The sequence below is a fragment of the Gossypium arboreum genome, chromosome 11 (genome assembly GCF_025698485.1).
Source record: "Gossypium arboreum isolate Shixiya-1 chromosome 11, ASM2569848v2, whole genome shotgun sequence".
NCBI lineage: Eukaryota > Viridiplantae > Streptophyta > Magnoliopsida > Malvales > Malvaceae > Gossypium > Gossypium arboreum.
In genome coordinates this window covers 24,449,281-24,510,228 of record NC_069080.1, presented here as the reverse complement: position 1 = coordinate 24,510,228, position 60,948 = coordinate 24,449,281, and the positions used below count along the sequence as shown (strand labels likewise).

At 32.7% G+C, this 60,948-nt stretch overlaps 2 protein-coding genes and 1 non-coding gene across 6 annotated transcripts in view; 2 read left to right on the top strand and 1 right to left on the bottom strand.

The window, feature by feature from the left end:
• The first annotated feature begins 22,156 nt into the window (after positions 1-22,156).
• Positions 22,157-22,263, top strand: LOC128285072 (small nucleolar RNA R71). The gene has a single exon (XR_008275487.1). It is a non-coding gene; the product is annotated as a small nucleolar RNA R71 (small nucleolar RNA).
• Positions 22,264-36,491: 14,228 nt separating this feature from the next.
• Positions 36,492-39,170, bottom strand: LOC108470712 (probable prolyl 4-hydroxylase 10). Of its 2 annotated transcripts, none has more exons than XM_017772146.2 (8): positions 38,733-39,170; positions 38,562-38,646; positions 37,946-38,043; positions 37,754-37,851; positions 37,507-37,636; positions 37,233-37,420; positions 37,043-37,131; positions 36,492-36,842 (listed from the first exon to the last, which is right to left on the bottom strand). In XM_017772146.2, exons 1-7 carry the CDS (start codon positions 38,927-38,929, stop codon positions 37,058-37,060), a joined length of 870 nt encoding a protein of 289 aa, XP_017627635.1. In that variant the 5' UTR covers positions 38,930-39,170; the 3' UTR covers positions 36,492-36,842; positions 37,043-37,057. The 2 variants fall into 2 exon arrangements, with proteins under 2 accessions (XP_017627635.1, XP_017627634.1); XM_017772145.2 differs by having other exon boundaries at positions 36,492-36,849; positions 38,733-39,169.
• A 21,473-nt stretch (positions 39,171-60,643) lies between these two features.
• Positions 60,644-60,948, top strand: part of LOC108473439 (DNA-directed RNA polymerase II subunit RPB1) — an 8,629-nt gene continuing 8,324 nt past the window's right edge. Inside the window, exon 1 of one of the 3 annotated variants that reach the window (XM_017774994.2) lies at positions 60,644-60,948. This exon is cut by the window's right edge and continues 92 nt beyond it. The gene's annotated coding sequence lies outside the window, so the exon portion shown is untranslated. The other 2 variants (XM_017774992.2, XM_017774993.2) reach the window with 2 other exon arrangements.

Here is a 60,948-nt window from a genome sequence, read left to right as displayed (position 1 = left end):
GTGGAGAATCCGCAACAAATGCAGGACCTCAGCAATCGGTAGGACATCCAAGACCAACACCCGAGACATATAATCCTTAATGACATGTCATTTGTATCCTAAGCATTCTCTAGGTTCAAATGGGACTTTTGCCATCAAGTATTCAAATATTGATTTATTACCGAATCAATTATAAATCACATAACATTAACAAATAATCAACCAAAATAACATTTAATAAGCATACAATTCATACGAACTTACCTCAACCACAACAGTTGTATCAACAAAAGTCGAGAACTAATCTGAGACTTTCGTTTTTCCTTGATTCAAGTCCTGTTGTTCTGTATCTTGATCTAAATAATAATTTTATTCAATTAAATCATTCAAAATCAACTTAAACTAACAATTCAAACTCATAATCCTTTTTGAGGTGATTTTACAAAATTACCCTTAATACTTTAACATTTGTACCATTAAGTCCTTAAACTAAAATTTAACCACAATTCAAGTAAGACCCAACTAGCCAACTTTTCTATGTGTTCATTTCAGCCCAATTTTCTACCATTTCATATTATTCACATTGCACTTTACTATACTCTTAAATAGGTCCTTAAACTCAAAATGAACAAAAATCATTTCATAAAATACTTGTACTTAACCTTCAAACTCAAGGATTTTAAAAACTAAGTACACAAATACATTTATCTTATTTATGGTAAGGTTCTAAGTGTAACAACCCGATTTTGGGCTTCGTCGAAATAGTGGTTTCAGAACCACTAACCCGAGGTTAGAGAAATTATTTTTAATATCATTTTATGTGTTGTAGCATGATTATAAGAGTGCATGAAAATTTTGGTGAAATAATTTTAGCGATTACGTGATTAATTACGAAAAAGGACTAAATCGTATAAAGGGAAAAAGTTTTGTTTTTCTAAAAAATGGTGTTAAATAGCTAAAAAATCATAATTAGGAGTCTTTAAAGGGCAAATATACCCATTTAAATAGGGTGGTCGACCATAGAGACAAGAGGAGTCAAAAAATCAAAAATTTAGTAGGGTTGGTATTTGATGACATTAGCTAATTGAATTAAAAAAAAAATCAAATAGGGTCATCTTTCTTCTCCATATTTTCCACCAAAAATTGAATTGGAAAACCCCCATGGGAGGTTGAAAATTTTCAGCACAATAGACCCTTACATGTAAGTCATTTTGATGGTTATTTTTGTATATTTTTGTACTTTTGGGACTCTTGTAGCTTAATTTAGCTAATGGAGGGACTATTTTATAAAATGGTTGAAATTTTAGGGTTTTTACATGAGAGTGTTCATGTTTTTTTCTGAATTTTTATTGAAGAAAATGAATCATGGTTGTTAAACAAACAACTTTGGTGAAGTAATTTTCATGAAAACCCTAACTAAGGACCATTTTGCATAAGTTATAAATTATGGGGTAAATATGTGAAATAATGAGAATTTTGGGCTGCTTCTAGTATAAAAATAATTTAGATAGGCTTGGTTAATGATAAAATTTGATAAAAATCAATTTACGAGCCTAGGAGTAAAATAGAAATTTTGTAAAAGTCTAGGGGAAAAGTGGTCATTTTGCCAAAATATGAATTATGAAATGCATTGATTAATATGATGATTAAATTAGTGAATTTTTACCATTTTAGATCAAGAAATACGAAACCCGAACCTAGACCGGGGAAAGGCCAAGCAAGTATACTAAATCCAACTAGTCGTCCACTTTTTGTATACCGAGGTAAGTTGTACGTAAGTAAGGTAAATTTATCATTATTATGTGTTGAATGATTTATTTTGCAAAATATGCTTGAATACGATTATGAATAAGGCATGATGAAATTAATGATGTAAATTTCCGGTTGAACCTAGGAATAGATTGGACATCCATGCCATGACATTTGGGTGAAATATGTGCCAGTGTAAGACTATGTCTGGGACATGGAATCGGCCACGATATGAGAGCCAATGTAAGACCATGTTTGGAACATGGCATCAACAATGTTGTGAGAGCTAGTGTAAGACCATGTCTGAGACATGGCATCGGCATTGATATGTACGCTAGTGTAAGACCATGTCTGGGACATGGCATCAACAATGAGATGAGAGCTAGTGTAATACCATGACTGGGACATGGCATCAGCCTCGACATGTGAGCCAGTGTAAGACCATGTTTGGAACATGGCATCGGTAATTCACCCTATTGTGTAAAGCTTGTCAGATATCCTTTAGTATTCCAAATGGTTTCATGGGTTATTTTAAAAGCTTATGATAATGATATGGAATGATATAATCATGTTGTGAGTGGTACAGATTCTTATTCGAAACTCATAAGATATGATTCTGGTTATGTTGCCTTGATGGTAAAAATGACATGAGTAAGTTCTAGCTATGAAAATGATCTTGGGATGATATTGAAATATCTGGTTTATACTTGCAATATATATAAGCATGTAGTGATATTTAGCCATGTTCATTCAAGAATGTTGTGTGGATTTATATTATGCATGGTTGTTGTAGTTACTTATTTATATGCAACTTACTAAGCTTTACGCTTACTCTCTCTTCTTTCCATTTTCTTATAGTGCCACCAAGCTAGTATTAGTGATCAATGAACGTCGGAGGTATCGATCACACTATCACTTGAAGCTTTGGTATAACTAGTTTAACATTTGATTTTGGCATGTATAGGGACTTTAATATTTTGTTTAGCGTCTTGTTAGTTTAGCCACAAGGGTTGGCTCATATGATGGATGTGATATTTATTTTGTATAGGCCATTAATGTTGGCTAATATTGATTACTATTAAATGTATTTGATCTAAATTTCTCATGGTTGTAGTTGATTTGGTTATATGTGTTATGCTTGGATTGGTTTTGGTTCATATTGTGTAGGTTGGTGCAAGTAAGGGTGGCAAAAAGGCTTGGTAAATAGCCTTATTTTTCTCCACACGGGTAGGCACACGGGCGTAAATATTTTTCTAGACTCATATATCTACTTACTAATTTTATTCTAGAATTTTTGGTCTGGCCAATTAGTACAGTTTATTAGTTAAAGTCTCCCCTACTTCAGGGTTCGGCTACTCTGACCCCTGTGCACTACAAACCAAATTTCTCCCTATACAGAATTCAAATAACCAAGTCGTTTGTTTCTATTAAAAATAGACTCAATAAGGAATTCATACATATATAGTATGACTCCTAATTATTTTTTTACAATTTTTAATGATTTTTACAAATCATAACAGGGGAGCTAAAATCACTCTGACCTTATCTCACAAAAATTCAAATATCTCCTGATATGAAAGTATTTTTCTTACACCATTTCTTCCATGTGAAACTAGATTCAATAAGCTTTAATTTCATATTTTATTCAACTTCTAATTATATTTTCATAATTTATGGTGAATTTTCAAAGTCAAACTACTGCTACTAACCGAAAATTGTTTTAGTACAAAATATTGTTAACTAGTTTATAACATCTTTACTTCAATTCATTTAAACTCTATACATGCCATATAAATATTTAAACATAAAACAAAAGCTACCGGAATTGATCTAGATAGTGTGCCTTGTTGTGTTGATCCGATCTACAAACTTCACTTCAATTCAATCTATATAAAAATATCAAACATACACAAGTAAGCTTATTGAAGCTTAGTAAGTTCATAGGTTTAAAAGTAATGCTTACCAAACATAATATTTCCAAACAATACCAAAACATTTACTAAAATTTCTTTCCATTCACAACCACTGTTATAATACTTCACATAATTGATTTCAACAATAACAACTACTCAATTTCTTTCATTTGGTTCACTTCTCTTGTATTTCTTATTATCAAATTAGGAAATGGCTTACGAAATTGAGTACGTCGTTGTTCAGTGCCACGATTCATAACTCAGTATGGTTTTTCTCATTGAAATACCATACCTACATTTTACAACTCGGTATGGGAAATGCTGTACCTACATTTCTTAACTCAGTATGGATTTGATAATACCATACCTACATTTCACAACTCAGTATGGATGATACCATACCTACATTTCACACTTTTCCATGGAACAACCATGGTCTTATTCGTCAATTCATCACATGTCATGATACGAACGTACTCAATCCTGCGTTTTTCCTAATTTGCATTTCCACATTTATTTATTTTTCATTAACAAAATTTTCACAATCCCACAACAAATTCATATATCATAACACATTATATCATTCAATCATTCACAAATAAACATCTGAGTTCAACCATATGAACTTACCCGGCTAATTTGTAGAAGATATTGAAATTTAGGGACTATTTCGCAACTTTTTCTTTTCCTCGTTCTCCTTTGGATTCTTGATCTATAATATAAAATATTTCCACTCATTAGCATTTATTTCATTTCTATTTCACTTCACAATTTATGCTCTTCAACTTTCAAAATTGCACTTTTACCCCAAAATTTTTAGTTTTTACAATTTAGTCCCTACTCAATTCACCCATCAATTGAACCAATTTTTCTCAATTAACAATTTATTTTATCATTATAAACTATTTCAAAACTTTTGACATTCTGAATTTCAACACCAACCTTCAATTCACAACTTTTTCACAATTAGGTCCTAAATACCATTTTCTATCAAAATCACTTAATAAAATCACCTTAATATGAAATTAGAACTTAAATTTCATAATAATTCATCATAAAATTCCCTTACCCATCCAGGTTAACTTCCAATTTCACCCATAAAATCAAAAACTAATGAATTCTATAAGTGGACCTAATTGTAACAGTCATAAAAACATAAAAAATTATCAAGAAAAAGCAAGAATTAAACTCACATGATGTAAAAATATGAAAAACAAGCTTTCTCCAGACCTTCTATGACGTTTTGACTGAGAAAATATGAAGAGATCTCCAGATTTTTCAATTTTGTCCTTATTTTATATGTCAAAATTGTAAAATTTCCAATTTTGATCTTATTTCCCTTATTTTTCCGCTGATTTTCTTGCCCTTGCCGTCCATAATATTCACTTTTAGGCTTAATTTCTCTTTAAATCCTCTTTATTTTATCACTTGAGCTATTTAATCCTTTTAGCAAATTTTATTTTTATTACAATTTAGTCCTTTTTATTTAATTGATTACCCAAACGTTAAAATTTCTCAACCAAACTTTAATACTAGCTAAATGACACTTCATAAATATTTATAAAAATATTTATAGCTCGATTTCCAAATTCGAGGTCTCGATACCTCATTTTTGACCCGTTTGACCTAATAAATTCTTTTAATTCACCAAATTCACCAATTCACAAATTCTTCTAAATTCTTACTTGACTCATTAATATTTAATTACTATCTTGTTCAATCTTACTTGTCAGATTTAGTGATCTCAAATCATCATTTCCGACACTACTGAAAATTAGACCGTTACACACGGTCTGCCCCATGGGCGTGTAGTCCAATCGTGTGTCCCTTGCACCTCAATTTTACAAGTTAGTATTCATGGTAGTAAACACACGGGCAGAGACACGGCCGTGTGCCCTTAATTGGTTGATGACGTTAGAAATAAAATGTTAAGGTTTTTATACACGAGCTTAGACACGGGCGTGTCATGGCAGTGTAAAGGACACGGGCGTGTGCCAGGCCGTGTGAAAACCCTTGTAGATTCGAATCAAAAAATAAATTTGCACAGGCTAGGGATACGTTCATGTTCCGATATGTTCAGGTCATGTGAGTCACATGGGCCTTTAACATGGCCATGTTAAGAAGACACACGGACGTGTCGCATTTCCACACGAGCGTGTGCCCTTGTGAGCTTAAAATTTTACAAAGTTTTCTAGAGTGCATAGATTAGTCCCGAATCAATTTCCAAAGTGTGTTCGGGGCCTCATAAGCTTATAGTAGGGACATTAAGGTATTATGAAAAGTTTTAATTTGGGGCGAAATTTCATATCTAGGAAATGTATATTTGTTTGTGTTTAAGTCCGGTAACACATCATTTCCTGTTCCAACGTCGAACTCGGGTAAAGGGTGTTTCATTTGTGGTATGAGTGTAGTGATTTAGTCGATTCTCGGACTAAGTTAGCATGAGTACGAGTCTAGCTATACATGCTATAAATATATTGTGATAGTATGACGACTCTTGACAAATTTAAATTGTGTTTTTATATAGTAAATGGATCCTGACGGAGTTATGGTGGATGATGTGGAAAGTAATGCTCCAGCTCCCGCTGAAGGGACCGCGCCAGTCGAAAGTGGGCCCGTGGCATTGAGTTAGGGTGGAGGGGCTAGAGAAGCCTACCTCCATATAATGGATACTTGGTACTCGGAGTTCGTTCGTGCAAATCTGAACACTTCGCCTCCCCCATCTCCTCCGATTCCTCAGCCTGCTCATATAGCTCTCTAAGAAGTAGAAGTGGTTAGGAGAGACAAACCTGCGATAGATATAATTTGTAAGCACGGGGCCGAAGAATTTGGGGATAAAATTGATGATGACCTAGAGAGAGCAGAGTTCTGGTTGGAAAATACCATTAGGGTATTCGATGAATTGTCTTGCAATCTTGAAGAGTGCATGAAGTGTGTTGTATCACTCCTGCGAGACTCGACCTACCAATGGTTGAACACCATTGTGTCTGTTGTACCATGGGAAAGGATTACATGGAAGTTTTTCCAAGAAGAATTCTGAAAGAAGTATATTAGTTTGAGGTTTATAGACCAGAAGAGGAAAGAATTTCTAAAATTGAAGTAAGGCCGAATGACGGTAACAGAGTATGACCGTGAGTTTGTGAGACTCAGCAAAAATGCTAAGGAGTGCATATCTACTGCAGCCACTATGTGTAAGAGGTTTGAGGATGTAAGGTCGAAGAATTGGCTAAAGAGAAGATGAGAGCTGATATTGAGTCACGTGACTCCAAGAAAAAACAAATAGGAAGATCATTTCAGACCTCATCCAAGAAATCGATGGAGTTTCCTACTCGAACAAATGCGTCAACAAGATTCTCGAGCAGAAACAAGAATAAAGAGTATGCAGCGTCTAAAGCTCAGATCACTTCTATTACGAGCGTTGGTAGTGCTTGACTGAATAGACTGGAGTGTTCATAGTGTGGTAGACGACACTTCAGTGAGTGCTGAAGTAATGATAGAGGCTGTTTCAAGTGTGGTTTACTAGACCACTTTATTCGAAACTGTCTTGAGATGGAGGAGAAAGACAAAAAGTAAGATGTGAGAACGAGTAGTGCTCCATCGACCGGTAGACCACAGAAGAACCCTAGGAGTAAGGCTAGTAGCAGAGGTACGCCTAGAGATTCTCCTGTGAGGTCCAAGGGTAGAGCGCCTGCAAGGACATATGCCATTCACACCCACGAAGATGCCGCATCTCCCGATGTGATTATTAGTACCTTTTCTATCTATGATATATCTGTAGTTGCTTTGATTGACCCGGGGTCTACCCACTCTTATATTTGCATGAAATTGGTACCTAGTACAAATATGCTAGTGGAGTCTACTGAATTTGTGGTAAAAATGTCCAACCTATTAGGCAAAAATGTAATAGTTGACAAAGTGTATAGAAATTGTCCTTTAATGATTAGAGGCCACTGTTATCCTGCTAACCTCATGCTACTACCGTTTGATGAATTTGACCTAATTCTTGGCATGGATTGGCTGACTGTTCATAACATGTTAGTAAATTGTGGTAGTAAATTTATTGAATTGAGATGTGAAAATAGGGATATTATTTGAGTTGAATTAGGTGGATCGAACAGTTTACCAGTACTGATATCTTCTATGACTGCTGAGAAATACATGAAAAAAGGGTATGAGTCTTATCTTACATTTTTTTTGAATATCCAAGAGTCAGGAGTAAAGATTGAATCAATGCCAATGGTATGCGAGTACCAAAATGTGTTTCCGGAAGAATTTTCCGGATTACCTCCAACTAGGAAAGTTGAGTTTAGTATTGAGTTAGTCCCTGGTACGACACCTATCTCGATTGCTCCATATAGGATGGCTCCGACGAAGTTAAAGGAGTTAAAAATACAGTTACAAGAATTAACAGACAAGGGTTTTGCGAGACCGAGCTATTCCCTGTGAGGTGCTTTGGTACTTTTGATGAAAAAGAAAGTTAGGTCAGTGAGATTATGTATAGACTACAGACAGCTCAACAAGGTGACGGTGAAGAACAAGTATTCCTTGCCGAGGATCGATGATTTATTTGATCAATTAAAAGGAGCCTAGGTGTTTTCTAAGAGAGACTTGAGATCCGGCTATTACCAGCTAAGAGTTAAGGACCAAGATGTACCGAAAACCGCGTTTCAGATGAGATACGGGCACTATGAGTTCCTAGTCATGCCCTTTGGCTTAACAAATACTCCCTCCGTGTTTATGGATTTGATGAATCGTCTTTTTTTTTCGTACTTGGATAAGGTCATGGTTGTTTTTATCGATGATAGATTAATTTATTCTCGTGATGAGAGTGAGCAAACAGAGCATTTAAGAACCGTTTTGAAGACATTACGAGATAAGCAGCTATATGCCACACTTAGTAAAAGTGAGTTTTGGCTCCGAGAGGTTAAATTCTTGGGACACGTCGTGTCGGGTGATGGGATTAGAGTTGACCCGAGTAAGATCTCAACTATTGTTGAGTGGAAACTGCCGAGGAATGCATCGGAGATTAGAAGCTTTCTAGGCTTAGCGTGTTACTATAGAAGATTCATTAAAGGATTCTCCATGATTACTACTCCGATGACGAGGTTGCTACAAAAGGATGTCAAGTTCGAGTGGACGGAAAAATGCCAACAGAGTTTTGAGAAACTTAAGGCGTTGTTGACTGAAGCCCTTATTTTAGTACAACCAGAACCGGGAAAGTAATTCATAGTGTATAGCGATGCATCCTTGAATGGATTAGGATGCGTGCTCATGCAAGAAGGCAATATGATAGCATATGCCTCGAGACAACTGAAGCCGCATGAAAAAAATTATCCGACTCACGACATAGAGTTAGCAGCCATAGTGTTCGCACTGAAGATTTGGAGACACCACTTGTATGGTAAGAAATGTCGGGTATTCACTAACCATAAAAGCTTAAAATATTTGATGACTCAAAAGGACTTGAATCTACGACAACGAAGGTAGCTGAAGTTGATAAAAGATTACGAGTTAGTATTTGACTATCACCCGGGAAAGGCGAACGTGGTCGCTAGTGCATTAAGTAGGAAGTCATTGTTTGCCTTGAGAGCTACGAATACTCAGTTGTCTGTAATCGAGGATAGTTCAATTCTGGCAGAGCTGAGAGCTAGACCTATGTTTCTCCAAGAGATTTGTGAGGCTTAGAAGAGCGATAAATATTTTCAAGCCAAGATGACTTAGTGTGAGACAGTTGACAGATTTGATTTTTGGTTTAGTACCGACAATTGTTTGATGTTCCGAGATAGGGTCTGTGTACCTAGAGATGATGAGCTTATTGGGAAAATTCTTCACGAGGCACATAGTAGTTGTATGTCAATCCATCTGGGTAGTACTAAGATGTATAATAACTTGAAGAGATTGTATTGGTGGTCAGGCATGAAAAGACACATCTCAGAGTTTGTGTCGAAATATTTAGTTTGTCAGCAAGTGAAAGCCAAGCACCAAGTACCTTCGGGTTTACTTCAGCTTGTGATGGTTCCTGAGTGGAAATGGGATCAAATTACCATGGATTTTGTGACAAGAATATCGTTGTTCCCGAGAAAAAAAGATGCGGTTTGGGTCGTAGTCGACCGATTAATGAAATCGGCCCATTTTATCCTGGTACGTACGGACTACTCGCTTGATAAACTAGCCAAGTTATATGTTTTCGAAATTGTAAGACTTCATGAAGTGCCCTTGTTAATTATTTCGGATAGGGATCCGAGGTTTACTTCACAGTTCTGGAAGAAATTACAAGAAGCTTTGGGGAGAAAATTGAATTTTAGCACGGCCTTCCATCTGCAAACTGACAGCCAGTCGGAGAGAGTAATTCAAATTCTTGAGGACATGTTGCGGTGTTGTGTTCTTGAATTCCAAGGTAGATGGGAGAAGTATTTATCGCTGGTAAAGTTTGCCTACGACCATAGCTATCAGTTGAGGTTTGAAAATGATTCCTTATGAGGCTTTATATGGACGTAAGTGTCGAACGCCCTTGTTTTGGATTGAACTCAAAGAAAATCAGATTTAAGGGGTCGATTTATTCAAAGAGACCGAAGAGAAAGTTAAGATAATTCGTGATTATTTGAAGGCCGCATCGGATAGACAGAAATACTACGCGGATTTGAAACCAAAGGAAATTGAGTTTCAAGTCGGTGATAAGGTGTTTTTAAAAGTATCCCCATGGAAGAAAGTCATTAGATTTAGTAAGAAAGGAAAATTAAGCCCACGTTTTATTGGATCCTATGAAGTGACAGAAAGAATTGGACTGGTAGCTTATCAACTAGCCTTACCATCCGAGTTAGAGAAGATCTACAATGTTTTTCATGTGTCGATGTTGCGCTGTTACCTTTCTGACCCTTCGCACGTTCTTTCGCCAACAGAGGATGAGATTCGATCAGACATGACTTATGGTGAAGAACTGGTTAAGATCTTAACCCGAGAGGTCAAACAATTGAGAAATAAAAGTATAGCACTCGTGAAAGTACTGTGGCATCGACATGGGGTTGAAGAGGCCACATGGGAACCTGAGGAGACTATAAGAGAGTAATACCCTAACCTTTTCACCAGTAAGATTTTCGGGGACGAAAATCCCTGAAGGGGAAGAATTGTAACAACCCGAATTTGGGCCTAGTCGAAACAGTGGTTTTAGAACCACTAACCTGAGGTCAGAGAAATTATTTTTAATATTATTTTATGTATTGTAGCATGATTATATTAGTGCATGAAAATTTTGTGAAATAATTTTAGCGATTGCATAATCAATTGTGAAAAAGGACTAAATCACATAAAGGGAAAAAGTTTTACTTTTCTAACAAATGGTGTTAAATAGATAAATAATCATAATTAGGGGTCTTCAAAGGGAAAATAAACCTATTTCAATAGGGTGGCCGGCCGTAGAGACAAGAAGAGTCAAAAAGTCGAAAATTTAGTAGGGCTGGTATTTGATGACATTAGCTAGTTGAATAAAAAAATAAAAAAACAAAGGGGGTCATCTTTCTTCTCCATCTTTTCCACCGAAAATTGAAGTGAAAAACCCCCATTGGAGCTTAAAAATTTTCAGCACGATAAACCCTTACATGTAAGTCATTTTGATGGTTATTTTTGTTGATTTTTGTACTTTTGGGACTCTTGTAACTTAATTTAGCTAATGGAGGGACTATTTTGCAAAATGGTTGAAAGTATAGGATTTTTCCATGAGAGTGTTCATGTTTTTTGCTGAATTTTTATGGAAGAAAATGAATCATGGTTGTTAAACAAACAACTTTTGTGAAGTAGTTTCCATGAAAACCCTAACTAAGGACAATTTTGCATAAGTTAGAAATTATGGGGAAAATGTGTGAAATAATGAGAATTGTGGGCTGCTTCTAGTATAAAAAGAATTCAGCTAGGCTTGGTTAGTGATAAAATTCGATAAAAATTGATTTACGAGCCTAGGGGTAAAATAGTAATTTTGTGAAAGTCTAGGGGAAAATTGGTCATTTTGCCAAAATATGAATTAAGAAATGCATTGATTAATATGATGATTAAATTTGTGAATTTTTACCATTTTAGATCAAGAAATACAAAATCCGAACCTAGACCGGGGAAAGGCCAAGTAAGTGGACTAAATCCAACTAGTCGTCCACTTTTTGTATAACGAGGTAAATTGTACGTAAGTAAGGTAACTTTATCATTATTATGTGTTGAATGATTTATTTTGCATAATATGCTTGAATATGATTATGAATAAGGCATGATGAAATAATATCCCGGTTGAACCTAGGAATAGATTGGATATCCATGTCAAGACATTTGGGTGATATGTGTGCTAGTGTTAGACCATGTCTGGGACATGGCATCGGCCACATCATGAGAGCCAGTGTAAGACCATGTCTGGGACATGGCATCAGCAATGAGACAAGAGCTAGTGTAAGACCATGACTGGGACATGGCATCGGCCTCAACATGTGAGCCAGTCTAAGACCATGTTTGGAACATGGCATCGGAAATTCACCTTTTTGTGTAAAGCTTGTCAAATATCCTTTAGTATTCCAAATGGTTTCACGGGTTATTTTAAAAGCTTATGATAATGATATGGAATGAAATAATCATGTTGTGAGTGGTACAGGTTCTTATTCGAAACTCATGAGATATGAGTCTAGCTATGTTGCCTGATGGTTGTGAAACTAATTAAAAATTCAACTTAAGGCAAACGCACCTATTGAACAGTAGTATAGTTATGGTGAGACCAAAAATATCGTATCCACGAGGACTAAAAGTACTAATAATTACTATCTTCTTATTATCTAGCCTAAAATTTAAGAGAATGTTTTATCTAAAAAATAATTATCTAATTAACTAAGATTACGACAGAGTTTAAGGTTGAAAAATACTTTTTGGAAAACCGATGGAGAAGACAATACCCAAGGAAGAATCCACCTAGACTTCACTTATTACCTTCGAATTAGATGATTTATTCACTTGACTTAATCAGTAGAAATCCCTGATTTATGTTAATATCTCTCTCGAGACTAAAAACAACTGACTCTAGGTTGATTAATTAAAATCTTTTTCTAATTAAAACCCCTATTGCTGCATTAACTCGATCTATGGACTTCCTTATTAGATTTGACTCTAATCTGGCATATTTATGTCATCCTATCTCTAGGATTACATGCAACTCCGCTTAATTATGAATGATCTACTCTTAAATAGGGACTTTTGCTCCACTGAATAAGTACATCAAAAACCTAAATTAATATCCTGGAATATTAAAGCAAGGGTTAATCTCACAATTAAGAATAAGAACAAGTATTTATCATATAAATCAAATAACAATAAGATTCGTCTTAGGTTTTATCTTCCTTAGGTATTTAGGGAGTTTAGTTCATAATAATAATGGAAAAAATCTCAAAGTTCGGAAAACAACAAAACATAAAGAAACCCAAAGACTTCTAGGAAATTGGATGGAAATCTTTAGTCTTGATGTAGATCCTACCTCTGAGGTGATTCTAATGGCTGTCCTTGAGTGTTTTCTACCTTCAAATCTGCGTCTCCCTTCAATCCTCTTCTAGGGCATTTATATAGACTTTAGAATGCCCAAAATAGCCCAAAATTAGCCTTTTCTGAGTAGAATTAGACTTGGGCTTGACAGGGACACGGCCGTGTGCCACGTCCGTGTGAAAGTGCTCAGGCCATGTGCAATTCTGACTTGGATTAATGTCGACACGGCCATGAAAAAGGGGCATGTGGTCTACCTGTGTCTCACACACAGGTGTGTGAATCATCCGTGTGGAAGTGCCAAAGCTGTGTGCTACGCTGAATTAGGATCATTTTGTCCGTTTTTGGCCCGTCTCTTACTCTTTTCGCCTTCCTGTGCTCACCTAAGTGCAAAACATGAAATTAAAGGATTAGGAGCATCAAATTCACTAAAATCATGGAAAAATCATTCATAAATATGCTAAGTATGGGGTAAAAATATGTATATATTACGGTTTATCAAATATCCCTACACTTAAGCATTTGCTTGTCCTCAAGCAAAATCCTTAACTCACAATTAAAATAAATCCTTCTCAACTTATAATTCTTATCAATAATGTTCGAAATAATTCACAAGTAATCATACATTTAAGAGCTTAACTAAAAGAACATTAAAGTTTCAAACGATCCAAATTGAGCATTTCAATCTTAAAATCATAGGTATCCCCCTTATCTAAGTAATCACCTTTAATTCCAAATTGAAAAGGTTTACATCCTCACTAATGATTCACTCAAATCACTCAAAGTTTTTAAGGGTTAATAATTAAGCACTCAATAGTCAAACATGAAAAGTTATTACCATAGGCTTGCATGAAAATCAAATATCCACCACTATAAGTGAGATGATACACAAATCAAAAGGTCTTTAACCGGGTTGTAATAGGGCTTGGGTTAAAGGTGTGGATAAAGGCTAAAAAAGAGGGTTAGAATCGAAATTAATTTAATAAACTACCAAACTTAGAAAAATGAAGCTAATTGCTGAATTACAAAAAAAAAATGCTAGAATTCGAACTATCCGTGGATTAAAGATGTGAGCTTTTTCTCAATATACTAACTTTAACTTATCCAAGCTCTTTAGAACAATATGTAATTGGATGAATATGACTATAAGGTTTTTTTTTAAGAATAAGAACAAGTGTGGAAAGTACATAATAAGAAATAATTCAGGAACTGGAATGAACGAACATAGTTAGGTAATTAATCAAATTAAATCTCGATAAAAAGGGAGTCAATAAAAAGGTGTAAATTCTTAATGAATCAAAAAGGGTTAAGTTGTGGGTTAATATTAAGGGAAAAAGTCAAGAAATAATAGTTAAGGCTCGAAGGGGTACACTAGGGGTCAATTATGTGGGTAGGCTTTTTATGGGGTAAATGGGTTAAAACCTAAGTTCCTTTATCATTTTAGTATATCAAATCAAATGTGTGGTCTCAACATGTATAATCGATGCAAGTTCTAGAATAGCAAATCAATGTTGACACACTTATAAAAAACAATCCGTGAGCAAGAAAGATATATGCTCTAAAAGGCTCAAAATCTCACGAAATTTATGGGTATTTGATGTCAATCCTGTAAATTTAAAACTTTAAGATAATACCTCAATTCAGGGAAACAACCTAGTAATTTTAATTCTCAAAAGTCAACTTATATTATGTGATCCTCTAGTGTCTTAAAGTTTAAACAATCAATGCACGATTGCCTATGATTTAATTCAAAACATATCAATAAAAATCATAAATCAATCAAAATTTACTCTAATAATGATATGAGAAAATTATTTGAGAACAAGTTAAAAAAAATTCAGGGATTTTCTAATAATTACATAAATAACCTCCCCACACTTAAGATGTACATTGTCCTCAATGTACAAAGATATATAATAGCAATATAAGCATAATATTAAAAGAGAGGGAGGGAAGCGAAACTGCCCTGAAATTTTGGATGAAATCCTTGGAAGAGCGCAAGCAAGAATTGTGGAGAAAGCGGAATAAAAGGCATGATTCTGAGTTACTAATAAGAAAATAAACACCACTGTGGAAGAGAATTAAGGGATCACTCGATAATCATTATAAATATAAACAAGGTTGAAAATAGAAAACATAAGTCTTCAAAAATAAATAAGAGACAAAATAGAATTGAAATTAAAATAAAAATAAAAATAATAGTAAAATAAAGGGACTCAAAGTTCCTCATTATCAGATGCCTCGTGGGTCCACGGTGCTGAAGAAGAGATGTGAAGGTGGTGACAAATTTGTCGAAGAGTAGCATCGATGCTATCGAACCGTTCAAAACACTGCTACTCAAATCGAGTGAGTTGCTCGGATATATCGGTCAAAGTTGTGACAACCCTAATTTGACCCTAGTCAGAAAGTGGTTTTGGGACCAAAAACCGAGTCACAAAATTATTTAAATGCTCTTTTCTATGTTTATTATATGTGAAGTTTCATGTGTGAAAGTATCGTGTCTTAATTTTGTGATTTGAATGTGGAATTATTATTAAAAAGGACTTATGTGAGAAACTTGAAAATGTGATAGGTTAATTTGTAGTGGCCAAATATTGTATGGTTTAAAATATGGGGACTTGCATGTCAAATACCCCCTTCCTTAAGTTAGTGGACGGCAAGGTTAGTGGATGATTGATATTTTATGTCTTTTATATTAATTAATTAAATGTTTAATGGACTAATAATATGAAATATGAATTTTTATTAAAAAAAAAGGTGATAAAAACAAAGTTGGTTCATCTTTTTCTTCTTCCATTGCCATACCTAAAGAAGGAAAAGAAGAAATTGAAGTTAAGGCATTCGATCACCTTTATGTTGATTAAGGTATGTTTAATGGTCTTTCATTGAAAATCTTTGTATATTTGGAGTGGTCATCAAGTATAGAAGCTAGCTCATGGAAATTTTTTTTGTAAATTGATGAAGATGACATTCGGTCATGGATGTTTATTTCTTTGATGTTGTTTTTGATGCTTTTGTGCATTGAGGGTTGATAATAGATGAGTTGAGCTTGGTAAAATTGAATAATTGTGGCTTAATTGTTTAATGGCAATTGGCTATTATGGTGAAATGCAAAGTTAATATTTAGTTGCTAGTATTTATATGTGTGTTAGCCGAATTTGAACTTGAATAATGATTTGAGCAAATGTTGAGTATTAAAATGTTAGAAAAAGAATATTTTCCGTTTAAGTGATTTGAGAAAAGGATGTTTGAATGTCTAAAGGTTCGGCTTTATGCATTAATGATATGATTTTGAATAATGTAAGCTTAATGGAATGTGAGTTATGTTTATGCATAGGTGAAATTGTATATTCGGCCAACCTAGGTTTCTATGATATTGAAAATAGAAATTAATCATGTTAAGTGACGAATGGTAGTTGACTAAGGATTAATATGTATCTTACATATACATGTTCGGATGATGATTGATAGGCGGGAAATAAGTATAGTTATGAGGTATAAATATGTTAAGAAGAATGAATTATGCATTTGGTCTTAAGGGTGTCTATAAAGGAAATGTTAAATTGTTTGTATTTTAAGGCCGAATGTGTTTAAGGTTAAAGGATGAATTAATTAATTGTATTTGAGATGAATAGACATAAAAAAAATGCCGAATGTAATATTTGGTCAATGAATGGTTCAAATTGATGAAAATAGAAAGGTCAAAGATGACCTATAATGTATATGACTTTTGTTTACTATGATCTATATGTGTGAAAGTCGAATATATATATTATATTTTTGAAGTAATGCTTGAATAGCCGAATAATGACTAGTTTAAAATTGTTTAATTTAAGCTCAAGAGCATAGAGGGGCAAATTCGGATAAGGGGAAAGCTAAAGTAGTTGAATAGCCGACCCATAGTTGTTCGGAAATACTCGAGGTAAGTTTTAAGTATTTAAATATAAGTTATTTGTGAATGAATCATGATATGTCACGAGAATTTAGCCATACTTTTAGTATATATACATATATATACATGCATAAAGCTGAATGGTATGCATGAAAGTGAAATAAGGAAATTGTTATGATCATATTGCCGTAAGTTATATTCATGAGATTGAAGATATGTAATGGTAAATTAAGAAGCAATAGTGTGATAGTTATTAAGTGATTATACGTGAATGAAGTCTAAGTGGACTAATGTGATTAACTTGTGTGAAATGCATAAATACAAGAAGTGCATATATTATGATTTTGTGAAATTTATATTCGAATTATTATTCGGGCCTATGGCTCAGCAAGCTTTTAGCTGGTGAAATTGTTTCGGGCCATGAGCCTAGCAGGCATAATGCCGGTGAATGAGTTTCAGACTTAATGTCTAGCAGGCCTCGTGCCGGTGATAAGTTCAGGTTTATACCTAGCAGGCCTAGTGCCGGTGATAAGCTCAGGTTTATACCTAGCAGGCCTTGTGCCGGCGATAAGTTTAGGTTTATACCTAGCAGGCTAATTGCCGGTGAAATAATAAAAGTCTATGAATATGAGATTTATGCTATACGGCATCTAGATTCGTTCGATAGATTAAATTGTCCAGGTACGTATAAATTGTTTATGCATATGAGGATAATATGAATTAAATTGCAAAGTGAAACGAGAAGTACATGAAATGTGGTTGTGTATATTTATATTCGACCATTTTGAATTTAGTACATGAAAGTATATGTTATATATGTGATTATGATCATTGAAATTATATGTGAATGCAGTGCTCTGAATTAACTCTATAAAGTCGAATCAAAGAATTACTTCGAGTCATTTAGATGGTGTGATTATGTAATTCGAACTTTGAAGAAATGATAAGTCAATGAAATGGATTTAATGTGGCTATGCATATTCGGCTAATTAGTGTTGCATTTCGAATATGTTATATGTGAATAATATGCATAAATAAGTTTTGTTGTTTAAAATACTTAAGACTTACTAAGCTTAATTGCTTACTGTGAATGTTTTTGTGTTTGTCCTATTTTATAGATCTTGTTTGAAAGTTACGAGCTCAGGGATTCAAGTCCAAAGTCATCCACACTATCGTCACTGTTTTGGTACTTTTTGATAGTTTATATTTTAAAAGATGGCATGTATAGGCTTAGCTCTCTTTTGAAACAAGTTATATTTTGAAATTGTAAATATTCTAGCCATGCGAAAATGGCTTGCTTAATTCCTAAACATGAGTATATAGTTCAATGGACTTATGTGTCGATTATTTTGAAATTTATTAGTTATTTTAATTTGGTTAAAATTTGTTCATGGTTGAAAGATCAAAGAAACTATATTTTATGCATGATTGATTATGAATGGCTAGTCTGATCTGTCTTCTGATAGGTAATACCTTGTGAATCTATTCCGGCGACGGATGAGGGTCATAAGGGTGTTACATTTTATTGGTATCAGATCTACAGTTTAGTCGATTCTAAGACTAATGTAGCGTGTGTGAGTCTAGCTATACATGCCATAAAGTGTTAATACGATAGTGTGATGATTTCTGACAGTTGAAATGTGTTTTTTGTATAGTAGTGAATTCTGATCCCGATCGAGCGGTAGCTGACAATGTCGAGAGTGTAGCGCCTGCTCCCGCGCACGGGACAGCGCCGATTGACTCTCAACCGAATGTAAGTAATCAAAATGATGAGGCTAAACAAGCCTTCTATGCTATGATGAACAATTGGTTTACCCAATATGTTTGAACTAATCTGGCTGTTACACAACCCCCATCCCCGACTAATACAAACCCTGCACCTGTGGTACCTCCGGTAGTCGACCCGTTGAGAATGAGCAAGCCCCCGGTTGATAGAATTCGAAAGGACAGGGCTACTGAGTTCAAGGCTAATGACAGTAATGATGCCGAGCAGGCTGAGTTTTGGGTTGATAATACCATTCGCGTGTTTGATGAATTATCGTGCACACCCGATGAGTGCTTAAAATATGCTATATCTCTGTTGCGTGATTCTGTCTACTATTGGTGGAATACCTTGATTTCAGTTGTGCCAAGAGAACGGGTTACATGGGAATTCTTTCAAACCGAGTTCCGCAAGAAATATATCAGTCAAAGATTCATCGATCAGAAATGGAAGGAATTTCTCGAGCTCAAACAGGGCTCTATGACATTTACCGATTACGAGCGAAAGTTTGTCAGACTTAATAGATATGCTCGGGAATGTGTTTCGTCTGAAGCTATCATGTGTAAACGCTTTGAGGACGGGTTCAATGAAGATATCAAACTGTTAGTAGGTATTATGGAAATCAAAGAGTTTGTAGTGCTTGTCGAGTAAGCTTGTAAAGCTGAAGAGCTCGGTAGAGAGAAAAGAAAAGTTGATGATAGAACTAGAGAGTTCCGTAAAAGATCTTCGGGAAAATCATTTCATTAGTCATCGAAGAAATTTCGAGATGATTCAGGTCGATCCAAGAGTACTTAGGGTTTTTCTAGACGAGACCGCGATCGACCTCCTGTGAGTACACGAGCCACCTCTGTTGCCAATGTTGGCAATGATCGTCAGGACAGATCTGAGTGCAAGCATTGTGGCAAATGGCATTCAGGAAGCTGTAGATTTCGTGACCGCTCTTGTTTCAAGTGTGGATCAGCTGATCATTTTATCCGAGACCGTCAGAAATTAGCTGAACAGAATACTGATCCAAGTGGAAGACCTTAGTAACACTGCAACACGAGGTAGACCACCTAGACATACGGGTAATGCTAGTGGAAATCAGAGAGAGACCAACGATACTACTGTACGTTTTAAGGCTCGTGCTCCTGCCAGAGCCTATGCTATACGAGCGCATGAGGACGCTTCTTCGCCAGATGTTATTACCGTACTTTCACTCTTTTTGATACTGATGTTATTGCTTTGATTGGCCCCAGTTCTACTCATTTTTATGTGTGTAAAACTTTGGCATCTAGTAAGACTCTACTTGTTGAGTCTACTGAGTTTGTGATTCGAGTGTCGAATCCTTTGGGCCGTTATGTGCTAGTTGATAAAGTGTGTAAGAAATGTCCCCTGATGATCCGAGATTCTTGTTTTCCGGCCGATCTAATACTATTACCGTTTGACGAGTTTGATATCATTCTCGGTATGGATTGGTTAACTATACATGATGCAGTAGTGAATTGCAGCGAAAGACAATTGACTTGAGATGTTTGAATGATGAGATAATCCGAGTTGAGTCTACTGGTTTAAATGGATTACCGGCAGTAATATCTTCGATATTAGCTTAAAAATATGTGAAAAATGGGTGTGAAGCTTATCTTGCATATGTACTGGATAGTAAGGAGTCAGAAAAGAAACTTGAGACAGTTTCAGTGGTTTGTGAGTTTCCGGATGTATTCCCCGAGGAATTACCTGGATTACCACCTGTTCGGAAGGTAGAGTTTGGTATTGAACTAGTACCAGGGACTACACCTATTTTGATAGCTCCGTATCGTATGGCACTAACCGAACTAAAAAAATTGAAATCTCAGTTGCAAGAGTTGACAGATAGAGGTTTTGCTCGACCGAGTTTTTCTTCCTGGGGTGCACCAGTGCTGTTTGTGAAAAAGAAAGACGGAACCATGAGAATGTGCATTGATTATCGTCAGCTTAATAAGGTAACGATAAAGAAGAAATATTCGTTGCCGCGAAATGATGATTTGCTTGATTAACTGAAAGGAGCTTCAGTATTTTCGAAGATAGACTTGAGATCGGGTTATTATCAGTTGCGAGTTAGAGACTCTGACGTGCCTAAAACTGCTTTCAGAACGAGATACGGACATTATGAGTTCCTAATGATATCGTTTGGGCACACTAATGCCCCTGCGGTTTTCATGGATTTAATAAATTAGATTTTCAGACTGTATTTGGATCAGTTTGTAGTCGTGTTTATAGATGACATACTGATCTATTCACGAGACGAAATCGAGCATACCGAACACTTGAGGTTGGTATTGCAAATTTTGCGAGACAAGCAGTTATATGCGAAATTCAGTAAATGTGAATTTTGGTTGAGGGAAGTCAGCTTTTTGAGGGATGTTGTATCCGCATCGGGTATCCGAGTCGATCCGAGTAAAATTTCAGCTATACTTGATTGGAAGCCTCCGAGAAATGTTTCGAAAGTTCGGAGCTTTTTGGGACTTGTCGGATATTACAGACGGTTTGTGAAAGGCTTCTCGATGATAGCAACACCAATGACTAAGTTGCTCCAGAAAAATGTCAAATTTGAATGGTCAGAAAAGTGCTAGAAAAGTTTTGATCAATTGAAAACCCATTTGATCAAAGCTCCAGTGTTAGTTCAGCCAGAATTCATTAAAGAATTTGTGATCTACAGTGATGCGTCTCTGAATGGTTTGAGCTGTGTGTTGATGCAAGAGGGTAGAGTAGTAGCGTACGCTTCGAGACAATTGAAGCCATATGAGAAAAACTATTCGACTCATGATCTCGAGTTAGCTGCTATTGTTTTCGCTTTGAAAATTTGGCGCCACTACTTGTTCGGGGAAAAATGCCATGTGTATTCCGATCACAAAAGCCTCAAATACTTGATGACTCAGAGAGATTTGAATTTGAGACAAAGATGTTGGCTAGAATTATTGAAAGATTACGAGCTTGTCATTGATTACCATCCGGGAAAGGCTAACGTGGTTGCTGATGCTTTAAGCCGTAAATCACTGTTTGTTTTACGAGCAATGAATGTGCACCTGTCTGTGTCCATTTGAATCACACTTCATCACTAGATGTACCTGAGTAGAACTATACAAACCATCAATCTTTTTATTTAAAAGTTCTACCTGGTTAGATAGCATAGTGACCGCGTCGAGGTTGAAAACACCAGCTACTTTTGTTGGCTTCGTTATCATGACTTGCCACTGATAGTTATTCAGTGACATCTTTTCAATAAATTTGTAAGCCTCTTCAGGTGTTTTGTTGTTTAAAGTCCCACCAGCAGCTACGTCAATCATCTGTCTAGTCGAGGGATTCAAACCGTTGTGGAAAGTTTGAACTTGCAGCCATAGAGGTAACCCATGGTGAGGGCACCTTCTCAATAAGTCCTTGTATCTCTCCCATGCGTCATAAAGAGTTTCTAAGTCCATCTGCACAAAAGAAGAGATATCATTCCTCAGTTTAGCCGTTTTAGTCGGGGGGAAATATTTAAGCAAAAAATTTTCGGTCATTTGTTCCCAAGTAGTGATTGACCCTCATGGTAACGAGTTTAACCACTGTTTAGCTTTGGTCCTCAATGAGAATGGAAACAACCGAAGGCAAATGGCATTATCAGAAACGCCATTGATCTTAAAGGTGTCGAAGAATTCTAGAAAATTTGCTAAATGAGTGTTTGGATCCTCGTCCTGCAAACCATCAAACTGAACAAACTGTTGTATCATTTGAATAGTGTTAGGTTTCAGTTCAAAATTATTTGCAGCAACAGCAGGACTAACTATACTCGATTCAGTTCCTGTTAAAGTAGGTTTAGCATAATCATACATAGTACGAGGAGCAGGATTCTGATTTACTAGATTTGCAGCAACCACAGGAGGTAATGGATTATTCTGATTTTCAGCCATCTCCTCGATAGTATTAATATCATTTTCTCCCCCTTCCTCTATATATTGTAGGCTTCCCCTTATTTCTTTTCGGTCTCTACGAGCTGTGCTCTCAATTTCACTGTCGAAAAGTAGAGGTCCTGACGGGTTTCTTCAAGTCATAAACATAAAAACCTGTCAGAAGTAAATAAAAGGAATTTTAGTAAATAAAAGCAAAATTAAATTGCAATAAAAATAAAAAATGGCTAAAGTAATAAAAATTGAGCGTTCTTAATATCTTAGTCCCCGACAACGGCGCCAAAAACTTGATGGTCGTGAAACTAACTGAAAATTTGACTTAAGGCAAGCGTACCTATCGAACAATAGTATAGTTATAGTGATACCGGAAATATCGTATCCACAAGGACTAAAAGTACTAGTAATTACTATCTTCTTATTATCTAGCCTAAAATTTAAGAGAATGTTTTATCTAAAACTAATTATCTAATTAACTAAGATTACGACAGAGTTTAAGGTTGAAAAATACTTTTTGGAAAACCAATGGAGAAGAAAATATCCAAGGAAGAATCCACCTAGACTTCACTTATTACCTTCGAATTAGACGATTTATTCACTTGACTTAATCCGTAGAAATCCCTGATTTATGTTAATATCTCTCTTGAGACTAAAAACAACTGACTCTAGGTTGATTAATTAAAATCTTTTTCTAATTAAAACCCCTATTGCCGCATTAACTCGATCTATGAACTTCCTTATTAGATTTGACTCTAATCTGGCAAATTTATGTCATCCTATCTCTAGGATTACATGCAACTCCGCTTAATTATGAATGATCACCTCTTAAACAGGGACTTTTGCTCCACTGAATAAGCACATCAAAAACCTAAATTAATATCCTGGAATATTAAAGCAAGGGTTAATCTCACAATTAAGAATAAGAACAAGTATTTATCATATAACTCAAATAACAATAAGATTCGTTTTAGGTTTTATCTTCCTTAGGTATTTAGGGAGTTTAGTTCATAATAATAATGGAAAACATTTCAAAGTTCGAAAAACAACAAAACATAAAGAAACCCAAAGACTTCTAGGAAATTGGATGAAAATCTTCAGTCTTGATGTAGATCCTACCTCTGAGGTGATTCTAATGGCTATCATTGAATGTTTTCTACCTTCAAATCTGCGTCTCCCTTCAATCCTCTTCTAGGGCATTTATATAGACTTTAGAATGCCTAAAATAGCCCAAAATTAGCCTTTTTCGAGTAGAATTAGAAATGGGCTCGACAGGGACACAGCCGTGTGCCACGTCCGTGTGAAGGTGCTCAGGCCGTGTGCAATTCTGACTTGGATTAATGTCGACACGGCCATGACACATGGGCGTGTGGTCTACCCGTGTGTCACACATGGGCGTGTGGATCACCCGTGTGGAAGTGCCAAGGCTATGTGCTACGCTAAATTAGGCCCATTTTGTCCGTTTTTAACCCGTGTCTTACTCTTTTCGCCTTCCTGTGCTCACCTAAGTGCAAAACATAAAATTAAAGGATTAGGAGCATCAAATTCACTAAAACCAAGGAAAATTTATTCATAAATATGCCAAGAATAGGGTAAAAATATGTATATATTACGGTTTATCGTTGCCTTGATGGTAAGAATGACACGAGTAAGTTCTAGCTATGGAAATGGTCTTGGGACAATATTAAAATATTTGGTTTATACTTGTGATATATATAAGCATATAGTGATATTTACCTATGTTCACTCAAGAATGTTGTCTGGATTTATAATATGCATGGTTAATGTAGTTACTTATTTATATGCAACTTACTAAGCTTTACGCTTACTCCCTTTCCTTTCCATTTTCTTATAGTGACACCAAGCTAGTATCGGGGATTAAGGGACATCGGAGGCAGCGATCATACTATCACTTGAAGCTTTGGTATAGCTAGTTTAACATTTGATTTTGGCATGTATAGGGACTTGCATCTTTTGTTTTGTGTCTTGTTAGTTTAGCCACAAGGGTTGGCTCATATGATGGATGTGATATTCATTTTGTATAGGCCATTAATGTTGGCTAATATTGATTATTATTAAATATATTTGATGCAAATTTCTCATGGTTGTGGTTGATTTGGTTATATGTGTTATGCTTGGATTGGTTTTGGTTGATATTGTGTAGGTTGGTGTAAGTAAGGGTGGCAAAAAGGCTTGGTAAATAACCTTATTTTTGTCCACATGGGTAGACACACAAGCGTGTGTCTAAGCCGTGTGTGACACACAGTCTGCCCCACGGGTGTGTAGTTCGGTCGTGTGTCCCCTCTAGCTCAATTTTACAATTCAGTGTGCATGGTAGTAAACACACGGGTAGAGACACGATCGTGTGTCTCAGCCATGTAGAGGACACGGCCTAACACACGGGCATGTGCCCTTAAATTGTTGATGACGTTAGAAATAGAATGTCAAGGTTTTTGTACACGGGTTGAGACACTTGCGTGTCATGGCCGTGTAAAGGACACGGCCATGGACATGGGCGTGTGCCAGGCCGTGTGAAAACCCCTGTAGGTTCGAGTCGAAAAATAAATTCATACGGGCTAGGGGTACGGGCGTGTCCCGATATGTTCAGACCGTGTGAGTCACACGGGCCTTCAACATGGCCATGTTAAGAAGACACACGGGCGTGTGCCCCTGTGAGCTTGAAATTTTACAAAGTTTTCTAGAGTGCACAGTTTAGTCTCGAATCAATTTCCAAAGTGTGTTCGAGGCCTCGTAAGCCTATAGTAGGGACATTAAGGTATTATGAAAAGTTTTAATTTGGAGTGAAATTTCATATCTAAGAAATGTATGTTTGTATTTGTTTAAGTTCGATAACACCTCGTATCCTGTTCCGGCATCGAACTCAGGTAAGGGGTGTTACACTAAGCTTCTAATGATTTCACAAATCAACCTCCGGGTTAGTTAGATTAAGCTAAAACAAACTCAAAAAACATAAAAATTAATAAAAATTGACCTAAAAAACTTACCCAAGAAAGCAAGGAAGCTTGGCCAAAACTCTTCTTACTCAACAATGGTGTTTCATGTTTATGGGAAGAAGGGGAAGTAAAACAATCCAAAGTTATCTACCTTTTCTCACCTAATACCACTCATTACCATATTTTTAATTAAAATAAAAATTTTAATCACTCAAATATCTAAAGTTGGTAACCCAACCGTCCACCATTCTTTGATATAGTGTAATCACCATTTTAGTCCACCTAATCCCTTTTCCTTGGTTGATAGATACAATTAGTCAATAGAACTCAACTTTTGTAGCTTTTACAGTTTAATCCTATTTACTTAATTAACGGTTCAAACATTTAAATTCCTTAACTAAAATTTAATATGACTCTAATAAATATTTGTAAGTATTAAATAAATAATAAAATACCAACTCGCTTATCGAAATCGTGATCCCGAAACCACTGTTTCCAACACCACTGAAATCGGGCTATTACACATTGACATATCAAACCTATTTACAATTTATATAGACATTCAAAACAAGTATTATTTAGTGACCATTTCACCAACTTTCAATATCAACACTTAACCATATAAAACCATATTTATATGCCACATAATCAGGTCTAAAATGATTACAAATCTATTGAAACTAAAGTTGGATAGTGTGAGCTCCGAGTTGATTTTATCTTCATGTTCCGCAAAAGTTAACTACAAGGCAGAAAAACATAACAGGGTAAGCATTATATATGCTTAGTAAGCTCATAGGTGTTAAAATAGTTTAAAATAACAAGTTTAACTATGTTTCCTTTCACAACATATGACAACCAAAGGTGAGTATTTCTTATACAGTCGTAAAATACATCCATTCACTACTACAAATCAATTCAGTATCTTTTCATCAGAATTATCAAATGAAATACATCATTTGCCCAATCAAAACATATGAACACAATAATTTCCAAATACTACCAAATTAGACAATACATTTCATTCTTAAATCATTAGCTCTATAAACTATAATAACAGATACGGATACGTGGGTAAATACACCACACTAATGGGCACAGAAGTATTTTAATAGTAGGCACCGAAGTGCAAAACAATAGGCACTGTAGTGCAAAATTGTAGGTATCGAAGTGTGAATTAGTAGGCACTGTAGTGCAAATCAGTAGGCATCATGGTGCAAATCCCGTACAAGCGCGCAACTAACCCTATTGGCATGCTAATTGTATCCTATCCTATGTTCATCCAGGCTTATTACACATATTAAAACAACTTTTTTTTTTTACAATACAATCCTTTCTCATCTTTGTACCAATTTGCATACAACCCCAAAGTATATTAAATAAACATGAAATATTCTATTCTAGCACAAACATCACATTAAGGTATAAAAGTATTTTCTATGAACTTACTAGGTATAAATAGCAATAGTAGAAGTTTCAAAAACTAGTGTGTAGTTTTCCCTTTTCTTTAATTATCTATTAGTCGGTACAATTCTTAATCTATATGGTAATTCATTTCAAATTATCAGTGTCAGTTACCTTAAATCATCTTATTCGATGTATATTTCAACTTAATTTTAGTTTTCACAATTTTTCTAAAGTTTCACATTTTATTCAATTTAGTCTTTAAAACCAAAACTATCATATATTTCACTTTTAAGCTCCATTTTTCAATCCATTTTCAATTATATCCTTTTATAACCCTCTAGAAATAATAATTATAGAAATTCCATATCAATTTTGACATATTTACATTTTAGTCCCTATTCTCAAAACTAACAAAATTCACTTTGCAAATTAGATGTATATCACATCTAATTTTTCAATAAAATCATTTAACACCAAAAGCCTCAAAAATCATCAATAGCAACATTTCAAAACTTTAACAATTTTATGAAATAATCTCTAGGTTAGTTAGATTAAACCAAAACTATCTCAAAAACATAAAATGTATGAAAAAGGGCTTAGTTTAACTTACCATGCAAAGAACTAAAGTTGGTTGAACCTTAAGACTTCAAAAAATGGTGTTTTTGTTTTTTATTTCGGTGGAGAGACTAAACGGAGATGATGACCTTTTTTTTCTTCTTATTTTAACGTATAATTATAATTATTAAATTATAAATTTAACATATAAATAACTTGCAATGTTAATTCCTTGAATTCTTACAAAATTATTGAATTGCTTGCAAATTAATTAATTTATTATGACTTTGTAATTTATACCTAATTTCTTAGAGTTTTGTAAATTACTAAATATTTTATGATATTACTAAAATTCTTACAAATTTACTAAAACTCTTGCAAAATTGTAAGGGTAATATTTACCAAATACTTGACATCGCAAAGTAATTAAATAAAATATAATAATTAGGATAGTAATTACATCCTCTTTAATTGCAAAGAATTATAATTTTTTGATGTGTTCGCTAATAAAGTTTAAATACATCGTAATTTCCTATGTCGTGTTTGGTAGTACAAATTATAATTACAAAATTACAAAATTTAAGTTTTAAAATAATATTAATTACTCTCATATCATTTGCTAGTAATTGACCAATTTAATCTATGAATAAAGTTATGAAGTATGCAATATGCTAGAACAATTCAACCTTGTTTTTATTTTAGGCTGAGGTAGTAGTGTTAATATGAGATATCTTAGAATATCAAATGTCCTCTCAATCACATTTTGAAGTTTTGAATGTCTCAAATTAAATAGTTTGTGAGTTGTCTTTAGTGTTTGTGCTTAGCTTCATTTTTTTCAAATGGTATCATACTCTATGATATTGTATAAGAAAACCTTTTGTATTTGCATAACCATCATATACCACATAATTTGTTTCTAAAAAATCTAACAATTTGAATAATTTATAAATAAAATAAAATAAACAGTGACAAGATTATAATATTAATGGATTACTAGTTACAATTTTTAACCTATTTTGGGATATCTTCCAAACAATATTTCGTAGCACTTTAAAATCTCGGGCACAAATCTAGAGTTATCCATGGGTCGAGTCAGGCCCGAAAAATGGGAAGATTTAGACAAAAATATAGATCCAAGAAAAGGGTTTGGGCAAAAAAAAAGACCCGATTAGAAAATGGGTCGGACCTCGAGTAAGGTTTTTTGACCCAACCCAAGTTCGGGCCAACTCGAATTTTCAATAAAAAACCTATTATTTTTGCTATTGTTTTTCTCTGTTTTGCAACTGTTTTCCCACTTTTTGTCACTATTTTGCTACCATTTCACTATTATGTTGCTACTATTTTGTTACTAATGTTTAAATATTGTATAACACTTGATTTTGTTATTATTTTAGAGGCATTTACTTGTTAAGTTGCACTTATTTTAGTGTTATTTAAGTATAAAGACCTTTTAATTTACTTTCAATTTTTAGGAAACATTTATATTTTAATATTTTTAGTATATTTATTGTATTATATTTTAAAATTTTTATATAAAAATAAAATTTTAAAAAATTAATATGGGTCGTGCTCGGGTTTTAGCATTTTTATCTAAACTGAGATTGGAAAAACATTTAGGCCCATTTTTGGGGTTGGGCTAGGATCGGGCCTAGCAATCAAGCCTAAAATTTTATTAGAGTCAATCCGAACCCAACCCGAACTGACCCATGGGCAACTCTACGCAAACCACTTTTGTAATCCTTCAATAGCTTTTATAAACCTAATTTGCGTATGACTTATAATAGAGTGTCCAATAGCAAACTAGCTTTGTAACCTTTTTTATAATAATTTGATCACTATTATTCTACACAAATTAGGTAAAAAATAATATAGAATTTGTAATATAACCTTTATAAAATAGACAATAGCTTTTATATCATACTTAAATACACTTCCATATAGAAATAATATAAAATTTATAAGGCATAATTGTCGAAAATACCCTCAATGTTTATGGGTTTTGAGGTTTGAGCCCTTAACCTTTTTTTTTATTGACACCCTCAATGTTACGATTTTTTCATAAATCAATCTAATTTTAACGATAAACATGAATTGACCGTTAATCAAACCGCAGATCAACAAAGTAGACTATGTGACATGCCACATAAGCGCACAACATCATAGATGACGTCGTCTATAAAAAAAATGGTTTAACAAGTGTTTTTCCATTTTGTTTTTTCTTCTCCTCTTTCCATCTTCCTCTGTTCTCTCAATTGTGTCCAACCCCCGCCACTGCCACTTCCCCTCTCACTCCTCACCGTCCCAACCCCCACCACTGCTCTCTTCCCTCTTTCCCTCAAATGTATCATCAATGTGACACCTTATACCCGACCTAGTTGTTGGATCTGAATATAAAATGCCACATTTCATTGCCAAAACAACTCACTTTTTCATTTTTATTTTGAAAAGAAAACGTACTGGAAAAATCATTTTATAAAAATTTCGACAGCATTTCTACTTATTTTACGTAAAACCCCCTAAAAATAGTTTAGATTTTCACAAAATATCCACATTCAAATTATCTCACAAATCAATTCCTAACACTACGATTTCTCAAAACATATCAATAAACTAAATTTCTATGCTTTACTATTTTATCAAAATATTAGTTATAAAATATTAGCTAAGAAAACATAATGAAAATATTTAAATTCAGTTTACAATATAATATTATATATTTATAAGCCTAGGTACATGTCATTTACATCAACTATAAAGTAAACTCTTCACCAACTTTGTTTGAACTGAACTTCGGCTCATCGGATGCTGCTGGAACGATCTAATGAATCTAACTACCTGCGCATGGAAAAATAAACAAACCATACAACGAGCAATTTTATGCTCAAGTGGTGTTAATATCATATAAATCATTACATAAGTATTAGAGACAAATTAATTGATAGAAATAAACTAAAATATGATTATAAATACCATTAATAACATCACAATAAAATAAAATTCTAATATTAAAAACTTTAATATTTTGATATTGGCAAATCGAATAAAGAAAATAAGCTTTTTAATTAAATTCAAAATCGCGTAATTAATTTAATTTGCACAATACAAAAATTCAAATAAATTCAAGTTTTGTTTTTACTTTTCTTTCAATTTAGACCCCATACTAAAATTTAGACTCATAACCAGATACACGAATTCGCCACCCCGAGTTGTTCGGCAACGATGGCTATCAGAGTAGTCCACGACCCTCTAGGAATTGGAACTGCCCAGACCCTCTGGGAATTAGGGCCCACAATAATAACAACTATCTGACTTGGCATTTTCTCTCTCGAACCTCTGGGAATTGGGGAGATCTAAATTCTCTGACATAAAGACCGTATGGCATGCCAACTATATCTGATTTAGTCTAACTTAGTGAAACGGTATAAAAACCAAATTTGATGATCCATTTCAATTCCATTTTCATATAATTCTCATTTCAATTCTATTTCATGTTCAAATCACATATCGCCTAATGTAAAATAGACTTCCAATTTGAAACATATTAAATATTTTCTTACTCAATCATCTAAAATCATAATACTCAAATCCAAATCCTAACCATGAATTCGCTAATTTAGTCTTATGAAAAACATAGCATTCATCTCAAAACATAATTTTATAAATATTAACTAAATTATTCAAGCTCATCCAAAACTCATAAAAATAAAATAAAATAAAATAAATATAACTTGTCATATTAAATTAAATATTCTAAAGCTTTATGTAATGAAAATAAGAAATTAGCACAAATCAAAGTTTTAATCGCTTTACTCATTTTCTTCGTCTTTCTCCTTCAAGATGTTCGCTTCATTTTTAGCTACAATAGGAGCAATTCAATACAAAACAACATCATTTATCCATTCCAAAACTAAAACTAATAAAAACAAGCTTAAATATGCATGATTATTCCAATATTACACAAAGTGGCCAATGTTCTCTACTTCCTCTTTAACATGTACCAAATAAACTTTTCATCCATTTTTGTTTCTTTTTCACAGTTCTATAAAGCTAGAATTCATCTTCTAATAATTTTTTATCCAAAAATATATCTATTTCACTTAAGTTTTCTAACCTTACATCAATATTCTTTAATGACAACTTCCAAAATACTTGATAAAATCAAAACTATTGTTATATATATGTAAAGCAAGCTTCAAAGATTCAAAATCTAAAAAAAAATTGAAGAAAAACCATACCTTACACTTGAATTTGAAGAAAAATGATGGAAGAATTTTTTCTTTCTTTCCCCTTTATTTTGATGTAAAAAGAAAGATGAGAAAGATGTTACCTTTCTCTCTTTTTTCTCTTATATATATATATATATATATATATAATATTACTTAATAAAAAATCATTTAAAAGCTATCATGAAACCATTGATTTTTTTAAGTAAGGGAAAAATTGTCATTAAATCCTTTCCATCAAAATAAAATAGGATAATTGCACTTTAGTCTCTAAAATTTTCTAACTTATTCAATTTAATCCCTGAATTCGATATTGAATTTTTAACTTAACCACATACTCCTACTAATAATCTTTTGTGTTTTCATGTTTGATCGTTTTCTCTAAAAACGATCACAATTTCTTATACTACTATTTATTTATAGATCATTTATTCCAGGACTTCTACCTTAAATATTCTTATTCTCTTTTTCTTTTCTTTTTTTAAAAAAAGTGGGGATATTACAATCAACATCTCTCTCTCTGGTTTGTGCTCTTTTGTATCCTCTTTTTTCTTCTTTTACAATAGATGATATTTTCTACAGAAATTGCAAATCATGATTTTCTTTTCTTTTCTTTTCTTATATTTGATTTTACTAAAGTTCTTAGTTTAAAAATCTGGGTTTTATTTATTAATTAATTAATTTATTTCAAGTTGTTGTAGGTTTTGTTTAGTTATGATGTTTATCTTGTTTGTTTGAGTCCTTACCTTGGCTGCTTTGTCTTTCTTGAACTTAGTTATTTTCTACGATTTTTGTAATGCCCTAAACCCGGCCTAAAAGTTTACACCAAATCTCGGAGGCTACATTGATCACGGAAGTGATTATGAGAAAAAAAATTTATAAAACAAGTCATCTTAAATTCCATTCCCAAAAATATTTATTTCTTTACGAACCAAAAACATTTAATACTTTAGATTTCAAATAGAAATATAACAGTTAAGTTTAGTTTATGTGCAAAGCAAGATTACAAGAAAGATCAAAAACTAAACTTGTACCACAGTTTTTATAATCTTTATAGTTCGAAACAATATAATAAAATGAAAACTGAAAAGAAGAATTGTTATTTTATTTTTAATTATGACTGTTTGAGACCTCCGCATACCAAATCCAGCGTCAGAGTTCAGGAAGGTACCTAAAAGGGGAAACACTAAAGGGGTGAGCTACATGAGCTTAGTGTGAGTTTATAATGAATAACAATAGGTTTACGGAAATACATTTCGAAAGCGAAACAGGCTTACAGATATACACAGGACCAGAAAGTGAACTAGGAACCAACCTCCCAATAGACAGTAATAATCCAAACACATCATGTCACACACACACTCAGTCATAAGTGTTATTTAATCAGACAGAATACAGTCAAATAATCTTACACCAAAACACTCAATCAGATGCGTATGATTGTAAACAAGTAATATGAACCCACCCATCCAGCCAAAACACCTCTCCATCCCTCAATTACACCCTAAAAGAGCTGTTTTATCTCATCCAACTAAACACACCATATAGAACCTCGAAAGACCCATCCAACCCTACAGACCATATATGTGGTCTAAGCCTCTCAGATGATAATACGCAGAAGGGCTAGCGTATATGCAGTATAGTGCAATGCAGTAGTTCGTTGTACAGATATGTTGCGATTTAAGTGGCGACATGCAATACTGATCACGATAAATCGTTATGAATAAGTTGCGATAAAAGCTGCCAAATCGATCGAAATCGATCTCTTTTCTCTTCGCAACCAACCCAAAACTTTACTTTATGCAAGTGTATGTATGCATCCAATCTCACAAAACAATGACATATTGACAGACAGTCAGACAGAACAGATATGCACACACCCAGTTAACCGGGTTCAGAATCAGACATCTCACACACAACAATTACAGATACGGAGACTTAACTACCCTTACTAAAGTCTAGCCAAAGGTCGGAATACACAGACTCACTTTCATATCAAAACATACGCAAAACCAAAACAAGTGACTTAGAACCACACGCCCGTGTGCTCCAGCAGTGTGGAAATGCCTAGGTCGTGTGGGAAGTCAAACGGTCGTGTGAACCAGGGACATGGTCGTGGGAACAGAACGTGTAACTCACTGTCCATTTATACTAAAATAGAGTACAGGGCTGATACGACTGTGTGAGAGTCTCACATGCCCGTGTGTCCACTAGACATGATCGTGTGTCCAAAACACACGCCCTTGTAGGATCCCTAAATCCCCAAATTAGCCACACGACCGTGTGGCCAGGCCGTGTGGCACCAAATCACTAAATCCCTAATTCCCTAACACACACACCTATGTGTCCAATGGACACGACCGTGTGAAAATCGACAAAAATCCCCAAATTGACCACACGGTCGTGTGGCCAGGCTGTGTAGCACCAAATTTTACCCAAAAACCTTAATTCCTAATTCTACACGGTCGTGTGAACCGGCACACGCTTGTGTGGCTACAACAACACCCATAATCAGCTTGAAAATCAAGTTTTTCGGTCACTAAAATGACCTTCAATCATGTCGTTTCAAAAACCAACCATAACGCAATGCATTTTAGAAAATTACAAACGATGCGAGCCTAACTTGTCCAATTACCAAACACATAAAAGATCGCCAAGTTCCATAGCAAATCAACAATTTCGCAATAAAATAAAAGAGTTTCAAATACCACACCTGATTCGTGATCAGAGACGTCCAAAACCCGATTCGACGACCAGGGAATCAAAAGCCCCTCGAAAATCACACACCACCATTTTTAAAAAGAAAAGAAAAGAAAATGAAAGAAAGAAAAAGAAGAGGGAAAAGGAGAACGTGACTCCTGATAAAAATAAAAATAATAAAAATAAGACTAATACTTATTTTTAAACATAAAACAAATCCATTATTTAACAATGTAAAAATATATTACTCAAAACGCACTCACAAGAACTCAAACTTAAAGACAAATTAACACACAACAAACCACTAGACCAACAAGCTCATTCTTACAATATAACGCAAAAACAATACTCAATAACACACCCTTCTCTCTAACCCTAACCACAAAACTTAAAACTTTTAACCCCAAAATTCAAGGTGTTAGATTTTTTTTTCTTAAATTGCAATAGTAAATTACTGCAACTTTAAAGATACTAATTTTTTGTTTGCTTTATTTCTGCTACTTTTCTTTTTTTTCTGGTTTCTGGGTGAAGTTCATGTACAAACAAGAATTTGCTATGATATTATCTTTAGCAAATAGCAACCGTGGTTTTTCTTGCAAAAGATTTGAATTTTTTTTTTTTTGTGGCTATAAGCTTAAGCATCAAGACTCCATTTTTGAATTTTTTCCCTATAGATATTGTAAAATATACTATTAAAAGTGAACTTCAAATTATTTGTTAGATGTTAGTATTTTGATAAGGTTTCAGGCCGATCTGTTTATTCCAAGAGGATAGAGTTGCTGTGGACTTCTAGTGTTCTCATCTATTTTGTAAATTTGCAAATTTGGTATTTGGTTTTTTGTCCTTTGTGGGTGCGACGAATGGGTTGTTTTCTCATTTGGGTGAAATCTGGAGCTTAGGCTTAGGTTTCAGTTATTTGCAAATGTAATGCAGTTTAATCTCATGCCTAAGGATTAGTTGTTGAGTCCTAACGCAACACTGGTGAAGAAACTCTGTGATGCAATTCATCGACTGAAGCTTAGATATGGACTTGCTCAGCCGTACAAGAAGAGTAAAGGGAGCGATGGTGAGGGTTAGGATAGTGAGAAGTGAGAGGGGAGGCAGTAGTGGTGGGAATTGGACACAACATAAAGAACAACTAAAGGGGAAGCAAGAAAGAGGAGAAGAAAAAACAAAATAAAAAAATTGTTAAAACAAATTTTTTTATAGAAGACGTCATCTATGACGTCTTATGCTGATGTAGCATGCCACATAATCTACTTTGTTGACCTGTGATTTGATTAACGGTCAATTCAAGTTTTCCATTAAAATTAGATCGATTTCTGAAAAAATCATAACGTTGAGAGTATCAATCCAAAAAAAAAAAAAGTTAAAAACTCAAACTCAAAAACCCATATACGTTAAGGATATTTTCTACAATTATGCCAATTTATAATATAATTTTTATAAATTTAATTTGCTATTAAGTCAAAATTTGCGTGAAAGACTAACCTTGGTGTCTAATAACAAAGCATTTTTATCCAATAATAAATATATAATTATATTTTAAAAATAAAATATATGCCCTAAAATTAAAATGGTTTGGCATTATAGTCTAAAAATAACTTTTTAAACTTAAATGATCACTATTTTTTTTATAAAGCCATAGGGAATGGAAAAACATAATCTAATTACACTCAATTCGGTGAGACCCACTACTTATAATAATTACTCGAACATGCCACAATTGTATAAGTACAAACATTTACATCCAAATCCAATTACAAAAGTTTCAACAACTTGCTAAATTACTAAAATTCTTTTCAAAATTATTGAATTTCATACAAAGTAATGTATAATCGAGTAATACATATTCTGTCAATCTCTTACAGAATTCTCTTGAGCCAATGGATTTGCAGTTGCAGGAAATTAAATCAGGTTTCACGATCAGGAAAAGTAACCAAAAGGAAAATGAGAGAGGGACTGTTATGAATATATTGTAATATTATGTCAAATAAATGATTGTGTGTTCCCATTAATCGATTCATCTATGCTGCACTGCTAGGCATTACACTTTGGCATGTATTGCTTTTGCCCGACTTTTATTCTACTATAATTATTGCTAGTAGTAACATAAAAAAAAAAAAGCACTTCCTTTACTAAATCTGGAAACAAACCCAAAAAACAAAATTCAAAGTATGAGCATGTGTCCAAGTCAGCAGGAAAGATCACTACCGGTAAACTGATAGGAAGAAGGCACCAAGCTCAAGCTGTTGTAGAACTCACTTTTAACTTTCCAAAGTACAACAAGGGCAGTAAGGAATCCAATTCAATCCTGTCAACTAACAAAATATATCTATAAGATCATCATTTGCAGTCAAGTCTAGTTTTAATTACTATATAATTCACCCATTTCCAGAAAATATATCTATAATGTAGACCTATATCACATATGGTATAATCTTCATGTTCATTACTTTACTTTAAGCAGCCTAGATAAAGAATCAGATGAAGCATAGCTGTAGTAAAAGTTACCTTTATAGCTGCCGTTTAAACCTTGTACTCATTGACTCGCATCCATTTTGTAGATGACCATTTATTTCCTCTAATCACAGGGCAGCCACCTGGATGATTAAAAATAGTAAATAGTAAATGAACGCAGAAAACAGATGAAGAGAAAGTAGATATTAACTTGTGATAAACAATTAAGGTTTAGGGTACTAACCATGCAGACTTGAAGGATCTAGAGTTGCATCAGGCTTCATGCTCCAGAAAAGTAATGCATCACCCATCTTTGGTTTGACAGAAAGTCCCCCTTTTCCACATTCAGATAATTCATTCCACCAAGGCACGGCACTAATGTTCCCCTTTGCAGAAGGAAACACCGTCTCTCCCCCTTCTTCAACATCTGAGCTGTAAATAGATAACAGCAAAAAAAGTCAACTTTCTCATAATGCATTAGGAGAAGAAACACAGGATAAATCTATCATGTCACTTACAGGTACATAAGGACTGTAGCTATGCGTTGGCCCCCATTCTTAGTATTGAACTCGTCCATGAAGTAGTCATAGTGAGGCTCATATTTTTGGCCTACTTCATAGTGGAGAACTTGAAGTCCTTCCCCTTGCTCTGTGTATTATCATGTTGACGTTAGTAACTTTCCACATATAGCATAAAAAACCAAAAACTACTTAAAGAAGACTTTAAGGAATAATATGTGAAAATTTGGATTAATCCAACACATACCTACAGGTATGAAGGTAAAATCTGCAATTCTCTGCTCAATGTTCCTAATAATCTTGTCACGTCCTCTAGGCAGAAATGTTCCAGAACTTGTCCGCACCCTAAATGTAAACATCCAGTGTGTAGCATAGAATCAAAGAGTAAACAAAGATGCACAGGAAAACTTATGCAACAAGAACAGAAAGAATTACATACCTGCTATCTTTACTCTTGCCAGTTTCAGTATCAACAACGGTTGATTTTTCCATATGAGGCTTGGCAAGGTCAATTAGGTATTCACATTCCTCCTTGGACTGCCAAAATATCGAATAAGGACCTCGATCAGGTTCAAAATCTTTCTATCTAACTAACAATTAGCTTCCGGCTAGTTAAGAAATCCATATTCATAGGAGCAGCTCAAAAATTAAAAAAAAAAAAAAAAAAACCGGATAACATGATACAAAGTCATTTATCATTCTAATATTTACTTCACGTGATTTTCTTTTTCTTCCTTTTTAGTTCCCATGAAGAATTCTATAAACTTTGGACAGAAATCATTTTCTAATTCATGGATCCGTCAAATAACTAAAGAATATATTAGGATTTAGGATGCACTTGATAAAAAAGAACTCGCAATGCATTTTCCATTTAAAGCATTAGAATACTGGAAATTTTTCTAAGATTGAAATTTAAAAGAAAATGCTTGTTTAATTAATAGTGTCAAGTGCAATCATGTTTCAGTTAATAATAAAAGATAAATTTGAACCCGAACCAAAATAATAAAAATGAAACCAAATAAGCAACAGATTCAGCCAAAAAAGAAAAACCTTACCAAGAAATTGTGATAGATAAAAGCTCTAGGCTCCCAGGAGATGACTTCAACCCATTGCTCTCCTACCCCCTCATCATAATCGTTTCTGCCGATTCCGAAAAATGCAGTTTAGAATCAGACTTATTACCAGATTGGCATCTTGAAGGGAAAATTTTCAAAAAAGGAACTCACTTGTCGACGACGTTATGCACAATCGAGCTCAAATCGTTGGGTTTGTGCGAACTGCGGGAGTTACTGCTGGGAATTGAAAGGATCCCGAGCGCCAAAAGAATCAAAACCAGGAAGGTGAACATGATGAGCAGAGTTAGAAACATGGTTGACGATGAAGATTTCCGGGCCGGAACGCGCGAAAGCCTTGGCTTCGCCATTGATAGTGAAAGTGGGGAGATCGAGATCTGGAATTTTCTTCAACTAGGTGTTTAATGAGAGAGCCAGTTAAAGAGTAGACGGTAGCTCTTTTTGATTCTTTTTTAGAATTTTATTTTATTTTATTTTCGTTGGCTTCGTTGAATTATGCACATCCAAAGACAAAGTCTTTCGAAATTTGTTCGTACTTGTACTGTTCTTTAATTGCACTTCCATATCTCTCCTTTATGCACTTTCTCTCTCCTTAATACTTTTTCAGTGCCTCTAAATTAGTAAAATTTGAGATTTACTCCCTTAACTTTTTATCCAAACTCACTTTGCTTCTTTATTTTCAGAGATTAAATCTTAAAGTATGGGTATTGGGTGCATAAATAATTAAATAGCAATGTGACTGGAGCTAAATACAGCTCATTCTGATCTGTTATTAATTACCCCAAATCAGGTCATTTGACTTTCACGTTTTTTTTTTGTTTGTTTATACATTATAGGCTTAACCTATTAACATTTGTATGTTGTATTTTTTAGCTTTATTAACCTTTGTTTATTTTTTCATTTTATTTTTCTCACATAATTAATGAATAAATTCAATGTTTCAATATTTTTCTTTTAAAAGTTTCAATTTTCATATATTTGTTTATTGAAAAAATTTTCTCTGAGTTCTTTTTAGATAATTATGTTTATTTTCTTTAAACTAAGACTTTTTTAAATTTAATGTATTATTTTTAAATTTTTTATTTTTTATGTATAGTTATCTTATTGGGTTATCTTAGTAAAAATTACATTTCATTTAACTTTTTAACCGTACTTTTATTAATTCATTAAAAAATTAATTAAAAAATTGATGGTAAAAAAACTCAAAAACTAATTAGAATTATTTTGACAAAATATACCAACGTTATCAACTAAATTTGTCATTAAACCTATATTATATTAATAGTGGATAAGTCGTGCTAAGACATGAGGAATTGAGGAACAATAAAACAATTTGTATTTGTATTTGTTATGGTCAGATTATGAATAAATAAATATATAATTATTATTTTATATATTTTTATAACTAAATTTAAATTTAAATTTTATTATTATTTAAATTAAATTCGATCCGAGTGAAGCTAGCCCAAATCATATCCAAGTTTGACTTAAATCTCATCAAACCTACCGCGCTAGGAGAACTGCCTAACCCTTTGACAGGTTAAGGGGGGAAGAATGCATGATATTTTTGTGCATTTATGGGCAAACTGCTATGAGAAGTAGCGTTTGGGGATTAAAAACCATTATCTTTTAGGAAGTAAGGCCAGGCTAATTACAACCAAAATCGTAATTGAGTCAACGCTTCCAGATTGATGCCAAATTTTCTGCTTAAAACTCGATTCAATCAAGGTAAAATTACTATTTATCAAGTTTAAGTTCATCTCGACATGAAATTCAACCATTTGAGTCAACTTGATTAAACTCATTTACATGCAATTTTTTATTTAAATAATATGTTTTTAAAGGTAAAATATACAAATTATCATTCAATTATATTTGCATTCATGTTTTGGTCACATAATTTTAAAATTTTCAATTTAGACACTAAATTTTGTATTCATTCTTATTTTAGTTACCTGCCATTAAATTGATAATGTAAATAATAGTGTGACTTTTTTCGAAATAGTATCATAACACATTTAGTCATCAATATTTACATATTCTATCAATTTGATCTTAATTCTAAATAATTCAATAAATTTAACCCTTCACATTTACAAATTCTATCAATTTGATCCTCAAACTTCCTAACTAAAGCTTTCAGCTTTTGAAGTAGAGGCATTGGACGTCTATAAATATGTAAAAACCCCAAAAAGAAAAGAAAAAAAAAAAGGAACTTCTCCGATTTTGCCAAATATGCTAATAAAAAATTCTTTTGATTCAAGGATTATCATCAAATATATGGATAGTGAAAGTTTAATTTTTTTTAAGTGAGGTTTTAAAAAATATCCCATATTTAATTTAATTTTTACTTTTTTATTTCATTAAATATATTTATCTCAAACCTAATATCCAAAAACCATAAATGGAAATAAATTTTATAACAAATTCACATTTACACAAAATTCAAATTAAGATTAATTGCATTGAAATAGAAAACCTGGTATTCTTAATTTTATGTTTTGTGTTGTGGAAACATTATAAGTTACCCTTTACAATTTATTGATTTATGCTTATTATTATAATTTGCTCTTGAATAGTTTTAGATTAGAAAATTTTAATGGACAAAAATATGCACATGCATGCAATCCTCAAAATTTTTCATTAATAAGAGATATTATTGAAAAGTTGAGTGATGAAGAAATGGACATGATATTATGATGCCAAATATTTATATTACAAGTTTTTTATATTTTCACAATTGTAGAAGTTTTTTTTAGGGGTGTTACACCCGGTTTTTAGTAAAGTCCTAGAGTTAAAGGGAAATTGGGAGTTAATTGAATAAAATAGTTAGTCGGCATGCTCTACCGAGAAACTTGGAGATTTTTGGGCTAATTGGTAATTAGTTGAGATTCAATTCTGGTTCAATTAAGTTGGAACCAGTTGATTCCCTAGTGGGAGACAGAATGATTAGTGAAGGACTATTTTGGATTATAAAGACTGTGCAAAATATGTAACACTCATAACTCGTATCCATAACCGAAATAGGGTTACAGAGTATTACAAAAAATTTACAGATTAATTATAGATAAATCGAATCAAAACAATATTCATAACTAACTTCAACCATATTGACTCTTATATAGGCCCCCGAGGCCCAATATGCACATTAGAATTGAATCGGAACTAAATCAGAATCTCCAAGAATTTTTTTTAGAAATTTCAAAATTTTTCTTATATACAGGGCTCACACGCCCGTGTGGTTTAGGGACACGCTCGTGTGGTTTAGGGACACGTCCGTGTGGTTAGGTCGTGTAACGACCCGAATTTTACCGTTACCGAAAAAGTGTATTTTCGGGTCTCCGTTTCTGAAAAATGGATTCGTAAATATTTATTAAAAATATTTACGAAGTCAATTGAGTGGTTAATTAGAGTTTAATTAAGTAAATTTAGTTTAATTAAGAGTAATTAGGAAAAATGACTAAATTGAATAAAGGATGAAAGTTGAATTGTAGATTAAAAGAAAATGAAGAGGACCAAAATGGCAATTATGCTATTTGTCCTAAGTGAGGTCGGCATAAACATAAAAATCTGAGATTTTTATGTGTTAAAATATATATTAAATTATTACTATAGTATATTATATTATATATTATATTATATAAATAAGTAAAGAAACATAAGAAACAGAATGAAAGCAAACGAAACAGAGAAGAAACAGGGGAGAAAGAAAGAAAGGAAAAGAAAAAGGAAAATTTGGGTTTCAAGGCTCAAAGTTTAATTTGGTAAGTCAATTAAGTCATTTCTTCTTAAATTTTGATGTTTTAGAAGCTTTGGAACAAGACTTTGATGAAATTAAGTTGATATTTTGAGAGTTTATAGATTTTCAAGTATAGTTCATGTTGAATAAAATAGTGAATTAAGGGTTTAATTGAGTAAATTTCAAGCTAGAATTGATAATAGGATCAAATTGTAAAGTAAGTTATAAGTTTTATGTTGTAGGGACTAAATTGATGAAATTTTGAAATTAGGAAAGTATGCTGGAAATTTAATATTTAAATGAGAGTATGGATGAAATTTCAATAGAAATAAAGTATGAATTAAGATAGAAAAGTAAGTGAATTTAGTTAGAATTAAATTGAAATTAAAGTAAATCAACATTTTGTACTAAGACTATTTTGGACAGCAGCAGTAGTCTAAGTTTGAAAAATCACCAAAATTGTAGAAATTGAATTAGAGGATGAATAAAATATGAAATTAAATATTATTGAGTCTAGTTTCTTATAGAAGAAACGATATAAGCAATTGAATTGTAAATTATAAGATATAATGAATTTTGTGAGACAAGGTCAGAATAAATTCGGGTTTCCCTGTTCTAACTTTGGAAAATCACCAAAAATTGAATAAAAATAATTAGAGGCTTAAAGTTATATGTTTAGAATCCCTAATGAGTCTATTTTCATTATAAATCAACGAGAATGTTATCCGAGTTCTGTACTGTGAGATAATTAATTTTTAGTGAAGAAGGGACGAAACTGTCAGACAGCAGAATAGGGGTGAATTTAAAGAATAAACTGTACTTAATGGCTAAACTAAAAATTCTGAAAATTTTATTGTAAGAAGATTTGTGAGTCTAGTTTCAGGGAAAATTAACGGATCTTAATTTAGAATTTTGTAACTCAAGATATGAATTAGTAAAGTATTAATGATTATGAATTGTATTAATTTCGTAGTCAATGTGGTACCGGAAATCTCGGCTAAGAAAGGACAAGACAAAGTCAACGGGAGTTAGCTTGAAAATTACGGTTTGTATTTCTATAATCCGAACTTAGTCATTATTTATTATATTTATATACATGTGGCAATTGTTAGTGATTGAATTATGATGTTTTACAATTGAAATAGATTAATTTTAGTATGCGATGAATTTATTGAATTTATATTGATCGAAATTATTTTGATTGAAATTATATTGATTGAATTATATAATATATATGACTTATGTAGAAATTTGAATATTGAATGAATGTTATATTGAAAAATATATTGATTGGAAATATGAGGAAATTGATATAAATATATGAGATTGTGATATTTGAATATTTGGTATTGAAAAGTGAATTGAATTGTATTGAATTATGAATTAATGTGCATAATTGAAATATATTTATTGAATTGAATGAAATTGTATGAATTGTGAAAATGGGTAAATATGTGTAATTATCGGAATGAGATATTGATGAAAGAATTATTAAATTAAGAAAGTGAATGAAATACCCTATTAACTAGTCGAATGAGTCGGATATAATTGGCATGCCATAGGATCCGGAAGTGTCGGATTTGCCGACTTTATCAATCGGGCACTTTATGTGTCGTATTTCGGGCACCTCGTGTGTCGTATTTCGGGCACCTCGTGTGTCGTATCAGCACCTCGTGTGTCGTATCGGGCACCTCGTGTCGTAAATAGTGAGCACCTCGTGTGTCGTAACAGCACCTCGTGTGTCGTTTTAGGCACTTTATGTGTCGTATACTGATCAGGTACTATGTACCGTTTTAGGCACAATGTGCCGTACTGGTGTGTTTGGGTTGGAATCCGTGTATCTGTCAAAGTCCGGGTTTGTTAATAGGGGTAAATAAGTGAAAAGATAAGTCGAGTGAATTTGATTGATTGAGCTATTGGAATGAAATGAGAAATTGAATTGAGAATTGAAATTGAGATATGAGATTGAAAACATGAACCAAAAGGTTCATGAAATGAGTGAAGTTCAAATGGATGATGATTGATGTTAGAATGAATTAAAACGGTATATTGTTAAGAAGTAAAGTGTGAAAACAAGTGAATTGTGAATATATTGTATAGAATTTATACGGTAAGTAAATGAAAAGAATTGAACAAATATGTTATTGTGTTTGTTATATGACTTGTATAGAATTTATATGGTAAGTAATTGAAATTTTATCTATAAAACAAATAAATGAATACTTATAATTGTTATTGTGATTTTAAGTTTAATTGTTATATTATTAAGTGTTCGGATTATGGAAATACCACTGAGTATACCATACTCAACGTCACGGTTTGTTTCGTCGCAGTTTAGTAAAGATAGAACGTTGAATCAAGATCCCGATTCGATCCCGAATTCATTAAGGTAAAGTGTGTTAATTATTGGTAATGACATGTACCTAGGATGTTTTATGAGAGTCATTTAGGTTGTAGATGTACTCATGAAATGAGTAAATTATGGTTGGCAGCGGTATGTAGTATGAATTTTGAAATTTACTAAAATTAGTAGTGATTCTAAATTAGTCCCGAATTGAATTTATCGTTCATATTGGACCGCGAGGGCCCATTAAAGGGACGACATCTTAAAACTAGGATGTGTGTAAATATTTATTTTAATTAATGATCGAAATTGGACTATCTTGTTGGTAATGTCTCGTAACCTGTTCGATGACGGTATAGGGTTAGGGGGCGTTACATTTAGTGGTATCAGAGCTATTCGAGTTTAGCCGATTCTCGGACTAAATCGAACTCGGAATTGAGTCTAGAGGTACATGTCATAATTGAGTCGAAATTGAGTCGGGATCGGATCTTGATATATTTGTTTGGTACTTGTTTTATAGTGAAAATGTTAGACAAAAATATCGATGGTATTGATTATGAAATGTGTCTTTGAGAGCGAATAGTCTCGTGAATTAGATGAAAACTGAATCAACAACACCGGGTATAAACTCAATGGGTAATTAATTCTTGAATGATGACCGATGAAATAATAGAAAAAAATGATACATAATTATTTAGATTTATAAGCGATGTTTTTCGGTGAATAGAAGAAATTGTATTTGTTATGATATCTACCCTCCTGTTTCTCAATCGGTTCCAGAAGTGCTTCAAGGTATAGAGCTTGTCCGAGCGGGTAAGTTATCTGCTGTTAATGATCCGGACATGTATATATATGGTGTGGATGAATTGAGAATTACAGTTGAGAATGATCTTGAAAGAAACTGAAACCTGGTTAGAGAATATTATCGGGATTGTAAATGAATTGTTCTGATCACCGATTAAAGGTTAGAAGGGTATGATATTTCTGTTAAAAGATTCAGCTTACCAGTGGTAGAAAACATTGATTATGTCGTAATTAAGAAAGGGTTATTTGAAAGTTTTCTGAGATGAGTTCTGAAAGAAATATATATATATCAGTCAGAGATTTCTTGATCAGAAACGTATAGAATTCTTGAAGCTTAAACAGGATCATATAAGCGCAATCGTGTATGAAGGGAATTTGTTTGATTAAATAAATATATCGGAGGGTATATTCCGATAGAAAGCGTATGATACAAATGGTTTGAAGATGGTTTAAATGAAGACAGAAACTGAAGAATATAGAATAAGGAATGGAATATGTGTTAGACATGATTCTCCTGATTATTATCTTAGTGATTGCTTGAAAAAAAAAAAGGACATTATTCAGAGTTTAAGACCGAGTAATGTAGTTAACAGAGGTAGGTTACCCTGTAATCTCAGAAATACGAGTGAAAGCCGAAGTGTGACAAATGACTTCACTGTAAAATCTGGAGAATGAACATCAGCCAGGGTATATGTTAATTGTATATGAGAAGATTTATCTCTACCGGATGTCATTACAGGTACTTTCTTCTTTATCGGCACTAATATGATTATTTTAAATTGATCTTGGTTTGACTATTCCTATGATTACATAAGTTCAGTATCTATTAAAGATTTGTTTGTTGGGTTCGCTGAAATTTTTGGATTGAAGCATTAAATTTTTCAGATTAGTATTTATGGGCTGATAAGATCTGCAGGAACTGTTTGATAATGATACTACTGTTTTCTGATCGATTTGATGTTCTTACTGTTTGATATAATCTCAATAATGGAATGGTTAATTCTGCATGATATGGTGGTAAATTATAAGCAGAAGTATAATATGTTGCAAGATCAAGATGATGAAATGTTTTGTTGAATCAGAGAAGATTGAGCTAATTGTCTATTGTGATATTGAACATGCCAACATAGATATATGCCGGAAAGGGGTCATGGTATTTACCTTGTTTATGTATTGAATATTAAAATATTTAAGTTAAGGTTTAAATCAGTGGCAATAGTGCAAGAGAATTCTAATGTGTTTCCAGAAGAGTTACCCGAACTACTGTTGATTGAAGAAGTTGAATGTGCTATAGATTTTGTAACTGAAATGATAGTGAAAAATATATTTGAAATCAGAGGTTTTCTAAAACTAGTCGGTTATTATAGAAAGATGTGGAATTGGAATGATCTGATAGACGTTAGCAAGGTTCTGATTAGTTGAAAGCTCAGTTAACTGAAGCACTAGTTCTGGTTCAGTCTGAAATCCGATAAAGAAACTTGTGGTTTACAGGGATAGCAGTGTTTTGATGCAAAATAATAATAATAATAATAATAATAATAATAATAATAATAATAAAAATGAAGTAATGGTTTATGTTACGAAATGTTAGAATCACATGGGAAGAATTATTTGATACCTGATTCGGAAGTGGTAGTTATTGTTCTTGCATTAAAAGATCAAGATATGATAATTAATTATCATCCGAAAAGACAATGAATGTATGTATATTCAAGTTGAAAGCTTTGTTTTGTGTTATGAGCTATGAACATCGATTGTTATCATTTGAAGATGGTTCAATTTTGGTAGAGATAAAAAATTAAACCGACTTCTTTACTGAGATCTGCGAAGCTTCGAAATGTGGTAATGAGTTATCGATTAAATGGATATAGTATCTGATTTACGATTAAACATCTATTTAGAAATAAAAGTGAACAGAGATTCGAACTTATACGGAGAATTTGCATGAAATTATAGTAGTACTATGTCTATGCATTTTGGAAGAATAAGATGAACAGTGATTTGAGGAAGATGTGTTGAAGATCGGAAAGAAAAGTAGTACTTTGAAATTGTATATAAATGTTTATATCGATCTGAGATATCTTGAGCTATTACGACTAGAAAGGATATCGAATGGAAGTGGGATAAAATTTCTATGGGTTTGAATTGGAATTATCTCGATCTTTGAAAAAGAAAGACGGTATTTGAGTAATCATCGAAGGTATGGTGAAGCTTGTATATTCTATTCTAGTATGAATAAGTTTCTTACTCAATAATTGTTTGAAATCTAGGTTTACGAGATTATCGATTACATGGTATGGTGGTTTCTATTATTTACATTGAGATACGTGGTTTATACTCGATTATAGAACAAGTACAAGAAGTTACGGGTGCGTAATAATAGTTTTCAACAACGTATGAAGTCTGAATAATGATTGATGTAAAGCGCATGGGATTTGATTAAATACAATGAGAAAAGAATATGCGAGTTGTTTAATTCGTGAAATTGAAGAAAAGTGGAAGTGATTCGAGATAGATTGAAAGTAATTTTGACAGATAAGAATCATATGTGGACTTGAAACGTTGGGATATTGAGTATTTAATTAGTGATATGATATTTCTTAAAGATCCACTTTGGAAGAAAATTTTAAAGATCAGGTTGAAAAAGAAATTGAGTTATTGTTCTGTTGGGCTATGTGAAGTTGTAGAAAAGTTAAATTGGTAAAATATTGCTTGGTTTTGCTTCTAAAGTTACAGAAAGTTTATGATAATTTTTCATGATTTGAAGCTCAGAAGATCATAGAGATCAAATCTCTTGCATGTTATACCGACAAAGGATATTGAGATTTGATGTAATCTATAGTATGAAAAAGAGCCGGTTGAGATACTAGCCCGAGCGGTAATGTCATAATATTGAAGAAGCAATATGGGAACCGAAAGGAACAGCGAGATCTTTGTACTTATACCCCCACCTCTCTCAGGTAAATTTCGAGGACGAAATTATAAAAGGGGGGGAGAATTGTAACGACCCGAATTTTACCGTTACGAAAAAGTGTATTTTCGTCTCTGTTTCGAAAAATGGATTCGTAAATATTTATTAAAAATATTTACGAAGTCAATTGAGTGGTTAATTAGAGTTTAATTAAGTAAATTTAGTTTAATTAAGAGTAATTAGGAAAAATGACTAAATTGAATAAAGGATGAAAGTTGAATTGTAGATTAAAAGAAAATGAAGACGACCAAAATGGCAATTATGCCATTTGTCCTAAGTGAGTGACATAAATATAAAAATCTGAGATTTTTATGTGTTAAAATATATATTAAATTATTATTATAGTATATTATATTATATATTATATTATATAAATAAGTAAAGAAACATAAGAAACAGAATGAAAGCAAACGAAACAGAGAAGAAACAGGGAGAAAGAAAGAAAGGAAAAGAAAAGGAAAATTTGGGTTTCAAGGCTCAAAGTTTAATTTGGTAAGTCAATTAAGTCATTTCTTCTTAAATTTTGATGTTTTAGAAGCTTTGGAACAAGACTTTGATGAAATTAAGTTGATATTTTGAGAGTTTATAGATTTTCAAGTATAGTTCATGTTGAATAAAATAGTGAATTAAGGGTTTAATTGAGTAAATTTCAAGCTAGAATTGATAATAGGATCAAATTGTAAAGTAAGTTATAAGTTTTATGTTGTAGGGACTAAATTGATGAAATTTTGAAATTAGGAAAGTATGCTGGAAATTTAATATTTAAATGAGAGTATGGATGAAATTTCAATAGAAATAAAGTATGAATTAAGATAGAAAAGTAAGTGAATTTAGTTAGAATTAAATTGAAATTAAAGTAAATCAACATTTTGTACTAAGACTATTTTGGACAGCAGCAGTAGTCTAAGTTTGAAAAATCACCAAAAATTGTAGAAATTGAATTAGAGGATGAATAAAATATGAAATTAAATATTATTGAGTCTAGTTTCTTATAGAAGAAACGATATAAGCAATTGAATTGTAAATTATAAGATATAATGAATTTTGTGAGACAAGGTCAGAATGAATTCGGGTTTCCTGTTCTGACTTTGGAAAATCACCAAAATTGAATAAAAATAATTAGAGGCTTAAAGTTATATGTTTAGAATCCCTAATGAGTCTATTTTCATTATAAATCAACGAGAATGTTATCCGAGTTCTGTACTGTGAGATAATTAATTTTTAGTGAAGAAGGGACGAAACTGTCAGATAGCAGAATAGGGTGAATTTAAAGAATAAACTGTACTTAATGGCTAAACCAAAATTCTGAAAATTTTATTGTAAGAAGATTTGTGAGTCTAGTTTCAGGGAAAATTAACGGATCTTAATTTAGAATTTTGTAACTCAAGATATGAATTAGTAAAGTATTAATGATTATGAATTGTATTAATTTCGTAGTCAATGTGGTACCGGAAATCTCGGCTAAGAAAGGACAAGACAAAGTCAACGGGAGTTAGCTTGAAAATTACGGTTTGTATTTCTATAATCCGAACTTAGTCATTATTTATTATATTTATATATATGTGGCAATTGTTAGTGATTGAATTATGATGTTTTACAATTGAAATAGATTAATTTTAGTATGCGATGAATTTATTGAATTTATATTGATCGAAATTATTTTGATTGAAATTATATTGATTGAATTATATAATATATATGACTTATGTAGAAATTTGAATATTGAATGAATGTTATATTGAAAAATATATTGATTGGAAATATGAGGAAATTGATATGAATATATGAGATTGTGATATTTGAATATTTGGTATTGAAAAGTGAATTGAATTGTATTGAATTATGAATTAATGTGCATAATTGAAATATATTTGTTGAATTGAATGAAATTGTATGAATTGTGAAAATGGGTAAATATGTGTAATTATCGGAATGAGATATTGATGAAAGAATTATTAAATTAAGAAAGTGAATGAAATACCCTATTAACTAGTCGGGCTGAGTCGGATATAATTGGCATGCCATAGGATCTGGAAGTGTACGGGATTTGCCGGCTTTATCAATCAGGCACTTTATGTGTCGTATTTCAGGCACCTCGTGTGTCGTATTTCAGGCACCTCGTGTGTCGTATCAGGCACCTCGTGTGTCGTAACAGGCACCTCGTGTGTCGTTTTAGGCACTTTATGTGTCGTATACTGATCAGGTACTATGTACCGTTTTAGGCACAATGTGCCATACTGGTGTGTTTGGGTTGGAATCCGTGTATCTGTCAAAGTCCGGGTTTGTTAATAGGGGTAAATAAGTGAAAAGATAAGTCGAGTGAATTTGATTGATTGAGCTATTGGAATGAAATGAGAAATTGAATTGAGAATTGAAATTGAGATATGAGATTGAAAACATGAACCAAAAGGTTCATGAAATGAGTGAAGTTCAAATGGATGATGATTGATGTTAGAATGAATTAAAACGGTATATTGTTAAGAAGTAAAGTGTGAAAACAAGTGAATTGTGAATATATTGTATAGAATTTATACGGTAAGTAAATGAAAAGAATTGAACAAATATGTTATTGTGTTTGTTATATGACTTGTATAGAATTTATATGGTAAGTAATTGAAATTTTATCTATAAAACAAATAAATGAATACTTATAATTGTTATTGTGATTTTAAGTTTAATTGTTATATTATTAAGTGTTCGGATTATGGAAATACCACTGAGTATACCATACTCATTGTCGGTTTGTTTCCGTGCGCAGGTTTAGTAAAGATAGAACGTTGAATCAGCATCCCAGTTCGATCCCGAATTCATTAAGGTAAAGTGTGTTAATTATTGGTAATGACATGTACCTAGGATGTTTTATGAGAGTCATTTAGGTTGTAGATGTACTCATGAAATGAGTAAATTATGGTTAACAGCGGTATGTAGTATGAATTTTGAAATTTACTAAAAATTCGTAGTGATTCTAAATTAGTCCCGAATTGAATTTACTGTTCATATTGGACCGCGAGGGCCCATTAAAGGGACGACATCTTAAAACTAGGATGTGTGTAAATATTTATTTTAATTAATGATCGAAATTGGACTGTACTGACTGGTAATGTCTCGTAACCCTGTTCCGATGACGGTATAGGGTTAGGGGGCGTTACAGGTCGTGTAGTCACACATGCATGTGTCCGTGTAACTCTCTAACTTATAAGGCATGAAGAAATTGAAGTCACACGGCCAAGTCACACGCCCTTGTGCTAGGCCGTGTGGTTAATTTAATTTTCATAAATTAGGTGCAGTTTTCACACGGTCATGTAACATGCCCGTGTCCAAGGCCGTGTCACCCACACTACTGAGACATACGCCCGTGTCTCTACCCATGTACTCATTTCTGAGCATTTTGTTTCTCATTTTTAAGGTGCAGGGAACACGCAGCCAAAACATATGCCCATATGCCAGACCGTGTGTCTACCCATGTGGACGAAAATAGGTCATTTTCCCCACCCTTTTACACATACAACCTGCATACAATCCTTTCATATACCAATATACTCCAAAACAAAAACCAATTCAAATCAATAACTCATATGATAAGCTAAATCTATAACTGCACTACCTATTTACATAAAATTATTATATTATTTCATTCATTAACCACCTTTATTTACTAATAAATACAAACACGCAAACTAATATATATGTATGATAGTCATTCATAAACATATTTCAAGCTTATTTACTTTTCATTCCATCCTATACATGCCATATAAACCTTAAATAGAAATACAAAATCTACTAGTGAAATCTGGATAGTGTGGCCCAATGTGATGATCTGATCCTCCGAACTTTCATCAATCTACACAAAACATTAATACACAAAAGTAAGCTTATGAAAGCTTAATAAGCTCATAGGCTTAAAACATAAATCTTACCAAAATACAAGATCAATTCAAATAGTAAGTTTTTCATAAATGTATCCTATCATACATACTTTCTAACGATGAATTCACTTGATTGAGCTCAATACCAATATTTAACTAAATTCCAGCACTTAAATTCAAATAACACTTACCAACACTTGTCAAATTAGAGAACGTCTTACAGAATTGAGTACATTGTTAGCTTGATGCCTCATTCACTTTTGTCTTGCACAAATTTTACCATGGCCTGGCCATGATTACACACTTTATCACATTTTCCATAGATTAACTATGGTCTTACGCTTGCACACATATATAATCATGGTCTTACGTTCACTTTCATTGTGCCATAACCCAGTTATGGTCTTTCACATTATGCCATAGTTTTGCTATGGTCTTACACTTCACACTTTGCCATGGTTTAACCATGGTCTTAACCATCAATTCATCACTGATCACTGAATGAACGTACTTAATCCTGCGTTTCCCTTAATTTGAACTTTCAATTCGATTTTCACATTGTATATTTATCATAATTCAATAATAAAAATATTAATTGTAAATATTGTATCGATCCTAAATTAAAAATTGAACATAAAAATTCAGCCATATGAACTTACCTGGCCGATTTTGTAGGAGTTGTAGGAAATCAGGGACTAATTAGAAATTTTCTCTTTTCCTTGTTTATCTTCGGAATCTTGATCTATAATGTAAAATTTTCCATTCATTAGCATCTAATTCAATCCTAATTCACTTCACAATTTATGCCTTTTAAATTTTTGAAATTACACTTTTAACCCAAATTTTATAATTTTTACAATTTAGTCCCTACTCAATTAACCCATCAATTGAGCAATTTTTTCTCAATCAACACTTTATTACATCATTGTAAACTACTACATAACCTTTGGTATTCAAAATTTCAGTACAAAACCCTAATTCTTAACTTTTTCACAATTACGTCCTAAAAATTAATTTCTATTAAAATCACTTAATAAAATCATCACATAACAAAATTAAAGCTTCAAATCCATGTTTAATCATCATAAAATTCCAGCACTCAACCATGGTAACTTTCAATTTCACCCATAGAATCAAAAACTAATGAATTCAATAAGTAGACCTAATTGTAAAAGTCACAAAAACATAAAAATTACAAGGAAAAAGCAAGAATTGAACTCGCATGGTGCAAAAATATGAAAAAACAGCTTAGAAGGTCTGCTACAGCATTTTAAGCTGAAGAAAAATGATGATTTCTCTAGTTTTTTCAATTAAATCCTTTTTAACTTATGAATTTTAGGTTATTTCCAATTTTGCCCCTTGTTCACATTATTTTCTTACTTATTTCATGCCCCAAACCGTCCAAACCATTAATTTGGGTCTAATTACCTTTTAAATCCCTCCTTATTAGACACTTAAGCTATTATCATTTCTACAAGTTTTACACTTTTTTTAATTTAGTCATTTTTAATTAATTAACTATCAAAACGTTAAAATTTGCTAATGAAACTTTAATACTAACTCAATAACACTCCATAAATATTTCTAAAAATATTTATGGCTCGGTTTATAGATTCAAGGTCTCGATACCTTGTGTTTGACCCATTTGACCTAACAAATTCTTTTAATTCACATAATTCTCTCTAAAAAAACATTTCTAAATTTACACTTGACTCATTATTATTAATTTACCAAATTTTCTAACTCACTCATCGGATTTAGTGATCTTGAATCATTGTTCCCGATACCACTAAAATTTAGGTTGTTACAAAATAGGGGTATATATATGTGTGAGAATGGATATTTCTTTAAAGAAATTATTCTCAATTTTGTTTATAATTTTCTTTTCATCTACATCATCTTCTTTAGTTTCTCCAAAGAAGAGAAAGTTAAGGAAAGCTCTGCATGGGGCAGTGAATATGAGACTCGAGTCTGGAAAATAGATAATCCAATAAGCTGGTAAGCTCCTAAGTCTTTCTATACTCGTGAATTAGAGGAAAAAGAAAAGTGAGGATCTTGAAAAGTTTCTGTATAATAATGGATTCGAGGTTTTAAGATTTAAACACCTTTGGTTTAACCGATATATATATATATATATATGGTTGTCATGCTTAGTTGTTAAGACGAATGAGGATCAAGCGTTCGGACAAGCTAAGCTGACGAGGATGAAGGGTTTGAGGTGAGTTTTCGTACTCCACTCGGGTATTTGTTTATATTGTTCTGCTAGTATGTCTGCTATGAGTTCTGTTAGGATTCCATGGTTGTGTGTGATCATGATGAACGAGTATGCTAGGTACGTATAAAGTTGTGAAAATATATAGATGCTTGCAAGTATGTTCTTTGGGTGCCAAATGTGGTCGTACAATGACGTACTGATAAGTGTAACGTGATGTGTAAAATGCTTGTTTATAATATGCAAAGTACAGAGGGAATTACTTTGATGGGGTAGATGAAGATGTGAAAGAAATTGGCGTAATTAAAAAATGGACGGACTGTTGTGGGATTCGAGGGAGTTTGGTGGCATCGTGGAACGAATACCTACTGGTCTTTCAGGGAGACACCATGATGACAATTTTCTATTTGGTCCTTCGAGGCAACTCCGTGATGATAGTTATTTATTGGTCCTTTGAGATAACACCGTCTAAATGGTATATAAGTCCTTTGAGGTGACATTGTGTAAATGGTATACGATTCCTTAGGGGTGACATCTCAAAAGGGATTTACTAATTCTTTGAAAGCTAAAGTCTATGGTTAGCCATGGCATGATCTAATAGTGAACAGGTACACTTTATGGTGAAATGGAATTCGCCAATACAGTAAACAGAAAAACCTATTAGGGCACAATAAAGGAAATCACTGTATGATTCATGCGATGAGCAATTTGACAGAATGATCGCAGCACATCTAGGAACGCACGTAAACGTGATAATAAGAGGATTATCCAAAATGTGAAGGTAAGAGGAATTGGTAGAAGCATTTTAAATGCGATATATGTGAAAGGAAATAATATTTTCTTCAAAGCAAGCGTTTTAAACAAGTAAACCAGCGTTGATGTGATAAAACAAGACGTTTAGGTAGGTTTTAATCTTAAGAATCTATGGGTAAGAGGCTGCCAGAAACAGGGAAAGTCTTCCAAGTACCCTCTTATGAGGGAAGTTCATCAATGACTATCATGGGTAGAAAGTTCATCGAGAATTAACTAAAAATAAGGTTTTCCGTCAGGATTATTTAGCGCAAGAAAAGTCCATTTGGGACTATCAAATATGGAAGTCCATTAAGGGAAATATGAGAAAGAGATATTCTGTTGGGAACTATTTGTTATTAGGAGTGTCTTAGTAGAATGGTCTTAAGTGGGAAAGTCCTATAGGACTATCTTACGAGTACAAGTCCGCAAAGAAATGGGCACTTACTTGTCAGCCAAATCACAAAAATTCAAGGTCACAAGTTAGAATATTATTAAATGGGTATTTTTTAAAGAATGTTATATGCTCAAACAAGTTACAATAAGGTAATGGCATAGTAACATAGTAATCCGACAATAACTCCAACATAAAAAGAAGGAGTCGGGATTAGAATCCGCAATTGTGGTGAAATATTTGCTAATCTGCCAATAGTAAACATCAATACATTTGTTTGCGTACATAGATATCAAGGATGGGTCTATCTAAGAAAGGTAAAATGGAAGTCTAAAATGAAGCTAGACAAACTCAAATCTCAAAAAAAGGGGGGAGTCGTTAGTAAAAGTAAAATCGTAACTAAGCTAACCTAAATTGTCTGCTAACTGTTCATTTGAGTAAAACGTATGGGCGTTGTCTACGCCGGTCATACCATGGAACCTTTTAAGATACTTAAGGAGTTTTAATTCTGTACTCTTATTATTTATTCAAAAATTTAGATTATTCTATGACTAACGCGGTACAAAATCTCACTAAGTTCATCTGAACTTCCGATTGTACTGCTTTGTATGTAAGGTCAAGGATTGCCTCAAGGGTCATGTGGAGGGACTAAGCCAGACACCGCTAGGCTCGCACGAACGATACTATAACTATATCATACATATAGAGGGTCACCCCTAGTGGCCTCATCTCGGGGATTAATTTAGTGTATTTGTAGTAAAGTCTCAAGTTGAAATTTGTAAATAATTATTCATGCTTAATAAGGTAGAATATCTGTAAGAACTTGGTGCTTGTATGATAAGGAATATAACAGAAGTTTAAATTTTAGAATATGATGTTATTCCTGAAATTGAGTAAGATTGAATATTAACTAGGGATGTGTAATTTGGTATTGTCAAGTTATTCAGGTTAATTGTGACATTTGGTACTCGGACCCAGTGATCGAGTCAGGTATAGGGTGTTTCAGGGGGTTATAAATTTATAGATGTGGAATGCTTCTATTTTTAAAGTTGAAAGCTTTGGATAGGAAGTTTGAGGATCAAATTTATAGATTTTGTAAATGTGGAATGTTAAATTTATTGAATTATTTGGAATTAGGATCAAATTGATAGAATACATAAGTATTGAAGACTAAATGTGTTATTATACCAGTTGAAAAAAGGTATTTCATTATCAATTTAATGACATGTGACCAAAATAAGAACAAATACAAAGTTTAGTACCTAAATTGAACACTTATAAAGTTAGGTGACCAAAACAAAAACGTGAATATAGTTACATGACCATTTGTATAGTTTACATTATTTTTAAATGATACAGTTATAGCTTTTTTTTTTTAGAAAAATGAACAGAGGCATGTGAAAATAATCAAAATTTAAGATATAGTTCTAGATATGCAATGATAGGAAAAAAAGGAAATCTCAAAAGGGTTAATATGCTGGTTGCCCTCTAAATTTGTCTAAAAGTACCTAGTTGGTCAATAATTTTTCTTGGACATTGTCGATACCTAAACTTATTGATACGATCGACCTAGTCGAATTCAAAATCCATAATGGAGATGGGCTAAGTTTCTCTCAAGGCCCAATCAAGAGATCCAAATCCCAACAGTTGAAGTCAAAACTCAGCTTATTTGTTCAATACTTTATAACGAAGAATTTTTGAGAAGAAAAGTTGAAGATCCAAGACAGTAGACTTTGGAGTTCAATATAGAACGATGATGAATTAAAAGGGACCGAGTTAGTTCGTGTACTTAAAATCTCAATCCATGATGACAAACCCATGTGGAAGATTATAACAAGCTTAAGCTTTTCACTTCAAGGACCCCAATCAAGCCCACATGCCTAGCCATGTTATAATCAGTTGACTTGCAACGCATTTTTGGAAGGGATCTAGGCATTTTTGGGTCAATATGTCTTCATATTGGTTGAAGATTTGTCTCTTAGCTTCGCAATGCACTTTAAATCACTCAATTTCGAGTTCGGGAGCTCAAGTTATAATATCCAAAAACCAAAAATAAAAATAAATTTTATAACAAGTACACATTTACACAAAATTCAAATTAAGACTAATTGCATTGAAATAGAAAACTTGATCATCTTAATTTTATATTTTGTGTTGTGGAAACATTATAATTTACCTTTTACAATTTATTGATTTATGCTTATTATTATAATTTTCTCTTGAATAGTTTTAGATTAGAAAATCTTAATGGACAAAATATGCACATCCATGCATTCCTAGAATTTTTCATTAATAAGAGATATTATTGAAAGGCTAAGTAATGGATGGACATGGTATTATGTGATGCCAATTATTTATATTACAAGTACGCTATATTTGCACAATTGAAGAAGTTTTTTTTCAGGGGGGAGGGGTTACAAATTTATAGATGTGAAATGCCTCTATTTTAAAAGTTGAAAGCTTTGGGAAGGAAATTTGAGGATTAAACTAATAAAATTTGTAAATGTAAAGGGTTAAATTTATTGAATTATTTAGAATTAGAATCAAATTGTTAGAATATATCAATATTGAGGACTAAATGTGTTATTATACCAGTTAGAAAAAAGCTTTTTACGACGGGTGACCAAAATAATAACGAATACAAAGTTTAGTGCCTAAATTGAAAACTTTTAAAGTTGAGTGACCAAAATAGAAATGTGGACATAATTAAGTGACCATTTATATAGTTTAACTTATTTTTAAATGATGCAATTATAATTATATTTTTACAAAAATGGATGGAGGCATTTGAAAATAATCGGAATTGAAGATATAGTACTAGATATGCAATAATAGGAAAAAGAAAAGGGATAAATCTCAAAAGGGTTAATACATGGTTTGCCCTTTGAATTTGTCCACAAGCACCTAGTTGGTACATGAATTTTTTTGGGCATTGTCGGTACCTAAACTTATATTCCGTCACCTAGGTTGGTACATTCGCATTAACATCGTTAATTTATGCTGACATGACACTAATAGCCAATTCAATGGTGACACAAAACAGTCAGTATGCTACGTGAAAAAAATAAATTAGTTTTTTAAATCTTTAAAAATATAAATTAATTAAAATTTTCCACATCAAGAATGAACTTAGACATATAATTATCTAGATACATCTAAATTTGAACATCAATTTGTCTGATTCATTATAAGTGTATTTGTAAGTAAGTTTATATGTTTTAATTTTTTTATGAAATATCAAAATGTTATTATTTTGAAAATAAAAAATTAAAATCAAAATATATAAATTAATAAAAAAGTTTTATATAGAAAATGAACGTACACAAATGATTGTCCGATTCTTTATAGACGTGCTTTTTAGTCGTTGTATATATTTATAGTTTTTATTAACTTATATATTATAAATTTGTATATATATATTTAAAAATCTTATAGCCTTTATATATAATTTTATAATTTTATATCTTATATATTTAAAAATAATAATAACCTAGAAAATGATGTTTAATAAAAAATTTAAAATATATAAACTCATTAAAAAAGCATTTAGAATCTGGACAATGAGTGTCCAGATTCAGATGTATCTGGACAATCATATGCTCAGGTTAATTCTTGATGTGAACAAATATATGTAAAATTTTTATTAATTTATAATAAAAGAAGAGGAATAAGAGTTTTCGATTGATATAGGCACACAACGGTGATTTTAATAGCCCAATAACTTAAATGAAAACTTTCGAATAGTTCAGAGAAAATTTTGTAACTTTTGAAGCTGAGTGTCCAAAATGTAAACTTAATAATAGTTTAGTAACCTTGAGTGTGGTTTACCCTAAAATTATTTGTTAAATTCAAGTTCATTAGATCAATGTCATTTTTTTGTTATATAGCTACTAAAATGAGTATTTTAAAAAAGATTAACATGTCATACCAATGAATTTAACGGGAGTATTTATTGGTATTAATAATTGGATATGAATTTTAAATTAAAAAAATAGAAGAACTAAATTCTTAAAAATAAAAGTATGAAAACTAAAATTTAAATGTATGAAAAATACGAAGACTTAAAAGTATATTTTAATCTTCAAATATTTATTTTATAATTTAACCTAAAAATAATTAATCTAATGTGAAGCTTGGTAACAACCATAATAGTTTATATAAAAGAGAAACCTCTTCTTACAAGTGGTTGGGAGAAATACTTCCACATTTTTCTGAGATTTTGGATCAAGTTCAAATCTTGAAGTTAATATTATTAAAAGAACTTTATCTAAATATCAAGCTCGACCTACACATGACTAGACTTAAACTATAAAAGAAACGAAAATACATCTAATTATATCAAAAGAGACACCTCCAACAACACACACTTAATGGGCAAAGGCTTAATGAGAAGTATATGCTAGCAATTAATTATCATGTTATATGGAAGGGAATTTATGGCCTTCAACCCTGTATTGATGCATTCACGCGACATATGGTTTAATAGGACAAAGTGATGAGTTGCACCATGCTTTTTGATTTTTTACGTCTGATTGTCGTCATGAAATTTTAACATTTAAGTATTTAAATTATTATTCCTAATAAATTATCGTAAAGTGATATAAAATTTACATTTAAATTTTTAATTGATATTAATTTCAAGTTTATTTTCGATAATTCTTTACCTAAGCTTATCTCTTTTATTACCGTTATAATGAGAATCAAGATTTGGTAAATCAAAGAACATTGATTAGCTAAACGCACTGGAGGAATGAATTTGATTAATTTTCGTTTACAATTATTTGGCATTAATAGTTAAATCTTCTATTAAGTAAGTATGTAATAATTTTGTTTCATAATTCAGCTTATTTTGACCAATGCACCTTTACTTCAATATAAGGATATACAATCGCATGTAGTTTTACATTAAAAATGGGTCTCACAGTAAACCGACCCGACTTTGGTTGAGGGAGGGGGTATTTTTGACCTTATGCTAAACACATTCCATTGACTACAGTCATCTAGAAAAGTCGGCTAGGGCTTCCCTGTTTGTCTATAAATAAGCACTCAGGGCCTCCCAATTCATCTGTTTTGAGAGTTTCTCTCTCTTTCTCTTCGGGGGAGGGCTTCTTTCCGACAAAATTAGATCCTGAGAGTTCAAAGGAAAATAAAACATAAAAAAGAACAGCTAACAGAAATCAGTTTGTAGTTAAAAATAAACTTGAGTGTTTACTTGAGAGATAATCTAGGTCCGTATCCTATCACATC

Coding starts and splice junctions, on each gene's coding strand:
- LOC108470712 (XM_017772146.2), bottom strand. CDS start 38,929: ATGGCGAAGCCAAGGCTTTCGCGCGTTCCGGCCCGGAAATCTTCATCG. Junction 37,637..37,753: donor TTTTACCTTCATACCTGTAG/GTATGTGTTGGA, acceptor GATAATACACAG/AGCAAGGGGAAGGACTTCAA. Junction 37,421..37,506: donor GCTACAGTCCTTATGTACCT/GTAAGTGACATG, acceptor ATCTATTTACAG/CTCAGATGTTGAAGAAGGGG.